The sequence below is a fragment of the Dipteris shenzhenensis genome, chromosome 13 (genome assembly GCF_047967505.1).
Source record: "Dipteris shenzhenensis isolate YYH24624 ecotype China chromosome 13, Dip_SZ_1.0, whole genome shotgun sequence".
Lineage (NCBI taxonomy): Eukaryota > Viridiplantae > Streptophyta > Polypodiopsida > Gleicheniales > Dipteridaceae > Dipteris > Dipteris shenzhenensis.
The window spans coordinates 936155-1008243 of record NC_141608.1 but is presented as its reverse complement, the minus strand read 5'-3'; the positions used below and the strand labels follow the sequence as shown (position 1 = coordinate 1008243).

Below are 72089 nucleotides of genomic sequence, written 5' to 3'. Positions count from 1 at the left end.
GTTGTCACACTTACTGCGAAAATTTAGCCATTTTCTTAGCTCCGTCATGGTAATGTGCTCTTAGGCCAGCTTTACAGCATCCGCCCAACACGTGAAGTCCAGGCCTTGATGTTTGCACAATGAGAAGGAAAACAACACTGATGCATTCATAAAGGACGGACATATATCAGGGCCGATCCCACCTGCCTGGGCTCCAATTAGCCCTAGATCTCCAGATATACACCAACTGGGGGGGGGGGGGGGTAGTGCTAAACAAAAATATGGCTTCGCTTGTGAAAGTCATTGAGCAGCAACATGGATTTCAATTGGTTGATAATGGGTCTAGCATGAAGTCCACAAACACTTGTGTAAGCTGGCTTAAACACACTTCCAAAAACGTTTTCTCTAGATTTGTATCAAGATGTTATAGGCAATCTTGGACATAACATGTTTTATATTTTTCTGGGCTCCTGGGATCCCTTTGCCTTATGGATCAAGACAACGGTGTTAAGGCCCCTAAGTGCAAGGAAAACCAATGCAAACAACTTTATTGAATAGCTTTGCAAGTCAATGCATGACCGGGTGTAGCCAATCACAAAACCACTTTTGAGCACGCGCCAATGCACGTTTGCTGGGGATTACAAAATCGACAAGCAGGTCATGATGATGTGGACTAGCGCACACGCTTGCCAAGTTTTTTTTCGACGTGAAATGGAGGGTCCTAATCCTCGCCACACAACAAAGCTTTTACTAGTCACCATCTTTATTGCACCGATGCTACTAGCATCATCAAATCTATTGTGTGGTGACAGGATACCACATTTTTTGCACATGGCACTGCTTGTGCATCTTTTAAGCCATGGACATACAACCATCCTAACCACTACATGTGCTAGACCACCATCATGGCCACGTCCACTCGTGCATCTAATGTAGTCACATGGAATCAACAACTGTGATGGCTAGGCATAGTGGCCCACATCAACGAAATGATCACGATGGTCGAGACCACCATGATGGTTGTAACCAGCTAACTAAAACCAGACATGTCAACTCACATGAAATCTTTTAAAATTAAGGGTGATGCTAAATGTAACCGTCATGGTAGCCACACCTACCTTTACAATGGCTATAACCAACCACGTCAACCCACTGTAGAAGTTTTTTTACAGTCAGAGCAATCCTAAAGATTCACCAGGACTGTATCTTAACATTTCCAAAAAATCATATAAACATTAGGCTTGTCAAATAAGTGCTATGCATCGTAACATTTCCCAATGCTATATTATGTGAGGTTAATACTTACTCGACCTTTCATTACTGCTTGCCTATAATGAAAGAGACACTTAAATAGTGAAATCTTAGCAAAGGCACTGGAATCTCAACACTTTGATAGGTTTCCCGGAGGCTATTTTTAAGACCAAACTTAATAACAAGTTTGTATACATGTTTGTATTACAAAAAAACACGTTTGTATTGAAAAGAAACAGTGCTTTTGACACAAGAAAGCACTTGCTACAAAAAACTATTCTTTTGATACAAGAAAGTTTAGCAAGTGCTTGAGGTGCTTAACCTTTCTTGCACTTTACAAAAATACTAACTGTTGAGCTATCTCTAATTAGAATTACCACTGTCGCAAAAACTCTCGCAAGATGGCTTCCGTGGCCTAATCAACCTAGGCATGCCATCCATATAGAACACACAAAAAACCTCCAAGAGCCTCCTCAGTGGATGACTCATGCATGCTATTTGCGAATATTGAACTAGGCAAGTTGCCAGATATTGCCCAACCATTGAAGGTTTAGCAACATTCCACTCAATCATTGATTGATAGTAAAGAAGTGATGTTGCTTTAGTGGCAGCAACTAGGATCAAGAAGGGAATAAGCTGGAGTTGAGACATGGGATTGAGCAAGAGCGGTGGAGCAGGAGATGAGGGTGGAGCAAGACATGAGGGTGGAGTATTAGGGTGGAGTAGTAGGGTGGAGCAAGAGAACACAGTGCTGGAGTAGGATACAAGGGTGGTGGAGTAGGAGACAAGGGTAGTTGGAGACGATGGTAGAGCAGTGTAAAGTCAAGGAGCCATTGAATAGCATTTAGGTGGTTGCATGGTACCAGTATCCACAGTGGGTCACCACATTGGAAGTGGACATGGCATACCAAGGTGACTTCTAAAGGATAACTTGGATTTGAAAGCTCTCTATCACGAATTTGGGTCTTTTAAGGGCACTACAAGGCCAACGTGGCATTTCTATACAAAGGTTTTGGCCAAGGTCCAACCCCGTTTTGGAGAGCCAAAATTAGGGACTGCATTGCAATAATATTGGGGATGTAGCAAAAACAATTTGAGGTCCCATCATACAAGCCAAGTGGATGTAATTGCATGCAAAGCAGGTGGTTGCAATTGCATGCAAGCCCGGTGGCTATTTAATTGGTTGCAAGCCCAGCGTGGCTAAAAGTAGGGAAATTAAGTTATCCCAATTAATCCTAATCAAACTCTAAGGGCCTCTTAGCACCATCGTTTCACTGAAATGGTGCTCTCCACTCCATCATTTCAAGATAACCAAGTAATCCTTTCCCACATACCGTCATGTTATGTTACATAGCCAATTTTTTTAAGTTAAAGGTAAACCAATTTTGTTAAATAAGTCCATGACCACTGCCTCATTGACTAATTAAGCACACTAATTGGTAGTGGCTAGTAGTGAGAAGAGTTACACATGTCCCAATTAAACCAATTAAGCCAATTTTGACTCCATCATAGTGGGTAGAATCACTGAACTAGCAATGCACCATCTTCCATTCTCGTCTTCTTACATCCTTGCATCCTCTCATGCTTACTCATTACACTCCTACTTACCCCTTGCAATCCTTGCACCTAGCAAGCCTTGTCCCTACAAATTTTTGTCCTCTATTAATCATAGAGATCTTAGTACAAGCACACTCCAAGGTCAGGTTCGTGTACTGCAATGCTATTCCTAAGCCTACCACTTCATCTTTGAGCTGCTTTATAACAATAGCATCAATCAACACTATAGTTTTTGCTTCTCCAATTCCTTCTTTGATGTACATAGCCTTTCCCTGAGGGTTTCCATCAATCCAAATACTCCCTAATTGCGATGTAGTTTGCACTTTGCACGCTCCACATTCCCCGCCCATGAATCCATAGGCAACATGGCCTTCTGTAGTTTTTGTTGCACCAATCCCACAATATCTACCAACAAACATTCAGCCGCATTGCCAACTTGGGCTTCCACATTGAATTCTTCTTGGCATGGAGTATATGCAATGTCAATGGATGCCCTAGCATTGCCACTGAGAGTAGGCCACTGATTGGTTCACTAGTTTCATGGGACCACTTTTGTAGCTTCCCGAGAAAGCCACCTTTCGCACTTAGTCTATGCACAACACTCTCATTAAACTCATCCCAATTAATTGTCCATGTACAGACTTCAAAAAAAAATGCAAGACTAACTTCAAAATTTGGTGGAGGCCCTTGATAATACTATTTGTACAATGTATAAAACCGTGTGTAGTGTTCCTGGCACTCCTATGTGAGAATCTTTGATGGCATGTTGGAAACAGTAGAGGACAGAGGCTGGATGCTAAGGAATTAGGGTTGCTGTAGCCAGTGGTGATGATGGGCTTCATGGGCTTGCTCTTATATAGCCACCAGTCATAGTCGATTAGACCCAATCGGGTGACCGACCCAATCCGCCCAAAATGGCCGATTGGAGGTTGGTCCTAAAATAGGCCACCGACCACACGATAGAACCGTGGCGCAAAACAGAGCAACTAACCCTATGATCTCCGTTCGGCCCAGAGCCATCTGAGATCATCTGGGGCTCCAAACGGGCCCTGCAACTTGAGAGTGGGCTGCCGTGAGAAATGCTCTGTCTACCCTCAGTGTCTACCCTCAGTGCGGTCAATCATGGGATGCCTTCCTGCACTTGCATGTAGCCTAGTTGGCATTGTGCTAACTCTATCTGAAGCCATTCAGCCATCAGGCTAGACATGGCCCCCATTTGGTGTCCAAACCAGGACCTACCGGATAACCAAGCTACTCAAATGCCTTCTCCTCATATGGGGGGCTTACAAGTAGAGTTAGCTGGTTCCCGCATAGTTACATGAGAGTGGAGCATTGATATCTAACAAAAAGAACCAAAGATAGGGCACACGAAGGGGTTAAAAATATAATTTTTCAATTAAAGAAGCAGGGCCAAAAGTATATATAATTTTCCATTAGAACTACAATAAAAAGTTATAAATGTAGCCATAAGGCCATAAATAAAGGCAACACAACATATACATAACCTTAAAAATATATAATGAAGCACTTCAAATGAATGCAATGCCTTTGAATAAAAGAAAATAAATAAAAAATCAATACATAAAATTGTGGATCTATAACAAAACAATCCACTAAAAGAAATAGTAAAAGTATATATACATATATTTTTATGTATATATATATATATATATATAAGTGTGTCTAGAGGATATAGTCATAATATATATATATATATATATAAGGTGAGGAAGGTTGCAAAGCAATACGTAAGGGGTTCCACCGAGCCACCAATACACTGGCAATGGGAAGGCACTAGAATCGAGAAGAGATAAGAAGAAGATGAGGGGGTGAAGATGTGAAGGTAATGGAGAACTTTAGCATAAAGAAGGGCCAAAAGAGATCTTAAGTATTAACAAATGGGAGAGAGCAAGGCCAATAGCAACGAGAGAACCAGCCAACTTCACTGTTGTCTCGTGGAGGGAGAGGGCAAAAGCAAAAGAGCAAACGACGGCTTGTGGGTGAAGTAACTGAGAGATATCTATGTAAAAGCCAGTCATGAAGGCCATAAGACGGACAACCAAAGCCAAAAAATGATACAATCAACGACTGAAGCGAAGGAAAAGTAGAATCACAAGTAGCAAGAACCTGCTAGATTCACATGAAGAGCTAGACTGAGAATGTAAGGCAAAGGATAGTCCTACTGAGAGCAAAAGATCATACGTAAGAGACAAGAAGAGAGGCGGGTCGTAACATCAAAGGAATGAAAAAATAATGGAGAACCACCTTTTGTTGAGGCTATAAAGGAGGTGATCAGAGGGGCAACGCCAAGTCTATAAGTGCTTCAGTTACGAGAACGAATGTGGAGGCACGGTTGTGACACTCCAAAGCTTATGCAGCCATGAGTTGAATAGAAAGTGCAACAATTATAGTTGAAGCTACCTTGAGAACTTTAGAGCACACAGTTTAATTGCAAAGAGGGAGCAATGAAGGAAATGAAAAGGCAAGAAATTCATAAAAGGGAGGTGAATACAAAGAAGGTAGGCACCAAGCTTATGGGCAAAGGTAAGGGACGATCGGCCAACTTGGTCTTCACGTAGCTGCTGTGCGAGGGGTAGTAGAGTAAAGTAGGGAGTCATGAGGTAAGGCAAGGCAAGCACAGGGAAATCAAATAGAGTCAAGCCACAAGTGAGAAGATGCGAGCACTTAAGGAGGAGAAGCAAGCACTTAAGAAGGAAATGTAAGCATGTTGGGAGCACTCATGACTAGTAAGGTAGGGTGGCGGTGGGTAAGGTAGCAAGTGCTAGGTGGGTATGTAAGACTAGGGTGGCGATGGGTAACAGAGCAAGTGGTAGGTAGTAGGTAGGTAAGACTAGGGAGTAGTTAAGTTAAGGGGGTGATTCCTATAAGAAAATTATGAAGGGTGATAAGCATATAAGAAGGGAAGGAGGTATAGACAAGATCCTTTCCAAAATTCCTTGTTGAAAAATTAATGAAAATACTGCTCACACCCATAAAGCATATAATGGTCATACCGAAAACGAATTCAAGCCAATACATCAACTTAGCATAAAATGGTAAAGCATAAGAAAAGAAATAAAAAGGGGGAGGGAAGAAAGGGGGGAACATTTGTGTAACATTTGACAAAGGTGCAGGAGGGATTGGGGGGAACAATAAAATTAATAATTAACTTTTAAAAAACTTTGAAACAAGAACCAAAAATAAATGCGGGAAAAAAAGGGGAAAGGGGGTGGAAATTTTTGCTTAGAAAAATGTGTGTGTGTGAATAAGATTATTAAGCAAAATTAATGTGTAAGTGTGTGTGTGTGTGTGTGTGTGTGTGTGTGTGTGTGTGTGTGTGTGTGTGTGAGAGAGAGAGAGAGAGAGAGAGAGAGAGAGAGAGAGATGTGAATAGCAATTCAGACACATATAATGGCACCAGAAATCGAATATGCACGGAACTCATGAAAAGACAAGAGGTAATCACTGGGTACAATCTCCCATCTCAGGTGTGTGGCTCATAATCCCACACCAAGAGTGTTTATAATATTTTAATAAGAGCATGAGCCATTGATACAAAGTCACGTATTCATCTCTTGATCATCCCTTTTCCATATTTTTCTCCCACTTTTCTCGAGCATCCCATTACCTTACTTTTCTCTATGTCACTCCTTTTCTCACGTTCTCATCCAAAATTACATGTCAAAAGTGGAAGGCTTTTAAGCATTCTCCCTTATCTAAAAATGTAATGACCCTTGGCCATTTAATACATCACATAGCACTAATACAAAGCCATGGCATTTAGCCTTTATTCCCTCAAGTGTGTTTATTCCCATTTGTCCATGTCATTGCCTGTACTCAATAAACCAATCCACCATTAGTCAAATACTTAGCGCAATGATATACATCATATGATTAGCCAATCATGCTAAGTAATGGTCTTTACAAACGACTATCCATTAATGTGAGTATTTTAAAATGGCGTCACCCTGATACTTTATTAATGGCACATGTTTAGTTAGGCGTCCTTGACTAAACCAAAGTATTAAATAGAACCCCCGCCACATCTGGTGTGATCCTATAAATACTTTATGTCATTTTGAACAAGAGCTTTAAGAAATACTTTCTTGTAACATTCCCTCTTGCTTAAGGTGCAACTGACCTCCATTGCGATTTTGTTTATATGAGTTAAGGATATCAGGATGGTGGTCTCAGAAAAAATGCTCAGAGAGCCACTGTGCATTCTCTTTTGGATGACTTTTAAACTTCAATAAATAGGAGTTATAAGTCTTTCCTTTGCGTGTTGTTCTTTCTTGATCATCTAAAGTACAATTAGGCTCAAGAGCTTCAACTTCATCCACAATTAAAGGTGGCTCTTCATAAATAGGATGCGTTGGTAATTCTCCTTTAAAAGGTTTCAAGAGATGAATGTGAAAGGCATTATGAATCTTCCAATGATTGGGCAAGTCCAAACGATAAGTCAAATCATTTACCTTAGTGATAATATTGAAAGGTCCATAAAACCTTGGTGCTAATTTCACTGCAGGGCATTTATCAACACTCTTTAAACGCCTCTTTTCAATTCATAGAAGGACAAAATCTCCTTCTTTATACATCATATGTTGTCTTTTCTTGTTTGCTTGCTTAGTATATTTCTCTTGAGCTCTCTTGATGAATTCCGTCACTTCTCTCATGATCTGATCATAATTACTTGTAAAATCATCAACACTTTCTATCTTTTGATTAATCCTTATGATAGGGATCGGTCATAACTTTCCATAAACTATTTCGAATGGAGCTCTTCCTGTAGCAGAATGGATTGTGTTGTTATAAGCAAATTGCAATGAATTCAAATACTTGTCCCAATTCCTACTTGGAGAATCAGCATATATCCGTTGCATATCCAAGATAGTATTATTGGTTACCTCTGTTTGTCCATTTGCCTTAGGATAGAAAGCTGAAGTAAATTCCACTTTAGTGCCAAGATTTTCAAAGAAAGTCCTCCAAAAGGCACTACAAAACTTGGAATCTCAATCTGATACTATAATCTTTGGTAATCCATGATGCGAAAAAACATACTTCAAATACATGTATGCCACTTGTGGTGTAGATCCACAAACTACAAAACTAGGTAGAAATGGCAGCCCATAAGTGACATTTCTAATTATTAAATGGCACTTTCTTGCCGCCATTTCCACATGTGCCATTTTTTGGAAATGGCAACTAAAAGTGTCATATATTTTTGCCATTTTTATGTCTAAAATGGCAACCAAAAGTGCCATATATTTTACCATTTTTACGTATGAAATGGCAACTAAAAGTGCCATATAGTTTTGCTATTTCTATAAGCAAAATGGCAACCAAAAGTGCCATATATTTTTGCCATTTTTATGTTGGAAATGGCAACCAAAAGTGCCATTTTTATGTATGAAATGGCAACTAAAAGTCCCATATAGTTTTGCCATTTCCACATGCAAAATGGCAACCAAAAGTGCTATATATTTTTGCCATTTTTATTTTTGAAATGGCAACCAAAAGTGCCATTTTTACGTATGAAATGGTAACTAAAAGTACCATATAGTTTTGCCATTTACACATGCAAAATCGCAACCAAAAGAGCCATATATTTTTGCCATTTTGATGTTTGAAATGGCAACCAAAAGTGCCATATATTTTGCCATTTTTATGTATGAAATGGCAACTAAAGGTGCCATATAGGTTTGCCATTTCCACAACCGAAATGGCAACCAAAAGTACCATATATTTTTGTCATTTTTAATGTACAAAATGGCACTACATTTGAGATCAACTGTGAAAGAAATGGCAAAAGGTTACATAAAAGTTATGTTTGAAATGACAAAAGGTGACATAAAAATTATCACTTATTATATTCAAAATGGCAAAAGATGACATAAATTTTGCAAGATTTCATGTTGAAAATGGAAATAGAGTGACATACAAAATGTCGGACATTATGTTACAAATGGCAAGAAATGGTATCACAATTGCCATTTCTTATTTTATAAACAACAACATTCAAAATGGGCAAAAAAAGTTAACTTCTACTAACTTTTAAAATAGGCAAGAAAGTTACATGACATTGGAATCTTAAATGACTAAAATTTTACATTAGATACTTGGTATCCATGAATGAAATTTATTGTCTTAGTGTGAAAGATTAATAAAAATTCTTAAGTGCATCAGTACTCATAGTACACACTGTGAAGAAGTTAGCTAAAATTCTAAGGAATAACTTTTACCTTTTATAACACATGCATTTTACTTGATAACAAATATTATTCAATAGTTGATTGAGAAATAAACAATACAATTTGTACATAGCAAAATAAAATATAAATTTATAAAGACATTACATGAAGAGTTTTCCAAGTAATATTCAAGCCTACGGCTTGACCCAATGTCTGAATCTCATCATTTGCTTTATATATACAAGCATCCTTACTCATTGCATCGTCAACTCATACTACTACATGACCACCTCCTATTGGTATAGTATGAACTCTAAATGAAGGATCCAAGCTAAATATTATCCCTATTCTAACTATGTCTTTTGACTCCTTATGTAAGATCTTTACTTATTGTCCTCTTTGAAAAGCATCAACCTGCAAAGATACATTCAAGAGATCATTAGTAGAATATTTGTTTAAAATATCTTTATGCAAAATATCCAAAATGTTATGGTCATTGCAATACTGATTAAGAAAAATAAATAAATTTAACTTACTTGGAAAACACGTATGTTATTTGTTTGTGCTGCTGTCTTTTCTACTCCAATTGTTGATTCATGAACCTTTTTAAAATAAAGTAAATATGATACTTAATAATGCTTCATGTGAATGCTTCCTACTCTACTCAATGTTCCATATAACTTTTCAAAACAATATCTACAATACACGCTCATGCGCATGTGTGTGTGTGTGTGTGTGTGTGTGTGAGAGAGAGAGAGAGAGAGAGAGAGAGAGAGAGCATGAATCATCTTTTTTTTTTGAAAATTATCATGAAGTAGGCATGAAATTTATGAATCGTGTGTGTGTGTGTGTGTCGTAAATCAGCCATATGCCACCTACCATAATCCTTAATGATCATTTGAATGCGGCATACAAAACTCTCCCAAGAAAAATCCAAATCCTCATAAGCATGCAACCGAAGAGGCCGGATGGCAAGTAAGATGGATTCCTAAAATTGCTTGTGTGAAAGGTAGGAATTATTTACATGAAGAATTCTAGCACTTGAAGGCTATAAATCATTTACTATTTGAGAAAAACATAAGTCCAGCCACAAGCGCACATGATCCGACATGAGTTGAAGAGAGTAGTCAACCCACAAATTACATGTGAAAGCATCAAACTACTATGCATTCAATAGGTACCATCTGTCCAATCTCGCCCAGTAATGGAAAAGTGCATTATGATGACATGTGAATCCCAGTGTTTGAGAGGCTAAGATATTTTTCACAAATCTTCTGCATTAGGAGCACTCTGCATCTCCTCCCATTTCTAAAATTGAGAAGGTATCATATGAGATTTGTGAGTAGTATTATCCTGTGGATGAGGGGAGTTATTGAAATCTCCACATATGAAGGCATTAGACTTCCAAGGATAATAGATGATGGCATCCCACATCTATCCACGCATGCTCGACCATGAAAATGATACCTAATCCACATGAAAATTTCCAAGAACAAGGATCTTATTATCCTTTGACTTGTGTAATGAATCATACCTACTAGACACACACACACACACACATGTGCTAGAAGCACACAAGTGCATCTTTTTAATGCTTTTGCATGATTCATGGCAAGAAATATGCCTGCCCAACCATGCAAATGACATGACCGATTCAAATAAAACTCTGTGAATGGATGATATGTCTAAACCATAAATTTTAAGATGCGATTTGATAGGTGTCTGAGTAGTGTTTAGTTAATAAAGTAAGGTTACATTGGATTTTAGTTAGTGACATTTTTTTAATATAGAAATAGTGATAGTGATATCAATGTTGTAAATGGTAGTATTGAATCTTTGGCAACAATAAGATACTTTGCAGCAACTGAATGGTCAACCATATGTTGTATAAATCTACTCCACATATGCATTTTGTGCTACCATTTCTTACCAAGAAATGGTAGTTAAAAAATGGTTGCCATTTTGTGCTATCATTTCTTCATACAAAATGGCACTCAAGATATAGTTGCCATTTTGTGTTGCCATTTCTTCATCAGAAATGGCAGTCAAGAGATGGTTGCCATTTTGTGTTGCCATTTCTTCTTAGAAAATGGCATTCAAGAAGTGGTTGCCATTTTGTGCTGCCATTTCTTTGAACAAAATGGTAGTCAAGAAATGGATGCCATTTCATACCAAGAAATGACAATCAAGAATTTGCTACCATTTCTTCATAAGAAATGGCAGTCAAGAATTGGCTGCCATTTGGTGCTGCTAATTATTCCTAAGAAATGGCAGACAATAAAAGGTTGCCATTTTTTGTTGCCATTTCTTCCAAAGAAATGGCAGTTCAAGAACTAGTTGCCATTTCTAACTATCATTTTTGCAAAAAATACAAGAATTTGAGAAACTGTTGCCATTTCATACATAAGAAATGGCAAAAATGGAAATTGTGTGCCATTTCTACCTAGTTTGTAGTAGTGAGATAATGTCTTTTTGCAATAAGAAATAAGCTTGCTTTTGCTAAAGCAATCCACGATAATCTAGATCATGTTATTCTGATTAAAAGTCAAAGGAAATCCAGTAATAAAATCCAAAGATATTTGTTCCCAAGACTGTAAAGGAATAGGCAAAGGCATTAATAGTCCTGCTGTCTTCCCCCACCTCCTCCACCCCCCATCTCCATCACGCTCCAGTAATAAAATCCATAGATATTTGTTCCCAAGACTGTGAAGGAATAGGCAAAGGCATTAATAGTCCTGGTGTCTTCCCCCACCTCCTCCACCCCCCATCTCCATCACGCTCCACTCCACTATCTCTCTACCTCTCTCTAATCCCCCACTCCCTCCACTCCACCATCTCTCTATCGCTCTCTATCCCCCACCTCCTCCACCCCCCATCTCTATCACCCTCCACTCCACCATCTCTCTGCCTCTCTCTCTACACCCCAATCCCCTTTTTCTCCTCCACCCCCCATTTCCTTCCCTCACTCCACCCCCCATCTCCTCCACCCCCCCATCTCCTCCACCCCTCCACTCCACCATCTCTCTACCTCTCTCTACACCCCCATCTCCCCTTTTCTCCCTCCATCTCCCATTTCCCCCACCTCCACCTCCCACCTTCACCTCCACCCCACCTCCACACCCCCCCTCCTCCCCCCATCTACACCCTTCCCCCCCCTCCTCCCCCCACCCTCTCCACCCCACCTCCCCCTATCTACACCCCCACCCCCCCTCTCCCACCCCCACCATCTCTCTTCTCTCTCTTCCCCCCTTCTCTCTCTCTCTCTCTCTCTCTCTCTCTCTCTCTCTCTCTCTCTCTCTCTCTCTTTCCCCCTTCTCTCTATTCTCTCTCTCTCTCTTTCCCCCCTTCTCTCTCTCTCTCTCTCTCTCTCTCTCTCTCTCTCTTCCCCCTCTTTCTCCCACTCTCTCTCTTCTTTCTTCTGTCTCTTCCCCCTTCTCTCTTCTCTCTCTCTCACCCCCCCCTCTCTCTCTCTCTCTCTCTCTCTCTTGCCCCCTCTTTCTCCCACTCTCTCTCTCTTCTCCCCTTCTCTCTCTCACTCTCTCTCTCTCTCTCTCTCTCTCTCTCCCCCCCCTCTCCGGTCGCTCCTCTCTAGTCTAAGGGCCGAAAGCCCTCCTATCTACTAAGGGCTAAGGGCTAAGCCCTTTCCTTAGGCAAGGCAACGCGCCCGCCAATGCAGCATAGTGCCAACAGCGACGATGATGCCCGCCTGCAATGGCAGCGCCAATCCACAAGCAACGGTGCCTATGCCCGCCGTAGCCAACGGTGCCTGCCAGGCTAGCCTAGAGCCACCAGGGCCTTAAGGCCCTCCAAACTCCCCCCCCCCCCCCCCCCCGCATTTCGCAAACCTCCCCCCTCCTCCATCTCCGACGCCCCCCTCCGAAAAAACCTAAGCCACCGCCCGCTGACGCCCCCCCTTAGAAAAAAAGGGGTTAAACTAACCCTAAAAACTAATCGTAGTTAGGTTAGATTGAACTTAGGTCAAGTTGGTTGGGTTAGTTGTCCATAGGTTAGGTAAATTGACCATCTAATTAGATTAACTTAACTGTGGATCCGTTAATAATTAACTTTAGTTAGTTGGACTAATTACAGTTAGATTAACTATTTTAGTTAGATAAACTAGGTTAGGCTCCAGTTATAGTAACTGAGTCCAAACTAACTAGTAGTTAGTGCACAACCCTAGTTAGGTCAAAGGTCTAGGACCATTCACACTTGGCCCTAAAGACAAAAGGGTCCCTAAAATCCCCTAAATTTGAGGGTCCATATCTTGCCCGTTTGGGACCCGAATTGGACCCAGACTAAGAACCACAACTTCACACACAGAACCATTGAGCTACGGGATCTTTTTCCAGCCAATCCCACACCATTTAGGCATCCCTAAAACACGTAAACTAGCACCCCCATGTGGGTGCCTTTTTTGCACTAATTCGCTCATAAGATTCTGTCGAGACCTCGCTGCTTCCTATTGCCATGACTCCGTATGCTGTTGAAGCCCTCACCTCTCTTCTATTCTTCGATCCTTAGAGCCGCCTGGGCTCTGATACCATGTTAAATTACACGGCGCAACAGAATAGAAACTGAACAAAGAATAGAGAGTACATAGCAAACTAGAGAGGAACAAAAGTTTCCTTGAATACTGATGTAGTATAGATGATGGCTACGTCCACCCATGTGCTCCCACAGTGGAGCTTAGATGGCAATCTAAACAGATACTAGGTGAAAAGCTACTAGCTAGAAGACTCACTAGCACATTTCCCTACACATGTGGGACAATCTTAGGCACATTATTAACATGACCGGTCCCTACAACACTAACATCACTCTAACCCTCCAAACAAAACTACATCAAGACCCACACTTGCGGTGGCAGAGACACCCTTTGTAACTCTCACCCAATCTGCATGCAGCTATGCTCCGGCCAATGGCTCTGACTCCAATGCTCGCCAAATCCGCATACAACTCTGCTGCAACCACTACCCCCGACAATCCTCTACCACGATTTCCCCCCTGAAATTCAAGAAATCCCTTTTTAACTCCTTCATGCCACAACATGGCTAGACGCCATCGCCAACGATGATGGGGGATATTGACCTTGATGCAGAGGCTGAAAATTTCTTTAATCACAGAAATAATAGCTATCAAGGTAGGCACCCCTTGGGAAAACTCAAACTTCTCAAATATAATGGTAGGGGAGACCCATCCCGTTTCCTCTAGCATTTTGATGCCGCCTGTCGAGCAGGTGGAGATCAATCCCATGAAACCAAGGTGGCTTGGTTTCCCATGGCCTTAATTGATGAAGCATCTGAATGGTACCTAGACCTTCTAGTGGAAGAGCGAGCGACATGGGACCTGCTTCAACCAGAATTCAAAAGGCTCTTTCAAACGGAGAGGCTACAAGATGATCCTGCTCTCCAACTAAGCAAGATCAAACATGGCCGTCGAGAAGATGTATGCACGTACCTAGGCAAGATGAAAAGATTAATTGCCAAATGTGACCCATGCCCCGATGCAAAGCACCTCACGGCTTGGTTCATTGCAGGAATAAGAAAGAAAATATGGAAGGATATGAAAAAGATTAGCAGCTATGAAACATTCAGTGCTACTCATGCGACAGCCATTGACATCGAGATGGCATGACAGACTCTGGCACTAGTAGTGATGATGGCGGATCTAGTGTATGAGATAAGTGCTCTAAAAAGGGCAAATCCAAGTCCACTACCGAAACATCAAATGAAGATCACATAGAGGCCATGGCCATGAAGCTGAAAGAAGACATGATGCAGGCCATGGAACAAAAACTTCACTTGTCTCAGCCACCAACTCAAGCATATCCGTGGCGAGAAAATGTCTAGTGTCTACACTGCATGGCCAATCATATAGCAAATGAGTGCCCGGTCCTAAGAGCCAAGATCACTGCACAAGCAAATCCACCACCAAGGTTATGGTGCCATATTGTATCTTTAACATGCACAACAACCCACCTCAACCTCAACAATACCAAGCGACATCCATGCCAATGTACAGGCAACCAGCACTTGCACAAGCGCCCCCAGCTCCGAGGCTAAATCTTGTTCCTATTCGGACACAAGTCCCATAATTACTCAAGAATCTGAATCCACGACCATATCCAAGAGCACCAAATCCAGCTCCTCAAGCAGTTCCAATACATCAATTACGAGCTGAAGAAGTAGACTCACTATTTGAGTATGAAGCACAGTACCCAATGTACTATTTAGAAGGCACAGAGGAACTAATACCAGTCTATGCAAATCAAGTACATCCCAACACATATCGAGCACCAATCAAGTGCTATGGTTGTGAAGGAAATCACCAGATCACAGAGTGCCCTCATCGTGGTAGCCCCGCTACTTTCCAACCACTCTGCAGAGATTGTGGCATAGGGCATGCCTATATGGATTGTCCCATGAAAAATAAGGTCCAACAACAAACAGAGGTTAAGCCTGATGTCCCAATCAGCATCATTGGGGTGGACCATCAAAGTCTAGGGTCGGCAAGCATAGTATCACAACCTGTGAATGTAGTTACACGCTAGCAGAAAGAGGCCACCAAGGACCCTAACATTCCAATCCAATGAATTGTTAAAAAGAAAGGATAAGTGCCTCCACCTCTGCCAAGCAATGAGTAGTCGAGCTCGTCCACATCAACTCCTGAGCCTCAAATAAAAGAAACTCCATACCCAAATGCAGAGGTGGAGAAGGCTCGTTTTCAGGCACTTCAACAATGGGTACAAAAGGAACAAGCTCAATTTGAGGTTGAGAAACAAGCTCAAGATCCAATCCATGACTTGGCGCCACAAAGTATTGATACTGTACTCAAGCCTCTGTTCCAACAAGAGACTCCACAACATAATGTACTACCACGTCAACTTGAAGGAGCCGCACTCTCTAGCATCCTGAGTTGCCCTGTGTCAATTCCCATCGGAATCCTCCTCCGAAATTGTCCCAATCTCTGGGAGAGTTTCAAAGGATGGATTGAACTCACAAATTCCCCTCCACCTATGAATGACATCGAAGATATCCCTGTGTGGATGGGTGAGAGAGATGACATACACAACATTACTATGCCTTTAATCCACAAGGCATATGATGAAGTCCAAGCCATAGTAAATGGTGGAGCAGGTGTAAATGTCTTATCAAAGGAGCTCTACGATGAATGGGGTCTCCCACCAATGCAAAAGGTTAATTTCAGCATACGCCTTGCCGATGATTCACAGACTAAACCCTTGGGAAAAGTGAATGGCATGTCCACAAAGGTTGCAGGAATCCGCTTTTCCCTTCAATTCACAATCTTGGATCTCCCCAAAAAATCCTATCAAATCTTACTGGAACGTCCTTGGTTACAGGAAGCATCAATCCTCCATGACTGGGGAACTGATAGACTAACAATCCAGAATCGTGACACCACAGTAAGGGTCAATGTGGGATAGGAGCTATAAAACCAATTGTGCATAGAGCATTGGATGACACATCTTTAACCACAATCTCAAGCAAATCCGCTCCCTTGCAACAGCATGCCATAACGGGTGATTCACGAAGCAATGTAAATAACTGGATACAAACATTGGCAACCATCGACAATTGCCATCCATTAGACCCCATCTTCTCATAGATAGATGTTAAGGTCCTATAGGTAGATCCTCCACTCACACATGAAGAACCAATCGATCTAGAGGTGCCATTCTTTATGGGGCTGACCTCAGTGGGATAATGAACCTGAAGAAGGTACCCATACCAATGATGACTCAGATTTTCCTTGGGACCTTGAAACTAAGGCTGAGAATGCTGAAATTGAAGATCAAATCTTTGATAATGACTTAGCCATTCTGCATGCCCTAATGGCAGTCGAGCTCCGTTAGGGCAAATGAGACAAACGAGTCTAAACAATGTCAAACAAGTCCAAACAAGAATTGTCGAATTGTATTTTTCAAAGCCAGCTCCCTCAAAATCAAAACCACCACCTCTTGAATGGTCCCCTAAGGGACTAGAAGGAGTATGCATAGCAAATGAACCCTTACTTGGAAACACCTTACCAGTGGAAAAGTTACCCCAAATTTCCCAACGTAAAAAGTTTCGAAAATATAAGCCACATGTGCAGATGAAGCTCAATCAAGAGGCTTTAGAAAAAGAAAGTAAAAAAGAGCCTAACAAATTGGTAAATGAAACTTTACCACCTAGTACACATGGCACATGTCAGGCTAGTTCAACACCATCAGAGGCCGATCTTTGAGAAGTGCCAGAGTACTTCAAGAATTACACGTGGTAGTGCCCTAATAGCAATGCCAAGACGACTAAGAGAATTTGAAGTTCAAGAAACTAATAGCATTGGAGAAACTCCAATCTATGAGGGACTGGCAAAAACATGCACAATAAACCTCGCCTTGGAAGGGGAGGAAGAAAAATTGGTTTTCATTGGGAAACAGCTTCGATAGGAAGATGAAACCAAACTCAAAGCCCTCCTAATGGAATACCGTGACTAGCTAGCATGGTCATACAAAGAGATGAAAGGAATTTCATAGACGTGGCAGTACACACGATACCTATAAGGGAAGGTGCTCACCCTAAGGTATGTGGACCTTATCGCACAACTCCTAAGTATGGCACCATGGTTTATGATAAGCTGGAAAAACTCCTCGATGCCGGATTCATCTACAAGATAGAGCACACGGATTGAGTTTCACCCATTGTCATTGTGCCTAAGCACAATAAGAAGCTCAGAATATGCGTAAACTTAAAGAATGTGAATGCTGCCACAATTAGGGATCACTATCCCCTACCCTTAGCAAAAACAGTGTTGGAAAAGGTGGCAGGTTCTGAAATATATAGCTTCTTGGATGGCTTCAGTGGCTATAACCAAGTGCAAATTGCTCCTAAAGACCAATCAAAAATAGCATTTGCTACAGAATGGGGTATTTTTGCATATAGAGTCATGCCATTTGGCCTTTGTAATGCCCCGGCCACATTTCAGTGAGTCATGTTCACAGCTTTCAAGTCATTTACGAATAAGTTTTTACAGGTGTTCTTGGATGATTTGTGTATCCATTCAAACAAAAAAGACCACTTCAAATGTCTTGAAGCAGTGCTAATCAAATGTAGGGAGTATGGCATCTCCCTAAATCCAACAAAATGCCAGTTCATGGTCACCCACGGAGTTGTTTTGGGACACATCGTCTCTCAACATGGGATTGCAACTAACATGGACAAAATCAAAATCATCATGGAATTGCCTCCTCCTACAAATTCCAAAGGTGTATAGGTCTTTATGGGACATGCTGGCTATTATAGAAGATGTATATTGCAGTATGCCATGATAGAGCTAGACCACTTTACAAATTATTAGTGGAATTCTTATGGACGAAAGAGTGCGACCAAGCCTTTGAGCTTTTAAAGTGGTGCCTAATCATAGCACCCATCCTTATATCTCCCAATTGGGATATTGGTTTTCATGTTCATAGATGGATCCAAGTATGCAATTGGGAGTGTGCTTTGTCAACCTGGTGAACATAAGAAAGTTCAAGCCCTAGCAATGGTCTATAGTGTTAAGAAATTTCGGCACTATCTACTAGCAAATGATTTTGTCTTCTACACTGACCATCAAGCATTGCTTTATCTTGTGAACAGTCTGTGTACAACAGGAAGAATAATGAGATAGCTCCTCTTGCTTCAAGAATTCAATGTCAAAATAGTGGTCCGCAAAGGTGTCCAACACTACATTGCCGATCACATGTCTCGTGTCAAGTCAAGAGAAGAAGCCACTAGAGTAGAAGGCCACTTACCAGATGACACACTATTTTAACAAATAGATGCTGTTCCAGAGTGGTGTGGAGATATCATTGGGTACTTAATGGCAGGAAGACCACCCCCTGAAATGAAAGCAATAAATGCCAAAAATTTGATTTTAAAGGTTGCACCCTATCAACTCATTGCAGGACAACTGTACAAGATGAGCAAGGACCAGGTATTAAGAAGATGTGTAATGCTAGCTCATGATATCATGCCAATCCTGAGTGAAGTCCATCAAGGCATTGTAGGAGGACACTTCTAAGGGGAAGCCATAGTAAGAAAAGTTCTTCTCGCAGGCTACTAGTGGCCAACACTATGGGCAGATGCCTATGAATATGTAAAAGACTGTGATGTATGCCAATAGACTACTAGACCACAACACAAAGACTTCAATCCCCTAACAATAGTTGTTGCACAAAAATCATTTGAAAAATGGGGGATTGACTATGTGGGTCCCATATATCCAGCAGCAAAAGGAACACATGCACGCTACATCATTGTGGCCACTGATTACTTTACAAAATGGGCTGAAGCTAAAGCAGTTAGAAATGCAGATGCCAGAAGCACAGCCAGAAGCACAGCACGGTTCTTATATGAAAATGTGATCACCCAATTCGGATGCCCCATTGAAATTGTGTTGGATAGAGATACACATTTTGTCAATGAGGTAATCCAAGAACTCTTGTATGGCTTTACGGTAATCCATAGAAAAAGCACACCCTACTACCCCCAAGGGAATGGACAGGCCGAATCCACTAACAAAATATTATGCATTATCCTCAACAAGTTCTGATTGGGCAGAGAAACTAAATGCAACCTTATGGGCATACAGGACCACACTCAAGGTCAGTACAAGGAACACACCTTTTCAATTGGTGTACGGCCTTGAAGCTGTGGTCCAACTAGAATTTGTAATACCAAGCCTACGCATAGCACTACAAGAACGCATCATGGGAGACCATGAATCCTTGAAAGAAAGACTCTATCAGTTGTTGGATTAGCACCTACAAATCGAATACTTGCAAGCCAGAATGATCCGCCTCTAAAGGCAAATCTGTATGCAAGATTCAGCGAACTAATAAATACGCAGGACAAAACGAAAAGATCTGGCGGACTAACAAATACGCATGATAGAACGAAAAGATTTAGCGGACTAACAAATACGCAGGACAGAATGAAAAATCACAGAGCTGCCATGGCCGCCATGAAAAGAGGTCAGAGATCATCGCCGCCATCACAAAGGAAGTGATGGCCACAACATTCGCACTGACAACCGCCAGTATCTCTAAACGCAGGCCAATGAAGCATATACACAAAACCGCCATGAAAGAGAGCCAAGGCAAAGCAGAGCGCGTTGCATGTCAGGCAACGGTAAGGAGACTCGAGCAACACCTTTGAGGCTTATAGAGACAAGACTAGTCGCCTACCATGCTATGACAATAAAAAAATGCAGGAGAAAGGCATGGTTTGACAGAAATCTTAAAGCTAAAGACATCAAGGAAGGTGACTTGGCAATGCCAAAGTACACAAGGGGAAACTGAAGTATCTAGGTCAAGGACCCTACCGAGTAAGAAAGATGAATCCTATCGGAGCTGTGCTGCTAAAAACATTAGATGGAGTCCAATTCAACACAACAATAAACGGGAGTCGAAGCGCTACTACTTCAACACACAAGCCATCCCCGACAAAAACGAAGATTTTGGAAACCAAGTCTTCCTTAGTTAGGATTAGATTGTATCACGAGCACTCACTTGCATATGTATGTCTTCGCACATATAGGTAGCATCAATCGATTTTAACCTAGGGCTCAGAAGTGATGCTTGAGTTCTAGCTGCCCTATGAAATCCCAGCAACAAAAAAAAGCATATAGTTAGTCCCTACCTAGCTACTAGGTCACACACTTTCGCTTAGACATATAGGTGATTGCATGAATAATTGTGCCACACACTTTCATTCCACACTCTCAAAGCATGTATAAAAATAAGATCTCTCACAAACACAGACAAAGGTCATACCTGCATGCCAACTAATCTAATGATCAATGGTACACCACATGCACATGGATGTAGGTTCAAAAAAAATGCCACCACTAAAGAGGATGTGCAAAAAGAGTCCACCGCCTCAACCACGAGACCCCCTTCAAAGTTCACAGCCATCTACATCCTCTTAACCACAGCGACCACATGCATTTATGGTCCAGAGCGATAGCTCCAAGGAGGATTCAGTGCATGACCAAGAAGAACAAATGCCACCCTAGTCACCATCGGCTTACACAACCATTGACGGGGTCCAGTCACTGGAACTTGTTTGGCCACCTACATCGACTTATGCTCTTTCCCAAGAAGCAACATCTTACTTAGAGCAAAGGGGTCTAGGCAGTTTGCATGAGAGCCTAAAATCCTTGGAGGACAGTCCTACAATGACCGCATATATCAGGGACTTTCTCCATTCTTACCACTCCAACAATGCACAGGTTGGCAAGTACGGTACCATCACTGTACATCAGAGCCCACTCAGCATTATCCTCGATAGTACAGTCATTCAAAGGGCTTTCTCACTCCCAACACAAGGTGCCGAATACCCTACACGACTTGCCGATGCAAAGTTTCTTGAAGTACAACCTCTCCTCGCCAAGGGCACACTGTTCCATAGGGACGGCATATTACTTCGCACCATCCTTAAACCTCGCCTCAAGGAAGCAGCACAATTTCTATCCACAATCCTAGGGGATAAGTGTGGGAAGAATTGATCCCTTCCACTCAACACATTTGTTTTGTTGAGTAGGAAGCTAAAGCAAGACTGGATCCAGCACTTAGTCATCTTCTTTACAAAAAAACTAGATGGTTCATCAGGCCAAAAATGTAAAATTTCACACTTATTGGCTATAATCATCAGAAAAGAGCTACAAGAACAAGAAATGACTCTGCCCTAGTCACCAAAACCAATTGAGGAGTTGGACATACCCTTCTCACCAGTATGGAAGCCGTCACCAACTTCTCCTACTATCACATTGGCAAATGCAAATGCCTTAGAAGAAAAACCTATTCTGGAGGTTGAAATTGAGGAATTGCCCCACAAGATGCTATACTCGGTGCACAACTGCAACCAATATATCTCCAACAATAGCAGCAACCAGAGCCTGAGGCAAGATCGGCACTAGAGCCTGAGGAAAGGTCGGCACTAGAGCCTGAGGCTACATCAGCACTAGAACTGCCCATCAACACCATGCCAGTCGATGAGCCACAAGGGGAGCTAGTGCTAAATCAAAAATATGACTATTATACACAAGTGACTGAAATACCATTGGAACAACCTCCCACAAGTACTACAGAATCATCAGGATGGCTACATGGGCACCACTTGTATCAGCAATATCGCTAGTCCTCATCATCGTCTGTCATTCTCCAACATCAAGCTAGCCAAATGATCCAAATGTTAGAACTATTCACTAGCTTGGCCAAGGAAGAATATGCAAGAGAATTGGACAGATAGACTGCAACAGAAATTGAAGACCAATTCCAAGCAATCACCATAGAGGTCAAGGCACTTTAGGCATAGATAGATGAGAAGGAGCTAGAAGAAGTGCGCATGAACCAAGCTCTCCAAGCGCAAGAGAAGGTAGTGAGGGATGTGACCTCCAACCTCCACCAAAGTCAAACACAACTGGTAGTAGTAGTACAAGCAATGACAATCCTATAGACCTACTATAACTCCTTGACCTCTGCACATGCTCAGCAGATGGAGGTAGTGACACAAGCTCGACTCACTCTAATTCACAAAGAAGAAGAGCTCTAGGATTACAAAGACAAGCTTGAAGACATGAAACAACCTTTGGCAGTACGTGCCTTCAGCATCATGACGAGCTTGCAAGGGAATGCAGAATCTTAAAGGACCAACTTGCTACCACTAAAGAGGCCAGCACTTCACAAGCACAAGTCTTAGACCAATGGTCCAATACCATTGAAGACATTCCTCAACAGGCAAAGGCCACCTTGCAAATGAGAAAGCTTAAGGAGGCATATACAACCATCTACCAAAAATACAAAGAAAAAATGAATGAGATGCACTCCCAAAAGATAATCATCTCCAAGCTTGAACTCCAATTGCTAGTGCATAACAATGAGGTAATGGAAGACAACACCAATGAAGCCCCTCTACAATACGGTGGTGTACCAAGAGCTTGTGGCTGCTCTACAAGTGGAAGGTCACCTCAAGGCATGCGTGCTTATCCAATGGAAACAACTCCAAATCAAGATCATATCTGCTCATCCAACAATCAAATGGAAACGTTCCATAGGGACCAAAACTCTATGCATAATTTGCCAAGACTTGTCTGAAGATGAGAAAAATATCTTCTGCTTGTCTACACATGTCAGGTTTATAGCACTCAAGATGGATGCTTTCATTGCATATGCATGCCTCATGGGTAGTCCTCCCCTTAAGGTTATTGCTGGTTTGTTGCCATTGCTACAAAGGCCATCACTATTATTTGCAAGGCATGACATAACCGACATCCCACCCATGTAGCTAATGATCCCATCGCACCATCAAAAAGAAGTGTCGGAAGATGACAAGGCCTATCTCACATCCAACTTCCCATATCTAACCACTCTCTCTGCCAACCTACCTCACTTACCCTTGGTGCTACTACCCTCTTAACCTTCCCCGAGCTCCATCCTAACATCTATTCCCTCCATCGTTTCTTTGCTCATGCCTCTCACCATTTTTAACTAACCCAACAGTCACAAACTTACAAGCTGCGTCATCACCTCTGACACCTACTTGTGCTTCCATCAGTAGAAAATGACACAGTATTTGATTTTGAATATCAGGATCCGGATAATCCAATTTGTACTCCCATGCCAAGTTCCAATGATGGGTATGATTTTGATGAGATACCACTTCCCAGTAACCCCATCAAGGAATTTTGGAGCAAATATCCTGATATGAAAACTTGAGGTGGACGGACCTTGGACAACTTTTCTACCAACCTTTGTTAGTGTCAAATTAGTGAAGGTTGGATAAGCAAGTTGGATCCACAACCTGATTGGCACCGTTCCAAGTTGATATAATCTTCTTGAAAGAGTACCTACGTGCACCTCCATGTCTTAGAACCCATCCCAAGTTCTATGTAGTTCCATGACGTAAAAAATGGGAAGCCAACATGCACACTTTGGATGAAGATCGCACCATTAATTGGCCAATGATCGAACCATACTCTAGTGTAGAATGGAATATCCAAGGACAATGATCCGAGCACTTTAGCAGCATGAGCAAATAATGCACGACCACATTGATCGCTTCCTTCGCCTAAGTGCTATCTTCTGTAAAACATTGGAATTCATTCTGGAGGTCCCATGTTACCTCAATACCCATTTGCCTCCACTCAGTTTCAATCCTGATGAATGGGTCGATGCTCAGATTACAAGACGACTCTATCAAAGAGTGCTCTTCTTAGAAGCACGCCACATATCTCTATTTGAACAAATGGTGGATACAGGCTACCTGGAAATTGAGCAAAAACTGTATGGTGCCAAGGCTTTACAACAGGATCGACTGCCACGACACAAGTTTCATAGCCACTGGACTAAAGGCATGGCAATCTAGCTATGTGCTCACAATAAGCCATAACCCGAGGACGGTAAATAAAATGGATCCGGGAGTATGTTATCTCTATGCCAACATGGACTTAGGTAGAACAGAATGTGTGTGTAGAGAGTAGTGGCAAAACTCCACTTGTACTTGCATAAGGCTAGAAATAATCCCTCTTGGAAATCCAACTTGCATGTTCTACATGTAAGTTCTACATGCGAGTTCTACATGCAACTCCTACATGCAAGTCCTACTTGCAACTCCTACATGCAAGTCCTACTTGCAAGTCCTACATGCAAGTCCTACATGCGATTCCTACATGCATGTTCTACATTCGAGTTCTACATGCAACTTGCAACTCCTTATGCAAGTTCTACATGTAGAGAGAGAATGTGTTACAATTCCTACATGCAGAAAGAGAAGCTCTCCAACTTGTATAAATACCCCATAATGGAATGAAGCCCACACTCCTTGGGGCATTGTGTTGAGTTCTACTTTGGTATTCCAAGCAATTGTCTCAAGTGTCTATGCTTCCTTGCACTCCACGTCCAAAAGCATGTCCTAACCTTGCAGCTCCTCCTTCCTCCTCCCTCCTCCTCCTCCTCCTCTCTCCTCCTCCTCCTCCTTCCTCCTCCTCCTCCCATCTCCTTCTCCTTCCTCCTCCTTCCTCCCTTTTTCTCCTCCTCCTCCCTTCTCCTCCTCTTCCCTCCTCCTCCCTCCTCCTCCTCCTCCTCCTCCCTCCTTCTCCTTCTCCTCCATCCTCCTCCTCCTCCCTTCTCCTCCTCCCTTCTCCTCCTCCTTCTCCTCCCTCCCTCCTCCTCAACCCTTACCTCTCAAATTTGTGAAGGAAACTAGCTCTCCACTCCTCAAGCTTGGACTCCTTCTAAACCCTGCAACCCCCTTTGAACCCTGGAACTCCTAGTGAACTCTCTCAACCCTGTCCCCATTTTTAACCCTGAAATCCCCTTCTAAACCCTTGAACTCCCGTGGAGGCAAGAGCCTCCATCAATTGTTATAATCAAGCCCTCTTTCTCATTCACGCACGCATGAGATCTGCTTTCCACGCTTTAGCCTACACCTCTAATCGGAACACGACCCGAGGACCTATGCTACACTTGTGAACACCTATGCTACAACGATCAATGACATGACTATAGGTGACCAACAACCTCGGAACCTGCACTTGGGTAATACAGAGACAACAGATCCTAAGAAGATTGAGGGTTCAAAGCCAAATTCTTCGTGGAGGTCTGTTGCCAAGAAGGGAAGAGTTAATGAGTTTTATCCAGGTAGACCTGTCTTGATAGATGAAACTATGCAGAGACATGCAAGCTGTGGGGTGCAAGCTAGTCCTCCACACTCTAATCCTCAATCTATTGTGACTATTCAATCAACTTCAAAGAGTCATTTGAAAGGGAGGTGGTGAGGGAGTATGTCCCTATGGATGTTGATATTCCTAGCATGGATGATGACCTGAGGGAAGAAGAAATGTCAGATGCTAACCAGCGTAAGAGGGTCTCTGACGATAAGGTGCAACCTAAAACCACTTTGCAAAAATCAACTCTTCTTCAATGGTATCCTGTGGCGATTTTAAAAGGACCAAAGGAATCACCTATAACCCCTTAGAGGGGAAAGAGAATCATTTTCATTTCTTGCATGATCCAACCAAGGCCCTTTCTCACTGAGTCGAGTGTTAAGCAAACTAGTAGAGTGGTAAGTGTCAATGTTCTATCATGGAATCTATGTGGTATTGTGGAAAGGTGAAACAAAAGAGATGAGTGTCTGTAAATGTCCCAATGTCGCACTTTTGTACAAATGTAAATGTTGTTTGCAAGGATGATAATCTGTGGCTTTGTCGTTGGCAACTTGGATTCTCTATATTGGTCAATTGTCCTGTGAGAGGTAGGGAGGCGATGCTATTTTGGATAAAGTATGTCATGGGCTTCTTGATATGTTTAGGGATAGGGAGGTGGTTTTCTGGGCTCCCGAAGTTAGTGTTTTGGGATTTTCCTTTCCTTTGCAAGTTGCAAAGTGTAGGTGGCCATTTTTCATTGGTGTGGATTCTTGGAGGAACATTGAAGGCAATGCTCAGAGCCAGATGACAAGTAAGGTGAAAAATGGCGCACATCTGCATCCTAGCATTAATGCTTTGCTTCGAAATTTGGGCCAACAGCGCAATTCCTCATGTGCAGTGGACCCCAAGACTCTCTCAGCTCATGGGGCCGTGGGCTGACCGAATGCGTTGTATTTGTTTCTTCCTCTTGCAAGCTGGCAATGTGTGAAGTATCGCCACGTGCCCCGTGTTTCGTAAGAGGATAAGAGCACATTGTTGAAAAGGGCAGCGTCCTACTCTCTGCTCGTTGTGCTTGAGCATAGCAGTTGTGTCTTGATGGGTTTCCAAAGCTCCTTAGGCATGAAGACCGGGCCTGTCATAGCTGACTTACACGACATTGCAGCGGTAACCAGAAACCTGGGCCGTCACTTGGGGGAAATGGTTATCGTCGGGTCTGTCTCCACCTCTATTTTGAGATGGCTGGCCTCAATCGCTGCCATGTAAGTGTTTATCCCTTCCAGCTTGTGACGTCCTCTTGCTACTCAATGTCCGCGCACTGAGTCTCCTAGAGTGCATTAATTTATACTCTTTTGTGTTTGAGGTCATGGCCACCTACAGGAAGGTACTATTGCGTTGCATTGCTATAGCTTCAAAATTTTCTAACCTTAAGTGAGGCTGGAATGGTCCAATTCGAATCAACAGAGTTTCCCCTAATGGTATCCTCCACCTCAAAGATTAGAGGATGCTTTGTTGCCTCACCCAGACAATGGCATTAAGGACAAGGTGAACATGTCACTAACTACCCTCCTTGCGCCTGGAGGCTGCACGGAGTTCCTCTTATTTTGCGAGGTTCAAGTTAACTAGTCTATGTCTCTAAGCACCTTACAAATCTTTGTTTGAGACTACTTCTCTAGGGAGCTCTTTTATTCTCTCCATCTTTTGCATATAATAGGAAAAGAGAAGCATCATAAAGAGGGGGGTCGTGTATTCTCTGCATGTAGTACGTTTTTAGGAAAAACAAATCTAGCGCATCTAGAGCGTGTTCAAGGCATTTTATGCTATCTTAAATCCTTTTAGAGCGTTTAGCAATAGAGGTATGCCTTGGATCACACGTGTGTCAAAATAAGAGCCGCTACATTGGGCGATAGATTAGCGATGTGAGGAGATAAATTAAAGGCATTGAGGAGAGAGAACAAGGGCAAAGAGAAACATTATCTATCTATTTAATCATTAATTCATTAGGTGGAAAGACGACATGAAGAGGTTATCGTCTTTCGCACACGTGTGACATATTGATAGTACGCCCTATGCCTTTCAATTTTATTGCATTTTCAGCCAGCACATGGACCAAAGCGGCTTAATGCAGTTGAAAAAGTCAAATTTTGGCCTTCAGCATACTGAGGTTTGGCTTGAGTATCTAGCACCTTTCAAATCTTGATTGACATGTCTTCCTCTAGAGAAAGAAAAAAAGGAAAAAAGGGAACAAGAAAGATTTGGTTAGGTTTTTTTAAAACAAAGCAAGAAATAAAGGTTTAAAGAAAGGTTTTTAAAATTTTGCAGAAGGCCAAGAGGGCCTATGAGTTGAAATACATCATGCTCATATATCCTGATTTTTACTTGTGGATCTCCTTTGCCAGGTACTTGTCCTTTCTCTCTGCTGCCGTCATGACAGCCCATGTGCTGCCCATGTGGCAGCCCCATGCCTATTACTACTCTATGGTCCACCCTCCATGCACTCATCATATGGGGGCTTCATAAGTGGGAGGTGACCTATTCTATTCCAACAGATGTGTGGACCATATGATCTATTGTGTTTACGGTCACATAGTAGTATCATCACCATGGAGGGCAGATCTGGCAAAGGAACATCCAGATGCTGTCCAAACATACAGAGGACAGAAATGGACAGGTCAGCAAGCTTTGGATGACCCTAAGGGGATGAAAAGCAGGCCGGAATATGGGCAGACCTGCCTGGGCCAGTGGCAGCTGGCCGTGTGGCCAGGCAGGGCCAGCCAAAGTCTGCAAGAGTGCACCAATGGGGTGTTTTATAGGCTGCAGCAAGTGGGTCGGCAACAGGGCCTGAAGCTGGTCGGCTGATTTGGAGGGCCTTGTGCCCTATAAAATGGAGGCCTTTGGGCCTCATTCACTCATCACTTGGAACAGCAATCCAAGAGCAAGGAGGAGTAGCAAGATGACGATCCTTGGGCCTATACACAAAGGAGATGAAGGTGACGTACAGGGGGCTGCAGACTTAGTTCAAGGAGCTGCCCAACTAGGCTGAATTTCCGGACAGCAAGGTGGAAGAGATCCTTTGGACAGAGAGTGTACATAAGCTCAGTGGAGCACGCGGGCTTAGAGATCTAGCGGTGCTAGGCATATAGTTGGAGAACCTTTTGGTATATAGTAGCGGTGCTAGGCATATAGTAGGAGAACCTTTTGGTATTGTATCTTGTCCAGTTTGTGGATGGACGGAAATATATGAGAGTTGCTTCTATATTTGTCTTTGAGCACGGTCTATTTGCTCGCCTGCACACACATGAATGGTTGTGAAGTACACACATGTTGATGAAGCTTGATTCCATAGAGAAACACTTTCGCGTGTAATTCCTGGGCTAATCTACTAGTCTTCCGTTGCGAGATACCCTCTGGTGGCACTTCATATATCTAACATGGTATCAGAGCCCTGAGGGAAGTTCTTGAGAAGTGGAGCTTAAAAGGCAAGGACCTTACTGAAGGACGACTTCGATTCATTGTACGGAGGAATTAGCCTCGGTGTTTGAAGGATTATACCCAGGCGAGAGGCTTAGGTTCAAGTAGACGTTTGAAGGATTGTACCTAGGGGGGAGGCTTAGGTTCAGACAAGTGTATGACACTCGAAAATAAAATCGTTTAGGCTTCACAAGCAGTTGTAGCTTGAATGAAGAGATTTTGGACTACTTTTTTATTAGCCTTCTCCTTTAGTGCTAGCCTTTGTCATGCAGGAGTCTGCGCTTCTCCTTCGGAGTGCCGACATAAATTCAGTACGGTGTGGGTGTGTGGATTTGTATGTGTGAGAGCATATTTTTATACTATGGTCTACACCCACTATTGGGCGCTGATGATGTCAGTAGGGATGCCATAGTAGCTAGTCCACGCTATGCGTGATGGAGTCTATGGTTTTCAATCTTATGAGTGACTATCATGAGATTGAAACTGCACTATGTTGTGTTTTTAGAGGATGAGTTTGGGAATGTTTTTGCATTCATCTAGGTGTAAGTCTACTACACTCTAAACTCTTTATCTCTATCAGTTCATTATCATGGCCAATACATACTAGAGCCCGACAAGACCAACTACCTGTTGTGGAGAATGAAGATTCGGAGCCACTTAGTGTTGAGGGAGTAGTGGGAGATTGCGACGGGGACGGAGCTGATACCTCAGGCCACTGTAACTACGCTTGCCACGTCATCCTTGCGGCGGTGAGAATGTCAGTGGACCCCCTATTAGTGAGAGCATGGCATATCTGGGGATGCGGAAGCCTTGGCTATCATTGTGGCTACAATGGAGGATATAGTGCTGTCGCATATTTAAATGGCGAACACTTCTTTCGAGGCCTAGACGACATTGAGGGATATGTATGAGCTCGATAATGAGGCGGGAATTTGGGACCTCGACACAGAGCTGTATGGCATGAGGATGGATGAAGGGGAATCGGTTTAGGAACACATCATCAAGATAAAGTTGGTGCGGGATCAACTGGCGGCAGCTGGTCAAAGGATGAGCTCGATCAAGATGGCGAGGTTGTTGTTGGGAATGCTTCTCGAAACTATGGTAGTTTTGTAACTATGATGACTGCAGGGCATAGGGCGGCGTCGGTTACTTTTGAGGCGCTGGTTCCAACATCGCTGTAGCAAGAAGCTTGGGAAAAGAAGTATAATGGTATGGATAAGGACGACAAGGCCATCATAGCTCAGGACAATAGCAAAGGCAAGGGCAAGGGTAAGCTTGGTAAAGGCAAAGCCTAAATTTGATGATGGAGCGGACTCTTTAGATGAAGACAATAAGAAGAAGAGAAAGAAAGAGAGGAAGTGCTTCTATTGCAATGAGCTAGGACATTTTGTGAAAGATTACAAAAGGAAGAAGATTGATAAGATGAAGAAGGGTGCCAGTTGAGATTCAAGAGGAGTCGGCTCAGGTAGCGGTAGGAGAACTTGTCTTGGTGGCAACTCCAACTGTTGCTAAGATTAGGTACATGGACCCCAGTGTTACTGTCAAAATTTCGGACATTGAGGATTGGTCAAAATAGAAGTTAGGATCCTTTGTGAAGGTGATGAATAGTGGCGAGCGCCTGAAGTCATCTGGGTGCTTGGCTGGTGTTAATGAAGCAGAGGGGGATTCTTTGACAAGACTTGAAGACTTAGGATCAGATGGTGGCTATGACTTAGTGTCACGAGGATGTGAAAAGTGATGTAAAGTATCTTCGTAACTCAACCTATGCTTAACCCAAGGTTAACCATGGTTAAGTGTTGTAATGGTTTGGCCGTGAGGGAATGGCTAGAGGAAGTGCACACTTCCTAGAAGTTCCTAAGGGCAAAGTCTAGGTGCACCACTAGGTCCTAGGGGCAAGGCAAAGGCTTTAAAAGAGGGGTCTAAAAGTTGGGCCCAAGGACAACCAACGTTGTCCTTGGTATGGGGGTTAGGAATTTAATGAAGGGGCAAATGGCAGGGAGGAGATGCCATTTGTCATACATGTGTATGCATGCCCTTCCCCCACCTTCCATCTCTCTCCCCTCACTCCCCAGAGGTGTTGGACGTTTTCAGTTGTTCTTGTGCAGTTTTTGAGATGTTTGAGATGTTTCAAGCTTGTTTTCAGCTGTTTTGACTGTTCCAAGGCTAGTATGCACTTCCAAGAAGTGCTAGAAGTCATTTTGGAACTTTCTGAAAATTTTCGTACGGGCTGTACGGACGTCCGTACGGCTGTACAGAATCCGTACGGACGTGTTCAGCTGCATCCAGCAGGTGCCTGGGGTTGTCTTTTGCTGTGGTGGACCTTTGTGCACATGTTTTTGGCTGCGTGGTGGCTTTTGGAGCTGTTTTGGACTCCCTGCTGCTTTTGGCACCCTCTCTTAGGGCACAGATCCCGAGGCAATCATTTCGGGGCAGATCTGTGGACCATCTTTCCTCTACAGCTCTTTCTTGTTGACCCTCCACTCTCTACCTTCATTTCTCTCTTCTCCTGATTCTTGGAAGACACCTGTACCCTGCGGGGAGCCTGGACAGAGGATAGGTGCGAGGAAGGAGCTCGCCCCTCTGCCACAGACAGCGGGAGTTGGTTCCAGGTTCTGTTTTTCCTTGTTCTTTTTTGCTTTGCAGCTTTTTGCAGTGCATGCGTGTTGTGTGCAGTCCTTTCAAGACTCCTACAGGTTCTAGCAAGCACCCAAAGGCAAGGGTGATATTGTGGAAGGCCTAAGGACAGTGTGGATGCATGTGAGAACCTTGAGGCTGCCTTGAGCTCAGCTCGCCAGTGGTCTGAATGCCTCTAAGTTGTGTCAGATTAGAAGTGAATGCCTGAGTATGCCTTGCCAGTGGGAATTCTAGTGGTGCACTGGGATTAGATGCCTTGAAGACAAGTAGAGGATTTGCAGAGAGGAACAGTGCAGGTTTGAACCCTTGTTGTAAAGCATTTCCATTCAGAAGCATTAAATAAATACCATAAGGGGCGCCAAGGCTTTTGGGGCCAGTGGGTGCACTGTGTACTATTTTCATTGAGTAGGGGCATTCTAGCCTCACCTTTGTTGCTGTTGAAGCTTGTTTCTAAGTTGTGCTAAGTGATTGAAGTGACTGAAGCTTGCATTGTGGCTATTTATGAAGTTTATGACTGAGTAGAAGAAGATCATTGCCCCTTTTGTTTATCAAAGGCCGGTTTCACTTAGAGGGAGACAAAATACAGAACCACAGTTGGAGCTTGACGGTCCAGTAATTTGGATTTGTGCTTGGGATATGGTGTCTCCTGTATGTCATTAGGTTGCAGACTTAGCCAGACGGAGGATAGGTTGAAACAGACCTCGAGAACCTGGTGCTTGGAGGACTTCAAGCTGTTCACCCATCATGAGGGGGACAATTGGAGGATGTTGGTACCTGGAGAACTCAAGTTCAGAAGCGGGTTCGTGACTGTAGGTGGTGGTGCCATCAGGTGGTACCAATTATGGGCTTGGGTACTTGACCTAGCGGAGCAGGAGCCAGTGGTTGAAAAGCGGAACCGGACCCGGCGGAGCAGGAGCCATTGGTTGAAAAGCCAAAGAAAAACTATGACAACACCAGTGTGTTCCAGAAGGCTACGATATGGGAGCTACTGGAGCACCATCATTGATGGATTGGGATCGGGCCCAATGTGGGTCGGTGAGAGGGGGTGTTGGAATAGAATAGGTCACCTCCCCACTTGTGGGTCCCCATATGAGGAGTGCATTGGGGGGGGTTGGGGTGGACCATAGAGTAGGGATAGGCATGGGGTTGCCACATGGGCAGCACATGGGCTGTCATGTGGGTGTAAGAAATCCTAGATTTCCTATATTTAGAAATGTGCTAAGGAACAGAAAGGAGACTAAAATAGCAGAGAACAAGGAATAATTGTATTGCTTGAGTGTCTGTAGTGTATCCGTAGTGTGTCATCCATACAATTGGACCTCTCTTACATAGAGAGTGAAGAGTCACACATGAAAAGGTGTGTACTCCAAAGTGTATGTGCATGAAGAGGTGTGTACCCCTTGTGAAGGGTGTGACCCTTGATGAGAGGGTACATTACAATAGAAGTGTCTCTTCCATAGAATGTCTCTTGTGAAGGGTTGTGCCTCATAGGAAGTGTCCCGTCGAAAGGGCATACCCTTCCACAAGTGTCCATTCATCAAACCATCCATAAGTCTAGATATAGAGAAAGGAATACGTCACAGATCGTGACATCCCCTCTCACTCAAAATAAGACCCTGGTGGAGATAATGAACTGATGCAGAAAATATCACGGTAAATTCTGAAAATACTGCTGTAAAATGTCAGGGTACTGCTGTAAGTCTTCATCAGATTGCCAAGTAGCATCGGAGTCGTCTAGATCTCGCCAAAGAACAAGGAATTCTGTGATAAGTCGATGTCAAGTCTCTCGCTGTCGATGGTCCAGAATACACTCAGGAATAAGGAGAACATAATCGTCTTCGATTTCTGGGACATAATCACTTGCAGGAGGAACTGCTTCATCGCCTGGAATGTACGTCTTTAGCTAAGAAATATGAAATGTCGGATGGATTTTACCCCGTGATGGTGGTAATTCCAATTTATACCTTAAAGGTGAATTTTTCTTAACGATCCGGAAAGGTCCATAGTATCGTGGTCGCAACTTAGGAAACACAGACTTAACCGTCTTATAGCGATGTGGGGCTACAAATAATAGCACCATGTCACCAGTGTCAAATTCCAGGTGACGTCTATGTTTGTTGGCAGACCGTTGATACCGCTCTTGCGCTTTTCGCATATGATCCCTGACTTGGAGTAGAATGTCTTGCATTTCTTGAACCAGTTGATCGGCTAGGGCCACTCGATGTTGAAGTACAAAATTCGTTGGTACAATCGGAGTGTGTCCATAAGCTGCTTGGAATGGAGTCATGCTGATGGCACTATGGAAAGAGTTATTATAAGCAAACTCAAGGAGTGGTAGATACTCTTCCCAAGTTGCTAGGCGTGACTGAATATAATGTCGAAGCATTTCTTCCAGAACTTGGTTGACTCTTTCAGTCTGGCCATCTGATTCTGGGTGATAGGCTGAACTGAACAGTAGAGTTGTACCCAAAGATTCGAACAGTGAAATCCAAAAGTGACTGGTAAACTTAGGATCTCTGTCGGATATGATATTCTTGGGCAATCCATGGTGTCGGAAGATGTGTTGTATGAAGAGTTTGGCGATGTCCGGAGCTTGTGCACTGCTTTTGCAAGCAACAAAGTGTGCCATTTTGGACAATCGATCAACAATTACCATAATCTGAGTATTACCTCTGGAGAATCGTGGTAGTGTTGTAATGAAATCCATGGAAATACTTTCCCACCTTTCAGTTGAAACTGGAAGAGGCTGAAGAAGTCCTGCTGGAAGTCATCGGCTTGCTTTCATTTGTTGACAAGATAAGCAAGATGTAACCATTTTGATGACGTCGCTTTTCATCTGAGGCCAGTAGTATGTTGCACTGAGTAACCGATAAGTCTTGTTGACGCCTGGATGGGCAGCATAAGGAATGAAGGCGATCATCCTCAGTTAACCCATCAATCTCCAGCACCAATGTGGTAAACTGAGAGATGTAGGAAGACAGGGAGCCTATTTGCTCCAACTATCGGAGTTTTGAACGTGCTTGGAAGTCTGCATTGGTAGGTATGAACTGCTTACGGAGCACGTGTTCAAAACGTTCCCAAGTTAACACACTTTTGCCGTCCTTTAAGCGTCGTTGCCACCATAGGAAAGCTGTATCCTTAAGGAGGGAGGCTGCCAAGGCAATCTTTTTGCCTTCAGTGAGGTCAACAGTATCAAAGTACATGCGCAAATTTGCGAGCCATTGGCCAACTGTTCGACGATTGCGTTGACCAGTGTAGGCTTCCGGAAGTTTAATGTCAAGTCTTTTAGTTTTGGAAGCTTGGAGTAAACGGTAGAGGGCACGTAGTTCAGTGTTTTCTACCTCAGGTGGGAATGAATCCGCATAGTCGTCTGGTTGCGTCACGTCATCCTCTATATGTGTGGTACTGCGAGAATCTTGGAGTTGTTGGACTTTTTGGACCACGTCGGAGATGCTGTCATGAAGCTGGGAAATTTGAAGTTACAGTAGTGTTTCGCCTTGTACGTTGACTTCAGGGGTCTTTTTTGGACTTGAGTCGCTTATTTCCGGAGAGGCTGCATGCGAGCGTTGCGACATATCTGAGGTCCCCGTGAGAAAAGCACGAACCTGCGCTCTAGTTTGTACCATTCCTGGAAGAAGATTCGGGCTGCTCCCTGAGGTTGCTCATGTTGGAGGGGGCAGGAGAAGCAGGATGGAACCAGCCGTGGAAATCTGGTAAAGGAGGTTCTGTTTGAGGTAACACTGGTGATGCCGAAATGGGTGTTACTGCTCGTGAGAGTACAGGGGTAGGTTGCAGAGTCCACGGATCTGAGAAGGGATAAGGAGCTGCTGTCGGAAGTGGAGGATATCCAGGAGAAGGAGTGCCTTCAAAGTGTAAATACTGTCTTGGGGAAGGTACAACCTGTATAGGAGGATATCTAAGAGCTGAAGGAGGTGGAGAGTACCCTGGAGATGCTGAAGCTGAAGAGTAAAAGTCTCTCCAAAGATGGACAGCAAACTCGTGAGGAATATCGGGTTCCAGGTATCTTCGTGTCTCGTGGAACACAACCTGGACTGTGCTGAGGAAGTAATGTAACTGAGGTGCCTCACGCAGAAGGTATAGGATGTGGTCCAAATCACTAGGAGGGCACATGACACAGAAGACCCACGATGCAATAGCTCCGAAATGGGCTGGTTGTGCAATCTGAACACGATATTGTGTGGTAGATGATGCCTGAGGTGTCTTTGAAGGGATGGGTGAATTACCAGGGGTTTCGATGCTTTAGGGAGAAGGCTTTCATTTGCTGTAATTTAATAATGAGAGCCAAATAACAATATGAAAGAGAATCCTTAGCAATAGAATGGAAAGAATCCACCTGGCATTGATTTAATCTGCCAATTTGTTGCGTAGAAAAGGCCTGCAGATCGCTGTCCGGAGGTCCATACTGCTGTCCTTGCAAATCCTCGTGGATGTGTGAACCAGAAATAGGTGCCGGGTAGACTTTCGAGGCAGACAGCGGCGCTGGCTGAGGCTGGATGCAGAACAGGCAGATTTCCGGCGTTGATTTCAGAGAACAAGTGCTTGTGGGGTGCGAGGAACAGAGCTCGGCCTGGTTGGACAGGACTGGAAGGCAGCAACAGGGCGAATTTCACAGGCTGTCTTCATCGCGATAGAGGGGCTGAACCGCTGCTGATCTGGCAGGTAAGGTGGCGAAAAAGAGGGGGCAGGCTGCGTATGGTGAAACAGGCTGTGGCTACCAAGGCTGGATCGCGATAGAGGGTTGGCGAAACAGGCTGCGGGCTATCAAAGGCTGATGCGCGGCAGCAATGGCAGGTAATCTGGCGCTGATCTAGCGCTGCAGGCTGGCAGGGACTGGCAGGAAACCAGGGCAGCAAACCGGCGAGGGGGGGGGGGTGCATATGGCGTGGAAAGAGGGCTGCGTAGGGAGGCGAGCCTGCTTGATGAAATCCGTACGGGCGTCAAAATGGATCGTCCCTTTTTTCGTTTGTGGCTGCCTAGGTTGGGTGGTTGCCCAAAAAATTAAAGGTTGGGTTTATTTAACCCTTGGGTAGTCTAGGGTTAGACCTGAGGTATGGGGCTGGGTTTTCCTTTTTAGCCCCTCTAGGTACCCTTTTTTTTAAAAATAAGTGCTTGGTGCCAAAAGGTGTGCCTATTCGAAGGGGTGAGACCCTTGGAATAGGTGTACCTTTTCATGAAGGGGTGTGTCCTTGTTTTTAAAAGGGGTGTCCCCACATGAAGAGGTGTGTCCTTTTTCTACAATGGGGTGTGTCCCTTGGGTGAGGAGTCAAAACTCTTCATCAAAAGGTGTGTCCGATGGTGGAAAAGGTGCGTCCCTTGGTTTTGGTGTTGGAAAGGTCACCTCCCCATCTGTAAGCCCCCATATGAGGAGAGCATGGGGGAGGGAGACCTAGGGCAGTACCCAACAGGAAATGAGAGAAAGGGGCTGCCACATAGACAGCATCATGGCTGGCATGTGGGCAGCACATCTAGGACTGTTAAGGGCAGGACACAGGGCCAAGAAAGTATGGAGCAGAAGCAAGACAGTCTGGGACAGATTGCGGAGGATCTAGGAGATGGAGGCGCACTGTTTGCAGAGGCGCAGACATGGCAGGGAGTGCAGGCTCAGATCTGCAAGGAATGTGACTGTCAGTGGGCAGGTGGCAGGCCTTTTATAGGCTGCATATTTGCCTTGAATGGAGGGCCAAAAGCCCTGGAAGTTTGGGCCATAAAAGGCCTGACTTGTGAGCCCTTTAAGGGTGGTTTTTTCCAAGCAGTCTGGTCAGTTTTCATACAGACTGGGTCGGTTTTTGGCCAGGCCCTTGAGGGCTATATAAGGGGGCCATTCAGGCCTCATTTCAGCATCACTTGCAGCAGCAGATCCAGAGCAGAAAGGAGCAGCAGGTAGCCACCCTCTGGACCTACATTCAGGAGGATAGAGAGGTGCTAGCAGGGCTGCAGACTTAGCCAGGAAGCTGCCCACCTAGACTGGTTTCCAGACGGCAAGGTGGAGAGGATCATTCTGGACGGAAAGTCTACTTACGCTCGAGGTGGAGCACGCGGACTCTAGTCTAGAGATAGCCTAGAGATAGCCAGCAGATAGGAGAAGGACTTTTGTGGTAAGATCAGAGGACCACACCATTGGTGGGACTCTGGATCTGTCTCTTTTGTATTGTGTCCATAGTTGTGGACGGAAATATATTAGTTGGTGGTTTCTCTATCTGGTTTGGTTCATTGTCTATTGATGAGTCTGCACACCTATTGAATGCACATAAGTAAAGAAGTTTGTGATTCCACACCCACACCGCACACTGTGTGAGCTCCTGGGCATTACTATAAGTCTTCCGCTACGTGTACCCTCTGTTGGGTATTTTCTAACATGGTATCAGAGCCCAAGTAGGAGGCTCACAGGTGTGGGAGCTTGAAGGCAGGGACCTTGCTAAAGGACGACCCTGATTCAGAAGCTCTAGGGAATCAACTTCCACGACTGGAGGATTGTGCCCTTGCGAGAAGGAGGGTGACTCAGGTTCAGTCAGGTGCGTTCAGAGTTCTGGTTTACTGCATTTGAGTTTGGTTGACTTTGCTGAGTGGTATATACAGCAGAGATGTCGACAGCCTCTTCAGCCCCTGCTATTCCTTCCTCCTCCTCCAGTTTTCTCTCTTTCACTATCCCTAACTTTGGAGAGTCTGGGAACCTGGACGGGACTAATTACCCGATCTGGAAAGTGAAGATCCGGAGTCATTTAGTGGCTCGGAAGTTGTGGAAGCTGACCACGGGAGAGGAGTCGAAGCCAGAAGACATGGTGGACAGTAAAGGGAAGGTACTCATGGCAGTAGACAGAGAGGAGCTTGAAGCTTGGGAAGAAAGAGATGCCCATGCCCTAGCAATAATCATAGGGACTACGGCGGACTCTGTTCTTCCGCATATCCAGCTGGCCGAGACGTCAGTAGAGGCATGGGCCACCCTGAAGGATCTGTACGAGACAGATAATACCTCCCGGATCGTGCTTCTTCAACATCAACTCTACAATCTTGATATGGAAGAAGGTGATACGGTACATAGCCATTTGACAAAGGTCAAGGTGGTGCGGGATCAGTTAGCAGCGATTGGTCAGAAGACAGACTCATGCCATCTGGCCTTGATGGTACTGAGGAGATTGCCTCGGAGTTTCAAGAGCTTTGTTACGGCTGTGACAGCAAGACAGAGGACCAAACCTCTGACATTTGAGGAGTTGTGTCCCTTACTGCTATAGGAGGAAGCTCGGGAGAAGCTCTACAACGGGGAAAAAGATGACAAGGCGATGCTGGTGAAGGATTCCGCAGGTAAGGGAAAGGCAAGCCTAACAGTGGCAAGTCCAATAAAGATGACTCTGATGACGAAGGGACTTCGAAGAGGAAGCACAAGAAGAAGTGTTTCTATTGTGATACGCTCGGACATTTTGCAAAGGACTGCAGAAAGAAAAAGGCGGATCTGAAAAACAAACAGGAGTCTGACCCAAATTCAGAGGGAAAGGCTAAAGCTAATGTGGTAATCAAAGAATTATTCCTGGTGACATCACCGAGTGTTATCGAGGTCAGATATGTTGATCCAAAAGTCACAGTAAGAATGTCTGACATAGAGAGTTGGGTCGATGAGGAGTTAGATACCTTTGTGAAGGTGAAGGACAGTATGGAGCGCTTGGTACCTTCCAGGTGTGTAGCTGTTGACACTAACATGAGGGTGGATTCCATGGAAAGCCCTGGGGTCTCATGGTCAAATGGATGTTGGACTTCAGAAGGGGACAGTACAGGATTACACAGGATCTTGGCAGGTGCCTCATTGAGGTACAGGGTTTGCTTTCAGAGCGAACATTCAGGCAGTACAACAGTTTGGTATGTATTTGATATTCTGCATTTGAGCCTTTATAGCATGATGTGGAGAGATTCTGCTCTTCATTTGTCTCAGGTCATAAGAGATTGGAAGGTATTGGCCTTCTTCGAAGGCAGAAGGGGAAGTATTGGTGCCTCTTCAAATCTTGGACGCAGATTGCTAGAAGGTGGTGGACAAAGAGTACTGGAGCCAGAAGAGTACCTGCTTGAGAACTCAGCGAGAGTTCATGGTCCAGGTTATCTGGAAATATTCATTGGTTGCAGACCTTGCCAAAGGAAGGACGGGTTGAAACAGACCCTCAGAGCATGGTGCCTGGAAGACTCCAGGTTGTTCACTCATTATGAGGGGGACGATTGGAAGATCGTGACGGCTGGGTTGCTCAAGTTCAGAGGCGGGAATGCGACTGAAGGAGGTGCTACCAGGAGGTGCTACCAGAGATGGACCTGTGTACCAGGATGGTGTGCGGAAGCAGAACCGGACCTGGTGGAGCAAGAGCCACTGGATGAAAAGCCAGGAAAAGATTACGACACCGAAAGGTTCCAGAGGACTACGACCAGGGAGTTACTGGAGCATCTTCATCGACGTGTTGGCATTGGGCTGAGATGTGTCGGTGAGAGGGGGTGTTGGAAAGGTCACCTCCCCATCTGTAAGCCCCCATATGAGGAGAGCATGGGGGAGGGAGACCTAGGGCAGTACCCAATAGGAAATGAGAGAAAGGGGCTGCCACATAGACAGCATCATGGCTGGCATGTGGGCAGCACATCTAGGACTGTTAAGGGCAGGACACAGGGCCAGGAAAGTACGGAGCAGAAGCAAGACAGTCTGGGACAGATTGCGGAGGATCTAGGACATGGAGGCGCACTGTTTGCAGAGGCGCAGACATGGCAGGGAGTGCAGGCTCAGATCTGCAGCAAGGAATGTGACTGTCAGTGGGCAGGTGGCAGGCCTTTTATAGGCTGCATATTTGCCTTGAATGGAGGGCCAAAAGCCCTGGAAGTTTGGGCCATAAAAGGCCTGACTTGTGAGCCCTTTAAGGGTGGTTTTTTCCAAGCAGTCTGGTCGGTTTTCATACAGACTGGGTCGGTTTTTGGCCAGGCCCTTGAGGGCTATATAAGGGGGCCATTCAGGCCTCATTTCAGCATCACTTGCAGCAGCAGATCCAGAGCAGAAAGGAGCAGCAGGTAGCCACCCTCTGGACCTACATTCAGGAGGATAGAGAGGTGCTAGCAGGGCTGCAGACTTAGCCAGGAAGCTGCCCACCTAGACTGGTTTCCAGACGGCAAGGTGGAGAGGATCATTCTGGACGGAAAGTCTACTTACGCTCGAGGTGGAGCACGCGGACTCTAGTCTAGAGATAGCCAGCAGATAGGAGGAGGACTTTTGTGGTAAGATCAGAGGACCACACCATTGGTGGGACTCTGGATCTGTCTCTTTTGTATTGTGTGGACGGAAATATATTATTTGGTGGTTTCTCTATCTGGTTTGGTTCATTGTCTATTGATGAGTCTGCACACCTATTGAATGCACATAAGTAAAGAAGTTTGTGATTCCACACCCACACCGCACACTGTGCGAGCTCCTGGGCATTACTATATGTCTTCCGCTACGTGTACCCTCTGTTGGGTATTTTCTAACATTTGGGACAGCCCAAGCACATGAAAAGACACGATTTTTGTCGTGTCCATTCACATCAACTCGTGATGTGTGGGAGATGGAGAGGCCATTGATGACTTTAGGCAGGGTTGGCACTAAAAGTTTTTACGCTCATTCTCTCTATCTCTTTCATGCACAATATGCACGGATATCCTTCTAGCGGAAAGAGATGTATCAGATAGGCGCTAGAAGGTGGGGGGCATTTCCTACAGGCAGGAGCGAAATTTGCTCTGATACCACTGTAAGAAATCCTAGATTTCCTATATTTAGAAATGTGCTAAGGAACAGAAAGGAGACTGAAATAGCAGAGAACAAGGAATAATTGTATTGCTTGAGTGTCTGTAGTGTATCTGCAGTGTGTCATCCATACAATTGGGCCTCTCTTATATAGAGAGTGAAGAGTCACACATGAAAAGGTGTGTACTCCAAAGTGTATGTGCATGAAGAGGTGTGTACCCCTTGTGAAGGGTGTGACCCTTGATGAGAGGGTACATTACAACTTGTGAAGGGTTGTGCCTCATAGGAAGTGTCCTGTCGAAAGGGCATACCCTTCCACAAGTGTCCATTCATCAAACCATGCATAAGTCTAGATATAGAGAAAGGAATACGTCACAGATCGTGACAGTGGGCAGCAAAGAGAAAGAACAAGTACTTGGCAGAGGAGATCTGTCATGGAGAGCAGATTTGGCAAAGGAATATCCAGATGCTGTCCATACATGGAGAAGACAGAAATGCACAGGTCAGCAAGCTTTGCAAGACCCTAAGGGGATGAAGAGCAGGCCTGCCAGGCAGGGCCAGCCAAGGTCTGCAAGAGTGCCCCAATGGGGGGTTTTATAGGCTGCAGCAAGTAGTCGGCCCGTTTGGGTTGGCTACAGGCCTGAAGCTGGTTGGCTGATTTGGAGGGCCTTGTGCCCTATGAAAGGGAGGCCTTTGGGTCTCATTTACTCATCAATTGGAGCAGCAATCCAAGACCAGGAAGGAGCAGCAGGAGGATCATCCATGGGCCTATACACAGGAGGTGAAGGTGACCTATAGAGGGCTGCAAACTTAGTTCAAGGAGCTGCCCACCTAGGCTGAGTTTTCGGACAGCAAGGTGGAAGAGATCCTTTGGATAGAGACTCGAGAGTCGACATGAGCTCAATGGAGCATGCGGGCTCAGAGATCTAGAGGTGCCAGGCAAATAGTATGAGAACCTTTTGGTATTGTATCTTGTCCAGTTTGTGGATGGACGGAAGTATATAAAAGTTGCTTCTATATTTGTCTTTGAGCACGGTCTATTTGCTGGCCTGCACACACATGAATGGTACACACATGTTGATGAAGCTTGATTCCATAGTGAAACACTTCTGCATGTAATTCCTGGGCTAATCTATCCGTCTTCCATTGCGGGATACCCTCTGGTGGGATTTCATATTTCTAACAACATCTCCATGCGAGCGATTGTACAGCTCATATGCTTGTACATCCCATGAACAGGGGCAAGAGACAGTCGCTAAATGAGTGTCGGCAAACAATTTGCAGGTCAAGGTTAAAGTAACATCAGACTTCAAGATGAGGTTTCAAAGCACATAGTTACACCCTATGCCACAGTCAACACATGTTACGAGTAGGGGATTCAGTGCCCAAACATGCTTCATTCAAGCACCTATGATAGTGGAAGGAAGGAACCCACTTCCGAAGACCTTGACAATGAGGTTGAATCTTAAAGTTAGCACAGAATCTAAGAAGACAAAGGCCGAGTCACCTCTAAGGGCAAACACTTGCTCACTTTCTATAGCTGTTTTAAATTATAGATATGCAAAGGAAGCAAGATTTATAGCAACACAAGTGATTTCATATGCACAACACAATGGCAAGGGATCTAGTGTGGTTGACTACCACATAATTGATTCATGTGCAGCTCACATAGTAAAAAAAGTCTGAAACTGATGATGGCACATTGGAATTACATGACAGGCTAAGAATAATGAGATAATCAAGAGAACAAAGCACCCCCATGGATAAAACTGGATACAGCAGATGTCATGTGTACTAACTGTAAGAATTAGTCATCTCTAGTCTGTCTATTAGAGAGTGAGGGCTGCTATGTCGGTGTGCATCTGCCCAGAGAGAGGTGTAGTCCTTTCTCAGTCTTTTTTGCAGGTTAGGTGGGAGTCTAGCCAAGGCACGATGCCAGGGTTAGAGGCAGTGACAGCAGGCCTGGTACAGGCTGGTTTTGGGCCTGGTATAGGCCACAATACGGGCCCGTAACCAGGCCAGTTACAGGCCAAGTTCATGATAGAGTATGACTTCTCATAGTGAGATAAGGCTTCTTTGTGGGTGTGCCCAGGCCCCACCTGGAGAGGCCAGGTTAGGCTAGGTTAGCTGGCAGGTTTGGCAGAGTTGGTAGCCCAAACTGGGCCCCCAACTAGGGTGAGTCAACTGACCTGCTTGGTCGGGTCAACCGGATCCGACCCTAACCTGACACAACCAGGGTTGAGTCAACGACCTGGCTGGTTGGTCCATTGGCCAGCCCTCTTGGCTGACCAGGCTGGCAGAGAGATCCCTTTTATAGGGCTTCCCCCCTTCTCTTATTGTCTCACATTGGAATTCGTTCTTGGAGCATTCTCCCTTGCTTTGCAGGGATACCATATAGAGGGTCCTTGGTATATGGAAGGGGCTTTGTGATGTCTGACCTTGTGTGTGACTATCATGAGGTTGGATCTGCACTATTTGCTGTTTTCTCCAAGAACAAGTTTGCAGATGTTCTTGTAGCTGATAAATATTCTAGGCGCCTCAACTTTATTTCCAGGGTTTGTCTTGGAGATGTTTGTTTGGGAGCAACACCTTTGTGTAAATGCATGCTCAAGTGGTGTGGGTGCACATTTTTTTATACCTTGGTCTACATGGGTGATGATGTCAGTGGGAGTGTTATAGTAGCTAGTCCCTGCTATGATGGACTTTATGGGTTTTGACTTTATTGGTGACTATTTATGAGGCTGATACTGCACTGTTCTTTTAGTTTTTAGAGCATGAGTTTGGGCATTTTCCTGGTCACATCCACATATACGTTTTTCCCCTTTACCGGACATGTAGATTTCATTTTGAGGTTTCTGCCCACATTGCAGCCCACTTTCTATTTTCAGTTGTGCACTATCAGCTATTTTCTAAGTTTTTGTGCGTAGAAATGTTTGTTTGGGAGGCAGCTGTTTGGCCCTTCTCCTTTAGTGCTAGCCTTGGTCATGGCTGACTCTGCCCTTAAGCTCCGGAGTGCCGACAGAAACTCAGTACGAAGACTTTGTATAAATGGATGCTCAAGTATGTGTGGGTGTGTGGATTTGTATGTGTGAGAGCATATGTTTAGACTATGGTCTACACCCACTGTTGGGCGCTGATGATGTCAGTGGGGATGTCATAGTAGCTAGTCCCTGCTATGTGTGACGGAGTTTATGGTTTTCAATCTTATGAGTGACTATCATGAGATTGAAACTGCATCATGTTGTGTTTTTAGGGGATGAGTTTGGGCATGTTCCTGGACTCATCTAGGTATACTCCCTTTGATTGGCCCTTGCTGTGACTGCTACCCTTCGTCTTGGCTGAGCCTTCCCTTCATCTGTAGATTGGTGACAGAAACTCTGTATATACGGATGCTCAAATATGTGTGTGTGTGTCTGACATCACTTGTTTATATATTGTCCTACACTGATTATCAAGGCTACGATGATTTTGGTGGGGATGCCATAGTAATTAGTCCCTGCTATCCTATTGGTGTTTACGGTTTTTGACCTTGTGTGACTGTTGAGACGCTACTCCACACCGTATTTTGTTTTTAGAGAATGAGTGTGGGCAAGTTCATGGATTCATCTCAATATCTGTAACTCCTCGTTGGAGTCGCCCTAGATTAGCGCCTTCCTAGAAAACTCTAGAATCTGGACTTAGCTCCCACCATTATCCACTGTTCCCCATTTCTAGGGCATAGCAACCTTGCTGAGTTGTCTCAAGCAACCTCGCTGGGTTATATAGGTGATGTAACAGAATGCATGTTGCCTTTAGGTGTTGAAGCATAGAGAAGATAAGCACTGAGTTGCAGCAGTCTGTGCAAGTCCAGTCAAAATTTAAAGCTGTACATGTTGCCATCGTTTCATATGTCCATTGGATTGGTAAAATCGCTCGTGAGTACTGTTATATTTGGCTATTTCAATTATTTATTGACACTTTCACATGGATCGGATGGAGCAGCACCTTTTTCATGGCCCATGTTGTCATGTGGAGTCATGATGGAAAGGTGGATCCTCCAGCTCTTCATAAGATGGCAAGTCAAAGGCTCTCTTTTCTGCAAGCACTATAGGAAAACAGGAAGATAGTCCAGGTTGCAGAGACATCCCCATAAGTTAAGTTGTTATGCAGCAAAGTGTATTTTTCCCTGTGCCCTATTCGAAACAGTCAACTGATATGTAGGGAATATCTGTTCCACATGCCAATCCTGCTTAAGAAGCGTTAGACGTCGTCTTATTTCCTGCCTCTCCGGCTAAACATTTCAGGCCAGGGTTCTTTTGCATTTTGATTGAGCAAGAGATAACACACCTCATGCATTGTTTTCGTCTTACTGGTCTATTGGTGACAAAAGTCCACGCATTCGAGGAAAAATTAGTTGAGCATTTGTGAATATCCAGGTGCTCCTTGGTTCAAAATTATCAATGCTAAGCTTGCCCATTCAAAAGCTCGGAGGTACAGATATTTATTCTGAAAATTATTGGCTTTTCAGATATTTGCTTGTACTTGACCGAACGAACTGGCGTACCAATATCTTGACCGCTCTCCTGGTGCCCTATATCTTTCTTAATCTGCCATCCTCAATCTTCAACGTCTTCAGGTTGGAATTCATCAAGTACTTCTGACAAAATTATCATAAAATGTTATATTTGATGTGCTTATTCCTGTCAGTTGATCTGCGTCACAGACTTAGCTCATTGTAAGTTATTTTCTGGTCTTGCAGGGGTGAAGTTGGAAGATGGATTGCATTCATTGCAATCGTTTTGCGTCTCTTCTTCCCTCGCCGTTTCCCTGGTAAGTAGATGAACTGTCTCTTCTCAGGTTTGATGTTATGTCATTCGACTCTTTCTCAGATTACATTATGAATTATTGGATCATCTAGGGGCTGCAATAATGCACATTGTGAATCTAGACCTTTTATGCTGCGAATGAGTAATTTCGGCTTTTATGTGTTTAGAGTGGGCGGATATCCCGGCGGCATTGATTCTCCTCATGGTTTCTGCACCGAGTCTATTGGCTGATGACCTGAGAGCTAGTGTGGTCGGATATATAATCAGCCTTATAATTGGGGTTTATCTTCTCCAAGAACACATTAGGTCTGCAGGGGGTTTTCGCAGAGCCTTTTCTGAAAGGCATGGTATTTCCAATACCATTGGCATAATTCTATTGTTTGTCAGTCCACTCTGGGAGTTGATCCGGTATTTCCTATAGAAGCAACCAGCTCATCAGTGAATTCTAGCAAACTATTCGTTGATTTCTTTCCTCTTGAGAACTTGTTCAGGGTTTTAGAATCTAGAGTTTGAGAAGACACCACCCCTCGTGCCCTGTTTTGTATCTGGCAATTCATTGTCTCCATTTTTCCAGCAACCATTTCTTATCATGTTTCTATTACTCGTTTGCACCTGAGAAGCTGTGAAATGGTGGGCAATGAAAGACCTATTAGCTTTTCACAATAGTATTGATTGCTGCAAATAATGGTTTTTTGAAGAGGCTTTGACAACTACTCAGTTTGATGGCTGCAAAACTATCTGGTTAGGTGAGATTTGAATGTCAATGGGGATGGAAGGTACTTATCTCTAAATAAATAAAACTTCTCTTTTTGTCTTATTGGTTCCAAGAGTGTCAACCTTGCCATAGAATATTTTTATAGGCATCTCTTGCTAAAGGTTTTAAATCCAATTTTTAAAGTCATATCCAAAAGAGTGGCAAGACATACATTATGGCTCCCAAATATTGTGGGCTGTAGTTCAAAATAAAGTTGGGAGCTTGGCTGTTGAATATTTTAGAAAATTCTATAGCCCTCATGGATTGGCTACTTCGGGGAGATTGGGGAAGCATGGGCAGTCTATGTGGTATCAAATTTGTGGAATGCCTCGGGTTCATAGCTCCTGAATTTTATCGGTTGCAATGTGGAATAACAATGTGACCATAATTTATAAAAAATGTACTAAGGAAATTTCAAGTAATCTATATGTGGTTTTAAAATTGGTGTGTGACCTATAGGTGACCATTTTTTAACGAGGCGGCTGTTTAGCACTTAGAAAGTTAATAGTAGATATTGTTAGTGTGCATGTAGTTTCACTTAAGAGGTGGTATTTGTCACAAGGGACATAGACTAACAATGCGAAACACAGAGAGTTTAGAGCGCTCCTCCAAGTTAACATGTTTGAGGTTGATCTAGATGAATAGTTTTGGTTGCATATAACCAATTGCGTAACATTGATTCAATGTGAGCATTTTCACCCTTGCTCTTACATGCTAATCTTCTTATCTAATTATATGTATAGGTTGAAAAATGTAGCATGCTATGTTCATTGTAAATAGATTAAGTCTAAAGTGGGCACATGCCTCATGTAACATGCGGACCTCATTGTCACATTTCAGACTTGGCACCTTGAGAGAAATGTTAAGTGGGAGGGAAGTTAAGGTCGACGATTATCCTCTTGATACAAATCCTTGTTTTATTTATCGTTTGGCATTGTGAAGTACGCTATCATGAGCTAGGCTTAGGCTCGGAGGGAGAATGTCGTGAGGACGTTTTTGAGAATTTCTTGATGGATGGGCACTTCAAAAATTTAAGCTTGCACATGGTGCCATCAAATTGCCTAATATAGTTTAAGAGGCATGTGCAAATCCTATTTTGTGAGCAATAAGAAAACAAGAGATTTGTCTTATTTTGTGAAGGTGTCGTCCCTTGAGAGTTGTTAGGGTACTATAGTACAATTAAAATAAATGTGAAGTCTTTACGGTTTTTAGGTATAATTAAACAAATATGAAGTACTTAAATTTATTTTTCAATAGTCTTCAATATTGTGTATTGGTTGTATCGAGATGCCCTTTGACCTCTTGGCATAGGGCAAGGAAGAACATGAATGTCTTAGATAGCCTTGCTTGGATGCATGCGGATAGTACCTGGCTTGAGTTTACTGTAGAACCACATAATGTTCGATTAAGTCTTAACAATGGATGTTTTCAATCCATTTGGATCCATAAGTACAAAATGGAGCACATGGCACCTTGTCATTCTAATGGACAACTTGCCTTCATGCTCACAATAAAGGGTTTTCCTATGGTGCTTTCACTTGTGATATTTGGGCTAAAACTTGCAAATATATATGATTACTTCAAGATATAATTCTTTTTTAAAATTTTGATGGGAATTTTAGTCTCTTATGTTATTACAATATGCGCATTATTTTCACTTGATAGGTTTTCATTGAGAGCTATATGAACTTTTGGCAAGGTGATCATGAATGCTAGCAAGAGGAAATTTACGTTGAGAGCTGGGCTCTCATATAATTCATGTTCTTGCTTATGGTCTACTCATGGGACATGCAACCAAGATTGTCCTGAAAGGTAGAGGCAACATTGTGTATTGTGCACATAGATGCTTTTTGCTGAGATAACAATAGCAGTGCTTTGTCATCCCCTCAGGCTATAGTGCACTTTTGTAGAAGCATGTCTATGACATGGAGGCCATGTAAGAGAGCCCTTCAGCTATGACACGGAGGGATAAGGTGAATAAAATTGAGTATAATGTTGGCTAGTGGAGGGCTATATAATATTGGAAGTGGCTTGATTCTATTTCTTTATTCAATGGACCAAAGTTTGATGCAGACCTCCTCTTTGTGGCCTCAACTCTCCCATCACATTTTTGAGCTGTAAGCAAACTTATAAACCGGATTTTTCAGCCAAATTTGTACCATTTGTCCTGAAACCAAATCCTCCCATCCAACTACCATACTCCTCTCACTCATGTTTTTCTCTTCCTTCTCTCCCATTTCTCTCAGCACCATTTCACACTTTCCTGATCAAGCCCTATTTTTAAATCTCTTCATTTCTTTTGAGCGAGAATCTTTCTTTTAAATCTCTTCATGTCTTTTGAGCGAGAACCTTTCTCTCTATCCTCCCTATCATGGGATGGACGTTATGTCAAACTCTCATTGTTTCCATTCATCTACATGCATGCCCCTTCCATTTCATTTTGATTCTTTTAAAACTTTCACGATTTTCAAGCGAGATGGCCCCTTCCTTCTTCTTGCTCCATTTTGGGCGACTCTCTTCAAATCTCACCACTTCTTCCCTCATCTAAGATTCTCTTTCAATGTCAAAGCGATTGTAGTCACAAACTAGAGGTCCATTGCATGATCAATGTGGATGGAGGGACATTAAATGATGCAAGGTGTTTCAAGCCTAGAAGGAGCTATTGGACAAGATTCTTTGAGAAAGGAACAAAGAGGATTGATTTTTAATGATTAGACTTGCTTATGCAGAAAATCAATCCTTCTTTAATCCATCTCTCAACAAATTTGATCACTTGCCTTGTTATACCTCTAGAGAAGTATAAAGATTAATGAAGATTTTTTATCTATCCAAGGAGCTTTAATGGTGAAGATTGAGGTGAGGCGACATTTGGAACAATGCAAGATAACTAGTTAATAATAATGAGATCTGAAATTTTATGATGCAACTTTGAAGAAGCAATCAATTCATAGTTCGTGTAGTTGTGTTCTTTTTTTTCAATACATGACTTGGAAACGTTGAAGGCTTTGTTTGTTTTCAAAGGAATTTTATGGAGAGTAACTGATAAAGTCTTTTAAACAAAGGAGAATAGTGTCACTATAAAAAATAGTCACTTTGGATATCCTTTTCAACCCAGTAAAGTTTCACTCTTACTATCTGTAGTTTTCTAGAAACGTTTCTTGAAATATATGTTGAAATGTTTGAGATCATGTAATTTGTTTCAGAGTGAGTTTTAGCTTGCAACACCATGGACTCAAGAGAGAAAGCCAATGGATCACATGTTACCATCAAAGATTCTTACTTGAAGGATCTGGTATGTTTCATTCATATATTTTGTTTTCATTATGGATTCAATAGTTTAATCATGTTTTTGGTTTTTAATGTAATTTGGGTTGTATGTATTGGAATTTAACAAGGCAATTGTGCTATTAATTTTTCTAAATGAAAGTTACTTTATTTGGAATTTATGTGTTTTCTTAGCATGCAACATTGTTTGTGGATATATTTACAATACATTATTTGAAAACATTTGAAGATTTTGTTTGTTTTCAAGAAACTTTTATGGAAGGTGTCGAAGTATAACATCATAGTGAATTTGGAACATTTTTCAAACACATACACTCATCATATGTATAGTTTTCTTACAAAATATTACTTGAAATTGATTAAAAGATGTTTGGAAGCATATAATTTGTTTCGGAGCAAGCTCCATCAACTTCAGCCTAGAATATAAGAGGGACCACTTAAGGAAGAGAAGTTATTGGAACACATGTCCCTTCAAAGGTCCCTATTCCAAGATTCTGATATGGTTCATTTACAAAATTTGATCTATTTTAGATTTAATAGTTTAACAATGTTTGTGGTTTTAATTGTAATTTGTGTTGTTTTATTGTACTTTAGTAAGTCAAGTGTGCTTCTACATTTTCTAAATGTAAGTTCATTTTATTTTTATTTATGTATTGTCTTTGTAGGTAGTATTAGTTTTGATTGTTATCATTTTACCATGTATGTGCTGATGTTATTGACATATATATATATATATAGCATGTTTGATACCACCATTAGATAGTTTGTTTTAAATTTTATTTTAGATTCAATAGTTCAAGACCGTTTGTCGTATTTAAATATAATATGCGTTGTTCTTTTGTAATTTACTAAGTTCAGTGTGCTACTAAATTTTGTAAATGCAAGTTCATTTTATTCCTTAGTTATTGCTATCTTTGTATGTGATAATAGTTTTGTTTGTTGTCCTTTTACCATGTATACATGTAGATGTAATTGGCATTTATATGTCATTTTAGTATCTTTGATTTGGTTAATCATCATTAAGTATTTTATTCTTGTTTTTATTAACCTCTCCACTACTTGTTGCTAAGTATATGTGTTTTTGAATTTATAGATTTCAATCGGTAAATACTATTATGTCGTTTGATGATGTTATATCAGGTGGAAATTGTATAAAACCATGGAGGTCTATAGGAGTAAGATAAAGGTGGACATCCATTTTCAAATTGATGCAGAGAATACACCATTTCTAAGGAGGACTGAATCCTCTTTAGCAAGTGAAAGAAGTCTTCAAAATGAAGGAAAAACACATATTGATTTATGGCTAGATGGGAAGATATGTCCACTAGATCCACATTCTCTCTTTTTTTTTTAAATTTGAAAACTAGATCCACATTCTTATCAGGCTCCACAATTCCACGGGTTGACCAGCTTTATAAAGTTTTTTATCTAAGGGTGAGAATGCTTTGTTAAGCTATTGTTGAAGGTTAAACACTCATGGAGCATGCAGCCTTCACACAAAATATTAATCTTTGTTTAACAAAAGAGGCATAAGGATTCCAATGTTAGAGGCTTGGAATTAACATTTGGCATCATTTGTGAGATATAAGGGTCCAGATGGAAAAACAGTATGTTGCCATAAAGAAGGAAATTAAAAAATTATAGGTTAAAAACTCAAACACTAGATGCTCATTTGGGAGAGAGTACTATAAATGCAATTCACTTATCTATATAAAGCACATCTCTGAATATGAGATTGAGAAATTGCAAAGAAATTAGCATTCATGAAAGATACTCTGATGAGTCCAAGACTTTGTAAGAGGAAATTGTGTCCAATGGATTAAATATCCAAGAAAAATGGTCATTGGAAGCATCGAGTGAGAGCTTGCAAGACTGTTTTAGAACGCATGCATATTCATGATGAACACTTTGGTGTTATGGGGGGAGTTTTTACGAAGATATGTTAGAATCTACCATACAATACTCCAAATTTAAAAGTATTCCATTAGAGGTAACATATGAATCAATGAAGAAAGTTGTGGAATGATTAATGCAACTAATGCATAAGGAGTCTGTAAACTCATAGGCATAAGTACAAGGGCATATTGACTCATATTTAAGAGGCTAAAGAAAGCTTGCCTTTTAGTGGGAGAAAAAATTAAATCCCTGCTCTCAAACCAATCCATGTTGATAAGGCTCAACATGCTCTCAATTTTGGCGTGCTCGACTTAGTTAGTGAGCCTCATCATGCATGTAGTACACTAACTATGAAAGGAAAGGTTGGAGAGTATAAAGAATGGAAGTCACAGTCCACAATAAAATTGTGATAAATGTTCAAAGAGTTCTATAGGCCATGGTCAAGTTTTACAAAATCCCTATGGAAAAATGCAATGGTCAATTGAAGATTGTCCTAAAACTTAATAAAAGTGAGGTGGTCAAAGCTGAAAAATAAGAAAGATTTAGCTTGACATTGATGAATAGAATACTCAACCCTGGAGTTGACCTTGATGATGCAAGGCAATTCAACATGCAATCAAAGTAAGAGATTTGGTGGCTGGCAAGATTCAAGGTAACATGGATATTTGAATTTGGATTTGGCAATGGAAAACTCTTAGAATATCTTGAAATAAAATGTGATTTGGTTTTGCAATCGCCAAAAGAGTGACATTCAATTTTGAAGTGGTTCTTTGACCAAACCAATATCTCAAACGTGATCAAAGGTCATAACAATGGTAAGCTACTTCAAGTTGAGGGCCACGGATTCTATCGTATAGAATGGCATGTAGATGCTGATTGAATGGCATGTAGATGCTGATATCAAGACTAATAAAATATATGTATAATTTATCACATGGAGAAAATACAAGACATCCTTGCCCATTATGCATATAAAAGAGAGTACCACAAGTAGCAATAAAAAGAAAGCAATGCGATGGACTCGTGAACTTGCAAAGATCAATCAAACTAAGATACTAGATTGTGATGTTCCAAGCTAAAGAAAGACCCATCTTGGAGGCCCATTCTAGAAACTCCTCTTGGAAGAATATACATTTGTGATCTTCAAGCTATTTTTAGAATAATTGAAAAGATGGTGGACCTGTACATCATTGATGTATGAAAATTGACGCATGCATGGGAGGATGATAGCAAGAATTGATAAGGATATTTGAAAAATGTAATGCACTCTAGCCAAGTAAAGATGAGAAAAGATCTAGAAAAATAGGCAATGTTCCATGTAAGCCAAGATATGGTGGTGTTAGAAGGTATCAACCATTTCTTGAAATAGACATACCTTCAAGATATATAGCTTGTTGAAAGAGACGATTGGTTGTTTGAGCATCTATATGTTCATTTGGATTGAAACTGAGGGTGGGATAGATGGCCATCAATGGTGAGGGGACACCTCTAGGATTATTACTAGAGCTTCATTATATTTTAGCACTTTCCTTGAGTGTCTTGTCATTTCTACCTTGCATATGTGATGCATGTCTGTCCAAGGCTCTAATTAGTTTTTCCTAGAATGTCCATTTCACCTTCGAGTATTATTGATAAGGGACCAATTGTGGGGAGCATCTTCCTTGTCTGGATCATGTCTATTGGCATCCCACCTATACTAGCGACGGGGTACTACATCAACCATGGGATGTGTTCGCAAGAAAGATGGTGCTTGTAAATATTCAAGGAGGTTGTCTGAGCAGCTTTGATTTTCACCATGTAGGTTGCGGCTCCAATTGGTCACTATGTATGGAGTGATTTGTGCTTGGCAAATATGCATGGAAATCTTTGAGAGATCCCATCCCCCTCTTGTTTGCATGTTCGAGTATTGTCTCCAAAATTCTCCTATATATGGGATTACTAGGTATTGGAATCCTATCTATATCCTTACCCAACTCCCGTGTGACCTAACTCTCATGTGGGTGTCTGATTGGATTATCTAGATCGTGAAGCTCATGTTTGGAATCATCGATTGCACACTTTCATTGGAAAATTAATGGTTATCTGAGGAATATGTGGTCTTAAGGGGGGAGAAGAGGAGAAGGGAGAAGGAGAGAGGTTGGTAGGAAGTAAAGGAAGAGTAGGGAAGATGGATTTAGCAACTTAATAATCCTATAGAGAAGGGTTTTCAAGTGGTGGACAAAAGTTAGGTGTTACTGGATGGTAGGGTTGAGACTCCTATATTAGTAGAAAATGTAGAGAGGCATGAGTGAAGAGACATGGCAAGGAATATGGGTTAGCATGGATCTCAAAAAAGGTACAAATTTTGTTATTGGTGTTAGGGAGGGATTTGAAAAGGTCAAAAAAGAGAGTAGTGAGATAGGGGAGATTAGATTTAAAGTAGACTACACATTCTTCATACATACCTTTGTCAAATTTTGATGGCATTGCAGCTCCAATGTTGGATTTGACTTGGAAGTAGATCCTAGGTAGGTTGATGGTGCTTGTTGTAGTAGGGGCAAGAGCCCAGCTACTACTCAAAGAGGATGACTTCCCATCAAGCATTCATATATAAGCAGTGCATCAGGTTTTATTCGTATGATGAAGTAAGAGACATAACACATTTATATCATGAAGCTTGAGACATAACACATTTATCTCATGCTCATTCATTTTATGGCATAGATCATGGAGAGTCTTGAGTTGTTCAATCAAGATTTGATACTGTATGGAGTACCTTGAGTTGCAAGTGTCTCCACTGAATTAAAGCTCATCCTTCAAGATGATATTCTTGCTTAAGGATCGCAATAAGACCTTAATACGAGGTGGTGGTGCCTTGTAGCAATAGATCTTGTGTTGACTCTTATAGATTGTCATCATCTTGTGGAGTTGAGTTTATAATTTGGAGATTATTGCCTTTTGATTTTGTAGCTCTGTGCTTTTTTGTTTAAACTTACCCAGTGTTGAGGTGAAGGCAAGTCCTAGACTGTTGAATTGTTGAGTTGCTTTTTGTTGTCTTGGAAATTGATCATTAAGTATGTAGAGTTAAATTATCTCTTGTTCTTGACCATCAATTTCTACATTGCCATTCACAATTTTCTCCTTTGATGCTTTACATTCCTACTTTAGTTCTTGAACTTGCTCTTTCAAATCTCTGAGACCTTTTCGTAGATCATTATTTGTGTCTATTGTTGCTGCATGGATTTTATCATCTGTAAGTATTAGGTTTTCCTTTAAGTGCACTAATTTAGTTTTCAATCCATCACAAGATACTTTGATTTGGGAGAGGGAAAGCTCTACCTCTTCCTTAATTGCTAGTGAAGGCATCTTACAGCTGGAGGTGTTTCTGTTTTAAGAACATTACGGTTTGTAGTGCATCCTTCCTACTTTCTTCTAGAGCACTTTGTATCAGGACCTATTGTCGCATTTGCTTTACTAGACCCATGCATGTTTATGCCCACTTTATGAAGGGGGGGAATGTCCCCCCTATTACTTTCACTGGGGGGTTTCAAGGGGGGCCAATGATAGCTATTTAGGGTCCCCCTTGGCGGGGCAATGCCTCTAAAGCAAAAAATACATGAAAATTGGTGGATGGGTTGTGTGGTAAAAATTTTCAAAAAGGTGTGTGGCTTATAGAGCATAAGAGTAGTGGATATACTGCTTGTATCTTTTATGTTCTTGTTGGTTAGATAAGAAAAACATCGGACTAGCTATTTCTTCGTGGATGTAGCCCACACTGGGTGAACCACGTATATCAATGCCTCTCTTCTTTCTCTTCCATCCTGTGCACTTTCTATATTGTGTATTTTACACATTTCACTTCTTGCATTGTGCTTTGTTATCGATTTCTCCTAACAATGTAGAGATAGAGTTTTAAAGACTCAAGGAGAGCGGTCCAAAGCATGGTAAAAAAACAACCTCTTAAAAATGATCAGGCTCCACATACAACAATCTTCCACTTGGAGACTCATCATAGCAACTCCAATGTTACTAGACTCACTGAAACTCTTTGGATCTAGCTACCTCTCATATTGTTCCTTATTCTTGAAGACCAATTGAAGTTGAGCAAGAACTCAACTTCTCCTTAGCTACTACCTTTTTTTAACATGTCTGTAGGATTTTGGCTAGTGTGTAGGTTTTCTAGCTTAAACTGTCCATCCTCTAAAACAAATAAGATGAAATGATATTTGAGCCATGTTTGTCACATAGGCTCCTATACAAGTTTTGACAGAGGACTTATTGTTCCAATAAAGTGCAAATCTGCAGATAGTGCTTATATTGAAGTCTAGTAGACGAGATGCACCATAAATTGCAAAAAGGAAGATCATTTTCTAGACCTAGATCGTGATGCAGCTTGGGAAAACAATGGATAGCTAAACACCAAAAGCCCCAAATCGTAGAGCGGAGGCCATCCGAGCATCAGATTAACGAACCCAGAGAAAAGTTAAGCATTTAGAGCCCCAAATTGCAGTGGGGAGGCAAGTGTGAGGAAGGTAGAGATTGACATAATTCGATCAAATGAAGCTGAAAGAGGCCCAGAGAATGGTGGGAAACCTCTACCTGCACGCTCTTCTTTGCAAGCAATAGGCACTGATGCAAAACATGCAGAGGCTTCATGACGCTCCCCATGAGCGCCCGGAGCCTATGAGTGAGGACTCCCTTCCCCTTGACGACATTGGGAGTGCTTTCCTAAGCGGAGATAATATAATCCACCTTCACCAACACGGGGATGAGGGCCTTGAATCGCTTTGAGACGGCACAGCATCTGTCGGAGCACCTTCACGTCCTAGAGCTTGTTGAAGATGTTCAGGAACATTACACTCTAATGAACGTAGCAAAGAAAGGAGGTGCATTTGCATATAATTCAAATACAAGGACATTGCTGGTGGGATGAGCGTAGATGAACCATACCTCTTAAAACCCTTCGTGGATGAGTGGATTTTCTCTCTCTTGCATAGCTCCCAATCTCAACATGATCTCCAATCTCAATAGGACGAACATTGCACAACTCCCAATCTGAACACGATCTCCAACACTTTGCAATCTCAACACACTCTCCAAGACACTTTGATGGAGCTCTGAAATTTTCTTATAGGCATGTTGGAAAAAGCACATACAAACTAAAAAAATCCTAAAAGCTACAAATCCTGAAAGGAAAAGCGGAACTTAAAAAATTCTAAAAGCCAAAAGAGGAAATTTTGAAAATTCCGTCAGAAAATTGAATAATCACAAAACTTGGACCAACTCAATCCTTAAGCTCTACTGTTGCTGTTGCATCTGAGGCTTTTAGTAGGTAGCACCTCCGTAATGGAGCAGAAAGGCATGTCAGACTTTCGCCCGCTTTTCCTTATGTCCTTTCATCACCTACATTTTGTACGTTGGGACTTGGGCAACATATTCGAAACAAGGTGGCAAAACCAATCCAAAAAAATGAGCATTTAGTCAGAGTTTGGAGCTTACATGACTTTTTCGAAGACAACGTCGAAAAATAGTTTTGTTTGTATTTAAAGTAACCGGAGGGGATGTTACACGTATCCATGCGAGGTGATCTTGCATGTGTCCTCTAGTGTTTGGATCCCTGCATGCAATGGCTCCCCTAAATCCTCTGTAGCCTCGCTCTCACTCGTGCCATCCACAGGTTATGATCCTTCGCTCTGGTCCCCATATTCCAGCTACATTCTGTCGTCACCAGTGAAGGCATCAAATTGACAGCAGACCTGTGGAATACGCAGTTGCCCGAGGAGAATTATGATCTTCCACGGTTTGAGAGCTGTTGAAGCTTGACGAAATGCGAGATTGTTGGGGTGCTTTTCGGCAAACTTCATTGTTGTTGGCTACTGTTTATTTTAGTTGTGATTTGTCTGCTGCTGCTGCTGATTGTCAGAATCGTGTGCCTCAACATCATGTACGTAAAAAATAAAAATAGAATGAAGCTCCGTAAGTTGCAGCTTCTCGCAGCTTGGTGCAACAGTCTTTTATATCTTGGACGCCTTTTCCATTGCTACATGCAAGGTCTCCACTGCTTCAAGTGTCGTATATTGATTTGGCAGGTTCATGCCTTCTGAGATGCCTCCAGCTTGCATGTGTGGATAAAGTCTTCACTCTGGATTCGGTTTTGGTAGTTTTTGTTGCTCCCATGCATGGAAGACTCTTTTAGCTTCTCGTGCGACAGGTTCGTGGATGACGAAGTCCTGCTTGCTTGACAAATGGATCATGGTGGCAAAAGCATGCCAGGAGGGATGGGCAGACCCATTTCGTTCCCAAAACGGGACTTCTGTTATAAAAGCACTGTTCCATCGATTGTTGTTGTCCGGTTCTTGCTTCCTATCGTTTGTGTCTTTGTCCTTTGATCTGCTAGTACCTGTTCTTCGTTATGTCGGCCGCACACAAGTCTGCTTCTGAAGATGAACCACAGGGGTCTGGAGACTCTATGGATACTAGCAGTGGGGAATTTGAAAGAGGTCTCCATTCCTATGATTTTTGGTGATTCATTTCTCATTGTCAATTGATCTTTTAGTTCTGTTCGAAGACTTTGATTACTATTATTACGTTTGCAGGCCCTATGAACATGGCGGAATCAAAGAAGATCTTCAACGACGATTTACGTTTGGTCGCCCGAGGTAAAGATCCAAACTTTTCCAATTTGCAGTGAGAATTAGCTCTTTCATATGTGAATTCGATCATGCGCCGAATCGCCAATAGTGAAACAATCGATCGACTCGCAAAGTTCCATCATTTCCGTAGTTTCTTTCCATAAACGCTTGGGTTATCTCTTTGCAGCGGAGCCTCTCGGTTGCCACATAAGTCCATATTGTCAGTCATCTCCGTTTGTGTTCATTGACTGGAGGCTGCCCCCTTCCCCCCCCTCAAATCGGAAAAGACTTAGTCGTCGGTAGTTCCAAGACGGCACCTCCGTCATGCTATACTACATTGCTTCCCGAGTACATTCCAGTTCTTAGATGTTCTTGTTTCATCGCAGAGGAGGTGGACGAATTCAACATGGAAAATTATAAAAGCTAAAAGGCCAACAAGCTTCTTCTGCAGCGAGGAATTCCTTTACCACGAGTGCCCAGTATGGGTGGACTTCCCCAACCTTCCAACGCTATTTGGGGATTCGGTGGAACGGATTGCTACAGCGTTGGGGAGAGTCCTTTAGGTTCCTCCGCCATCTAAATCCCTCTCAAGCCTCAGGAAAGCCTGGATCCTTTGGGATCGCAGTCAAGACCCCCCAGATTTTGTGGAGATTGATATCCTAGATGGGAAGAAGGTCGCACAACAGGTTCGATTTGGCGCCTTCCCCAACTCTTACTACATCTGCAAGGTGACGACCCATTTTGCTCCCATGAAAGGCATCGAACACGAAGCTGGCACACGGTGAGCAAGGTAGCACGCAGCAGCTTTCTTCGCAAAATGAAGTTTCAACTGGCGACAAGTCAATGCGGGAGAGCAGGACGCTGCAATGGAAGGCGGGAGAGCAAGACACTGCTAAGGTGGTCACAGAAGCGGTTCATACGGAACCCAATAAAAAGGAGCCTTGGAAACGAGTGGGTCGCAAAGGAAAGACGGTGGTCGTTGAGGACAAAGGGACACCGAGTCCAGCACCTGCCCCACTTCCCGCATCATCGGTTGGAGGATCTAACACAGTCGCTGAACAGCTGGAGACCCTGGAAGCGTCATCGGCTAGAGGATCCGCTGAACAGCTGGAGACCCGCAAGTTGGAGATGGGCTCAAGTGTGCCAAAAGAGCAAGACGATGCCCGCCCAAGCGTACAGGTGACCTCGAACAAGGGTAAGGCAAGGGGGGCTAAAGCCCCACTGGTGGATGTGGAGATGGCGGAGGCAAACCACAAGAAGAGGCTATCTGAGGAAAAGCAGCCAGCCAGGAAACCCGTGGAAGCGCTCGACCCAATTGCGGGTGGCACAAGATCGATCTCAAAACGGATCAAAGAGGTGGCTCGTTCAGCAGGGCAAGGGAAAGAGAACCGCTTCAGCCTTCTCAAGGATGCTTACAGAGCCTTGGCAAACCAGTAACATAACCCTGAGTTCGGGGAATGGAGGGTCGAGAAGAATTTCCCTACTGTCATGGAACATTAGGGGGTGTTGCCTGCCATCAAAGCAGCAGGGATGCATGTCTGTAATCTGTAAATATAATCCTGATATGGTGTTACTTCAAGAGCTCAAATGTGGAGAAAGTGATCATTTGTGGTTTTCCTTAGCTAGAGCAGGGTACGTGGTGTTTGCTAACTGTCCGATCAGAGGACGAGGAGGGACTGCAATTGCAGTGAAGACAAGTCTGGGAGCTACGGAGCTGTTCAGAGATGACAAGGGTTGGTTTATTGCAGTGAGTATCCATGTAGAGAATACAAAGATAAACATACTGAATATATATGCACCGCATGAATCCAGTGAATGAGCATGCTGCTGGGAGATTTTAAATCAGAAGCTGTCGGATGATGAGTGGATTTTAGCACGAGATTGGAACTTCACCGAAACAGGGGAGGATAGATCCCACTCCAATGGAGGAATTACAACAATGGAAGCGGATGCATGGGATGAACTTAGTATGAACTTCGGGTTAGTGGATTGTGCAGACATAGATGCTGAAGGTATTGGTGGCTTCTCATGGAGCAATAAAAGAAAGGGCGATGCGTTCAGAGCAGGAAGATTAGACAGGGTTTATGCCTCGGGGAATGGATGGTGGATGAGGGCCCCATTGGGGGGGGAGTATGTAGTAGATACATGTCTCTCAGACCACCTACCGATTATCTGGAGATTCGGGATCCCTGCTGCAATTGCACGGTCTCATGATGTGCCCTACAAGTTCAACAAAAGGCTCTTGCGGTCCAAGAAATTTTGTCAATTGATTAGGCAGACCTGGAAACATGCCAGGGCAGAGATGAACGTGATACTAGATACTCTTACACACACTGAAGTACATAAAACATCCATTGGACATCCAGCGTGCACAAACGAGGTTTTTAATACGTTGCAAGGTACAATGGATTATTTGCTAGCTTTTTATTTGTATCTCCCATTACGAGTTGTCCTTCCTTACTATAAGTCTTTGTTTTCATCTTCATGTTCTATGTAGGCTTTGCTCCACCAATGAGAGATGCAGCACGAGCTCTTGCGCAACACGGTGTTGTGTTTGCTTCCGGCATGTGCTTCATAAAGGCTTCTCTTCCTCGCCCATCATCAATAGCAAGTTTGCCTTTGGTTTTAGCCTCAAGGAAGGAAGTTGGTATCCAAGCAGACATTGAAAACTGCCTTTCACTCGGTCACAAAGCAAGCGTGCGTCGAAGGTAAAATTTATGGTTCTTTGTGGTTCATTTGCCATCGACTCATCTAGTTCAAAGAGGTTTACAATCGACTTTGGTTGTTCAGTTCGACAAATAATATGCGACAAAGGGCGGGGTGACATTAAATTGAAGTGCCAAATAATTATAAATGTTAGGCCATCGATTCCGGAGATGCAGAGTGCTTCGGAAGTGGTAGACACCTAGAATTTGCTCAGTAATTTCTTAGTTTACATATGTCCATGAAAATTTATTTTGAATGAGTTCTTCTATATTTGCAAATATTTATATATGTTTTTTATGTTATGTATGAGAAGTTTTCCACATAGAGCATATGGTTTTTTCCCCCCTTGGGAAATGGACATCATATTCTTTACCTTTTGTGTTTGCCTTTTACTTAAAAGTAAAGATGTACAGACTTCATTGATGTACATAAACAATCAAACATAATCACATTTTTGTATTCTTTTTGGAAGAGGATATCTACTTATCAAATGCTAATCAAGCTAATTAAAATGTTTTAAAACATAGTATATTGGATTTTTCTTGTAAGACATTATAATTATAAAAGCAAATAAGTTTTCCAAAGAGAGCATATGATTGTTACTTTTTCCCCCGTTGTGAAACGGTCATCATATTCTTTTTCTTCTCTGTTTACATTTTACTTAAGAGGGAGAATGTACCAAATAAAGATAGACTTCATTGATGTACATAAAAATTCAAACATAATCACATTCTTTTATTGTTTTTGTAAGAGCATATGTACTAATCAAATGCTATCCAAGTTAATTAAAGTGTTTTAAAACATAGTGCATTGGATTTGTCTTTTAAGACATTACAACTTTAAAAGCACATGGTTAATGTATAAATCTCACTGATAATGCTCACCCATGTTCTTTTCCAGCTAGTTCAAATGTTGAGCACAACGGAAAAGTATTCATAATGACAATTTGAGCTCTCCACATGCAGCACACATTGTAGATGGTATAAACGATGGGAGTGGACCTAGAAGAGTAAATGTGGATGCAAACATACATACACCAAACACAAACGCTCTCCCCATATTACCAATAACCACACTCTTAGAATTTGTCTCTTATTGCTTCGCTTTTGAGGGGAGGGTGCTAGCAAAGTACAAAACTTTCAAAGAAAAGGATGTACCATACCCTGTCTACATGCGTGGCGACTTAATCGATCGTGCATCTTGTGAGACAATCACATTGCATGTTCCCCATGCAAATGTTCTAGACTTAAAAGATGTCTTCCAAGTTGATAAGTTTTTTTGGGTTGAGGGTCCAACCATTACTAAGCGAGCTTCTGGTGAGGGAGGCACATCTTCTTTCTCTTTGCGTGTTGACGCAACAACAACAGTTCTAAAAGGCAAGCCTTTTGATGATACCATTTCTTTTTTTTTTGGATAATATCATACCCCACTATGCACCATGGGCAACCAACCAGATGGAGAACATGAGAGCATCCTTCGCATCAGTTATCGATATAGTGGCCTTTGTAATTGTCAAAGTGAATCTAGATGGGCCACTAACTAATCAAATCACTATCGCAAATGGCCCCAATCCCGAAAACAGTGAGGGCCAACTAACCAAACATTTTCTATAGTAATTTGGCCAACTTTTTTTTAACACCAATCCCTTAACCATTTGCACCCGTCCCTCAACCATTTGCTCTACTTTGGTGCCAGTTATCTTTTGCTGCGGATAAGAGACAAACACTTGCGCATCTAGTGGAAGAATTTGTAGATGAAGGGATTGTCATGTACGTTGCCAAAAACATTTCGTATATGTGTGCAAGACATGCACTAGGAGTATTTGATTTTATTATTCTAGGTGCAATACCTAAAGGAAATCTTCGAGCAACGCTACATGAGGCATTCATACGCCAAGTATCTCAACTGGGCTATGGAAAGAAGGTATACAATCCTTATAAACTCATGTGACCTCCTATTTACATCTACTTAAAATACAAGTTTGGCAATGTTTTGTTTGGTATAGGTAGTTGGTGTCCTGCATTTCATCAACCCCAATAACCCTCTTGTTGAGTACCATTGCGAGACATGCGGTGGTGCTCAAGTGAGCAGGGATCCCATGCGTTCATACTATTAGAGTTGCAATGGTGTTCAGAGTGTTTCACAAATCCCTTGTCTAAAAGGGTGTCTCATCTTACATGATGCTACCCAGGTTGATATGCAGGTTCGCGGGGCCCATGTGGATGAGGTCCTTGGACTTCACTGTCCATTCTTGGAATTTCACAATCACACTGTCGTCGCAACGCGATCCATGTTGCTTTTTGAGAAAAGGCCCACAAGAGAATTCACTATCAATAGTTCGGTCTTCGTGACGAAATTCGCTAAGAGTGTATAGAGAAGATGCTTTCCCTAAGTGCTTACTGGTTGTAAATAGCCTCCCTGCTCTTGGGATTCCCTGGTCCCCTTGGTGTGCTTTTCATACAATCATTTCATGTTCTTTCTTTTCCATTCCACATACATATCCTCGCTCTTGCCAACACACTGTATAGTCAGCCATAGTCCTACAAACCTAATCTATAGGATGTTTGTGAGATAATCCTACAATATTACCATCATGCTGCAAGTTTCCAATATTGTCAAAACCAAAAGTGCAATTTGAAAATATAATTTAAGAACACTTAACCCTGGCAAAGTAAGATTATGATTAGTAAATCACTCGAGCCACATTGACACGGGTTCTAAAAGCAATCGTTTCTCTTAAAAATGAACATTAAAGGCAAGGTTCTCCATATATTTCAAACTCTAATGTCTCAGATTGTGGAGTAAAAATAGCCTAGAGCGTTTGATGAGGGTGTATATGATAAAAAGCCGATAGAAACATGTGATTCAGAGATGGGAAGAATCGCTTCTTGTAGGACCTGTTGTGAATATAAGCGTGTGAGGTTAGAGAGGTTTGAATTGCCTCATCATGTAGAGGGTATTAGCCCTCAAAAAACCGATTGCTGAACGCAAATCTTACCGAAATAAAATAAGGATCGGTCTCGAACTTGTCCAAAGCTTTCTGACCTGCAGAAGAAGAAGAACGGCAAGGTTCAGCCCTTCGTAATTGCATTGCAAAATACTATGCGTCTATATACTTCCCATCAGAAACAAACTAAGCGTATGGGTTCATATATTTCACGAACCTGAACGCAAGTATGCTGTAAATCCATGAGAGTATGTCCTGTAAGCCGCTCTTAGATACAGATTATCCCCTGTAATGGTTCAAAGTTGGTCTACGTTTACATTCCAATTTCCGAAATTTCTTAAAGATTAGCATCGTCATTTTAAGCAGCTCTCCAAACACACCTGCTGTTAGTTGTAACACATACTCCATTTTCGCTGCCAAACCGAGGAAAGCCTGGATCATATGTTCCACAGCAGCTGAACTAGCATTGGATCTTACTCTTACAAACGTTACATGGAATGCCACTTCCTGCGCCGCAGCACCATCAATCAGTTGAAGCATAGAAAAGAGGACTCAAAATACAACAGCATCGCTTGAGAAGAACTCTGAATCGTAGAAACCGAACTGCTTTTCGTCCATCTTCCTACAGTTTTGTATAGCTACTTTACCGTGTCATTCACTTCCAATAGCTCTTGATTCACCAAAAACCTGTAATCGACTGCATATTCATTCTGCCAAGTTGGACATGACATGAACAGACGTTACATCAAGTCGTTGTTGAGACTCGACAGGACAAACATTCACATTCTTAAAGCTGAATTGTGTAACTATGGCAACAGTCGCAAGCCTACGGCAGTTACCAGGTTGTAAGGCCTCATCAATGCTGCAATGTTGGTTATTGCCGTATCATAGTAGTCGGTAAGAGCTTCCACTGAGGGAAAGCGAGACACAAGAGCATGTGTGCAAATCGTTTGGTTGCTGGCAAATACACGGCCTGGCACCAGACGCTGAGATTTAGCATGAAGGTCAATGGATATAGTACAAAGCACCTTTAAGATTTCTCTCCATCTGGTGAGAAAAAGAAATAGTCCACATCGCATTTCAGAAGCTCACGGCATGCGCATGTTCCTGAGATGGGCTGATTTCAGGAAAGACAAACTTTTTCTGAAAAGAGATCTCTGCAAAACAATTAGCTCGGTGTACTCTTCACCTGTGTAGAGAAATAACAAGTTTGTAAACTCGAATTGTAAATCATAGAGACCTTGTAAAATTTCCAGCTCCACATTGGTGTTGTTAAGAAGAGCTGGCATGTTGAACAGTACAGGATGCTCGATCACCTCCCTGCATTTTACAAAGAAGCAGTGAGAAATTTGCAAGCGACGTGCCAGTGCAATAAGCGTAGAGCAGGAGATACCTGAAACCATTGGACTGGTCTTGGGGGAGTGCTGACGCAACTGCAGCAAGGCGAGAACAACCCACTAGCAGGCTTATTGCAGAGCACAGGAGGAGGACCGCAGATGAGCGCTTGAAGCCATACATATTGCTTTCACCAGCAGCACAAGAAGAAGAAGAGAAGAACATGAATTTCATTCATGTGGCCTGAGAGAGAGAGAGAAAGGGGAGAGGGCAGGCCAACGAAATGAGGACGTGCATCGAAAGCCCCTTACAAGATGCTATAAACAAGCTTATCCTATAGTGGAGCGTACATGACGAATCACCTTAAAATAAAACTAGGTTCAGCTTTTTTATCATGGCTCTAACTCCACATTGAGGTAGTCACCCTTTTTATCATGGCTCTCACTATTATCCAATTGGAGTTGCACTAGCAAGATCGTGAGCTTTGTCCAGCAATTATGCAATCAAGTGATGGCAAAAAAGAAAACATGTAAAAACATGTAATTATCTCTCTCCTTATATAATAGATTTGCGGGAAGAATGAATAAAAAAGTATGCTTTTGGGTCAAATTTGGATCAATCTAAAATCAAGGGCCTAAAGTTATACACGTGGCTTAAGGAGAGCTCACAAAAGTTTTTCTTTTCTAGAAAGCACGTTTCAAACCCTTCGATCTTCATAAAAATCAACGTCTATAATCACGACACATGGCTTAACGAGGGCTTAAAAAAGGAAAACTTCTTTCTAGGTTACCTATCGTAAATTAAAAAATGTCAAAAAAATACATGTTTTTATTTTCTTATCACACATCTTCACTAAGGCCTTCCTATGAGTAGGCAAATCACACATCTTCACTAAGGCCTTCCTATGGGCAAGCCAAAAAGAACTAGAATAGAAGAAGAGATCATGCTTACGATAATGATCTTAGGTTAGTTATCTCATCCTCATGAGGCTTGCGTATCCACGTGGATTCCATGCATGGGAGGAACCAGGCAGTAAAAGGTTCTAGAGTATACTATTGGCGGTGATGAGGGTCGACCTCCGAGATCTGAGAGAGAGCGCGGCTCTTACCTCTTGCACAAAGTCGTGGGTTGCTCGCGATCACGTGAGGCGGCACACAGGTGGTGTCATCGAGACGATATACGACGAGGAGTGGAGAAGAGTGTGAGTATGTTTGTTGTGTTGTGTGGAGTATTAAGCCTTTGTGGCCTAGCTCATCGAGTTATAAAGAGCAAAAAGCCCCGTAGGGATGAGCTCTCTGTGCGTGAGTGTTTTGAAGCTTTTATATAGAAGCTATTGAGTCATTTGATCCACCTTTGATTCTATAGTTCATAGGCTTGTGTTTACAATTCATTTCGTAATCCTTACAAGCATTTATTTGATTAAGCCTTCAGTGGTATCAGAGCAGGTGGTCGTCTTTTTGATATTTACTATGGTGCATGCATGTCTAGGGTAGGTATTCCGATCTGGTCACGCATCAAGGTTGTAAAGAAACGAAGGAGCAGACGAGGTGGTCAGAAGACTTCCCTTGACATATTGGCTGAGGCATCTTTTCGATTCCTTCTCAATCCACAAAGGTTTTTAGCATGGACTCTCCCAAGAACGATAAGCATGGAGCCATTCTAGTCACATTCAGTGGGAAGAACTTTGCATCCTGGCAATTGGCCACACAACTTCTTTTCATGCAAAAAGGATTATGGAGTATAGTCTCTGGTGCGGAGAAAAAGCCAAAGATTCCTGCATGGCAGGCAAAGAATGAGAAAGCATTAGGCTATTGGGTTGTGCTCTAGGCCCTAAATATTTCCATCACCTCGACATGAAATCCACTACTACTACTGAGAATTGGAAAACATTGGAGACTCTCTTCGGAGTATACATGAAGGACTCGAAGTCCAATTTGAAGCAAGATTTATTCGACATCCTGATGAACGAGTTGGAGACACTGGGCATGTTTTTGAATCGCATGCAAGCCATATTAAGGCAGCTCCATGACTTGGGACGAGTTGAGGATGAGGAAAAGAAAGCCATCTTGCTCAGGAGTTTACCGACAGATCAATATAGTGAGATTGTTCGGATTCTCAGGCTTGATGACATGGAATTCTTGGACTGTGTTGAAATGCTTTTAAGTGAAGAAAAACATAACAATTTTATGTGGCTTGACAACAGGCATATACAACTAGTGGTCAGAAGAGGAAACTGCCACGACACTCACGAAAGTGTAACTATTGTGGCAAGGAAGGCCATATTGAAAAATATTGCTACACTAAACAACACGACGAGATGCTGAAACAAGAGAAGGGTAAAGCACTTGCAGTTGATAGTAAGGAAGAAACCTCAATGATGGTTGAAAATGATTGTCTCAGCAACCAAGACTAGGCCTCCTAATAGTTCTATAATTTCACTCTCTTTGTGAGCATGTTTTAAGGTTATTTGTGAACATGAGTCTTAGCTATCTTGAGTTCAAGATGCTATTTGTGAGCTTCACTTACAATGAGTTTGTCAAAATAAGCATAGACGTTCGTAGGAGAATTCTGATGTTGTTTTACACAGTGTTATCTTCTTCTTCATTTCAGCTAAGGGGGGGATTGTTAGGTTAATTATCTCATCCTCATGAGGCTTACGTGTCCACGTGGATTCCATGCATGGGAGGAACCATGTACTAAAAGGTTCTTTGAGTATACTGTTGGCAGTGATGAGGGTCGACCTCCGAGATCTCAGAGAGGGAGTGCGGCTCTTACCTCTTGCACATAGTTGTGGGTTGCTCGTGATCACGTGAGGTGGCACACAGGTGGTGTCATCGATGATATACGACAATATAGTCGTGGAGAAGAGTGTGAGTATGTTTGTTGTGTTGTGTGGAGTATTGAGCCTTTGTGGCCTAACTCATCAAGTTGTAAAGATCAAAAAGCCTCGTAGGGATGAGCTCTGTGTGCATGAGTGTTTTGAAGCTTTTATATAGAAGCTATTGAGTCGTTTGATCCACCTCCAATTCTATAGTTCATAAGCTTGTGTTTACAGTTCATTTCATAATCCTTACAAGGAATTAAATTGAGTAAGCCTTCAAATGAGGATGCTTGTGGTAATGAAGAAGAGGTCTTTCTAGAATTTGGTCGATTTAATTTTCCACCTTGCCCCCAAGCATTTTATTCATGCAAAAAGAGTGAAAGACTCCTCTTTATAACATGCAAATATGTCCACATCATGGAAAAGTTTATAGTAGGAAATTTTAGTTTTCACATGTCCCCAATTTCCCACCATATCATTACCTCTTAAGATGCCAACCCTAAAGGTTGCCAAGGAATGGAGCACCTTAGTGAGAGGAGGATTAGTTAGCACTATGAATGAACCATCTTAGCGTATGAATTGCTCAATTTTGTTCCTCATTCAAGCCCATTTAAGATAAACGTACATTTCATTAATTATTATTGTTTTTGCAAAAAACATGTCATGAATTTTGGACCAATGCACTCTCCAAAATCACATTTGTAAGTACTTTTGGAAAGTACACTTTTGAAATCAGTTTTATGCATATTTTGGAATACTTTAAGATGCAATTTTTTTTAAAATCTAGTCATTAAAAAACAAATAAAACAACAAAGTCATATAATTAGTAGGAAATTTTAGTTTTCACATGAGCTTGATTTCCCATCATAAGATTACTCCTTAAGGTACCAAAGCTAAAGGTTACCAAGGAGGGGAGCACCTTTGTGAGAGGAGGATTAGTGAGCGCCAATGAATTAATCATCTTAGCATATGAATTGCTCAATTTTGTTTCTCATTCAGGCCCATTTAACTTATGTTTATGCATAGGTTAACCTAATCTTTTATACTTATGTCTAAGAGACTTTTATTTTTGTGGTTTTAAAATTCCAATTATATTTTCAAGGGGAGACAATTCTTCCCCTAACAATGATCAAGAAAATAATAAACCTTGATCTTGTTATTACTCCTGAGGGGGTGAAAATGGATCCAAGAAAGTGGCTACGAACTAACTTGGCCTATCCCTCAGAGTTTGACCGTTTTGCGATCATTCTTGGGGTTTGTCCAATTTTATTAAAGGCATATCAAAGGGTATTTCGAGATAGTATCGCCACTGACTAATCTGACCTCAAATAAAGTACTTTTTATATGGGGACATAATCAACAAGAAAGTTTTAACACCTTCAACAAGCTGTGGTCTCAGGACCAATGTTAAATATAGTTGATCCCCAAAAACCGTTTTTCATTGAAACCGATGCAAGTGGCAATGCAGTAGGAGCAGTTCTCCTCCAAGAGGGAAGGCCAGTAGCCTTTGAAAGCAAGAAGCTTTCTCCCTCTCAATGAAATTGGCCAACTCATGGATTAGAGTTGTATGATGTTGTCCATGCTTTAAAAACATGGAGACATTATTTGTATGGATCAGAGTTTTATGTTGATGTTGATCATGATACTCTAAAACATTTTTGTAAACAACCTGACTTGAGAGGCAGGTGGGCAGAACTCATACAGCAGTTTAACTTGACAATTCGGTACTGAAGAGAGAAGGATAATAAAGATGCTGATGCGTTGTCATGCATTATGCATAATATGAGTTTCACGGTATTAGAGAGTGCTCTAATAGCCGAGATTAGAGAAACTCAAAAGGTCGACAAGTTTGTCCAGAGCCTTTGGCCTAAGGCTTACGTAATTAAACCCGGGGATAAGGGTGAACTGGCATTAGTAAAGGTCAAACTTATGCAAGATATACCATAAGAGATGGTATGTTGAAAAGAAATGGCAAGGTAGTAGTACCTAATGAGAATGATCTCAAGCAGAAAGTCATTCAACAATGCCATGATAGCCCATGTGTAGGACATCCAAGAGTCGAGAAAGCGTATGATCTCGTGAAACAAGATTTCTCTTGGCCAAAAATGAAAAAACATACTCATGAATATGTTACACGTTTTTCATGCCAAGTAAGGCAGAGTGAATGAAGCCACTTGGACTTTTACAGCCTTTGGAAATACCACTAGGTCGATGGTAGAGCATTTCCATGGACTTTATTGTAGGTCTCCTACGACACAAGGTGGATATGATTCTATCCTTGTGCTAGTTGATCGTCTTACCAAGATGGCTCACTTCATTCCAACTACTTCATTTTAACTAGAGAGTCTGCTAGTGCCCTGCAAGTGATGAATTTGTTCATTAAAAATATATTTCGTATGCATGGATTACCCAAATCCATAGTGTCAAACAGGGATGTTAAATTTACCAATCATTATTGGACTACAATGTTTGAGACACGAAGGACTGAGTTAGGAATGAGTAGTGGGGATCATCCAAAAATGGATGGTCAGACAGAAATAGTCAATCAAATTTTAGAGGATATGCTTAAAGCATATGTTTCATTGAGGCAACATATGTGGGACAAGTGGTTGCCACTCTTAGAATTTGCCTACAATGATAGAAAACATTCCTCTACAGGTTCAGTCCGTTTGAGCTGAACTATGGTTATAGACCAGCAAATCCAACTAAAAATGGAATACCTCAGAAAGTGTCTAGTGCCACAAACTTTGTGGTTCAGATGCGGGAGATGCTAGCACTTGCGAGAGCTAACACCCACCAGGCTATGGATAGAGCTAAGGCATATGCGGATGAAAACAAATCCGTTAGAGCATTTAAGGAAGGAGAAAAAGTTTTTCTCATAGTTCCTTTGCACTCTAAGTCTTTGATTACAAGAGAGTACTAAATTATCACCCCGATATTGTGGGCTATGGGTAATTCGAAAAATAATAAGCAAGGTGGCCTATACATTAGAATTACCACAAGGTTGTAAGGTGCAACCAATGTTTCATGTTTCTCGTTTAAAGAAATTTTTGCATGCAAGTAACTCACTAATCGAGGGTGTTGTTTTGTTTCAGGAGATAGAGGATAATGCAAGGCGCGAACCAACAAGGATCCTGGGCTGAGGAACAATGCAAGTACGCAATTAGAAGATACCCACGACATTGGTTGCATGGCATGGTTTACCTCTATCAAAAGCTACCTGAGAATCCGTATACCAATTGCAGAGTGTTCTGAGACTTTATCTTCAAAGACACTAGTGCCTGAAGAGGGAAGAAATGTTATGCTCAAGTTGAAGTAACATGACCTCAAAAGGATTAGTGGACATTTTCGATGAAGGCGAAAGGCCACAGATTAGACGAATCGAAGGTTAAGAAACTAGGTGCACCTAAAT

The 72089-nt window shown here is 42.5% G+C and overlaps 3 protein-coding genes across 4 annotated transcripts; 2 read left to right on the top strand and 1 right to left on the bottom strand.

Annotated features, from left to right (window-relative positions):
* Positions 1-26531: 26531 nt before the first annotated feature.
* LOC147894902 (cold-regulated 413 plasma membrane protein 1-like) lies at positions 26532-47069 on the top strand. Its single transcript, XM_087383793.1, has 4 exons — positions 26532-26917; positions 46025-46132; positions 46256-46326; positions 46490-47069. Exons 1-4 carry the CDS (start codon positions 26754-26756, stop codon positions 46741-46743), a joined length of 597 nt encoding a protein of 198 aa, XP_087239919.1. The 5' UTR covers positions 26532-26753; the 3' UTR covers positions 46744-47069.
* An 11287-nt stretch (positions 47070-58356) lies between these two features.
* Positions 58357-61793, top strand: LOC147894901 (uncharacterized). Of its 2 annotated transcripts, XM_087383776.1 has the most exons (4): positions 58357-58736; positions 58833-58895; positions 61366-61576; positions 61659-61793. In XM_087383776.1, the coding sequence occupies exons 1-4, from the start codon at positions 58649-58651 to the stop codon at positions 61690-61692; spliced, it is 396 nt and encodes a 131-aa protein (XP_087239902.1). In that variant the 5' UTR covers positions 58357-58648; the 3' UTR covers positions 61693-61793. The 2 variants fall into 2 exon arrangements, with proteins under 2 accessions (XP_087239902.1, XP_087239901.1); XM_087383775.1 differs by lacking the exons at positions 61366-61576; positions 61659-61793 and adding an exon at positions 59255-61114 and having other exon boundaries at positions 58716-58736.
* A 2463-nt stretch (positions 61794-64256) lies between these two features.
* On the bottom strand, positions 64257-66223 carry LOC147894900 (uncharacterized). The gene is made up of 8 exons (XM_087384101.1): positions 65915-66223; positions 65711-65841; positions 65361-65494; positions 65169-65231; positions 64902-65028; positions 64739-64807; positions 64573-64619; positions 64257-64471 (listed from the first exon to the last, which is right to left on the bottom strand). Exons 1-8 carry the CDS (start codon positions 66088-66090, stop codon positions 64364-64366), a joined length of 855 nt encoding a protein of 284 aa, XP_087240227.1. The 5' UTR covers positions 66091-66223; the 3' UTR covers positions 64257-64363.
* Positions 66224-72089: the final 5866 nt, after the last annotated feature.

Bases quoted from the DNA above. Each gene is read 5' to 3' on its own strand.
- LOC147894902 (XM_087383793.1), top strand. From the start codon at position 26,754: ATGGGTTTCCAAAGCTCCTTAGGCATGAAGACCGGGCCTGTCATAGCT. The intron at 26,918-46,024 runs GTAAGTGTTTAT...TTGGCTTTTCAG, and splicing joins CTGGCCTCAATCGCTGCCAT to ATATTTGCTTGTACTTGACC. The intron at 46,133-46,255 runs GTTGGAATTCAT...CTGGTCTTGCAG, and splicing joins TCAATCTTCAACGTCTTCAG to GGGTGAAGTTGGAAGATGGA.
- LOC147894901 (XM_087383775.1), top strand. From the start codon at position 59,712: ATGCGGGAGAGCAGGACGCTGCAATGGAAGGCGGGAGAGCAAGACACT.
- LOC147894900 (XM_087384101.1), bottom strand. From the start codon at position 66,090: ATGAAATTCATGTTCTTCTCTTCTTCTTCTTGTGCTGCTGGTGAAAGC. The intron at 65,842-65,914 runs GTATCTCCTGCT...TGTAAAATGCAG, and splicing joins GACCAGTCCAATGGTTTCAG to GGAGGTGATCGAGCATCCTG. The intron at 65,232-65,360 runs GTAACTGCCGTA...CCAACTTGGCAG, and splicing joins TGATGAGGCCTTACAACCTG to AATGAATATGCAGTCGATTA.